The 72,089-nt window shown below is 45.9% G+C and overlaps 2 protein-coding genes across 2 annotated transcripts in view; one reads left to right on the forward strand and one right to left on the reverse strand.

The window, feature by feature from the left end:
• The first annotated feature begins 19,474 nt into the window (after positions 1 to 19,474).
• Positions 19,475 to 37,634, forward strand: LRRC47 (leucine rich repeat containing 47). The gene is made up of 7 exons (XM_073656731.1): positions 19,475 to 20,090; positions 21,612 to 22,073; positions 23,637 to 23,753; positions 26,866 to 26,981; positions 31,262 to 31,364; positions 31,954 to 32,043; positions 37,260 to 37,634. Exons 1-7 carry the CDS (start codon positions 19,530 to 19,532, stop codon positions 37,500 to 37,502), a joined length of 1,692 nt encoding a protein of 563 aa, XP_073512832.1. The 5' UTR covers positions 19,475 to 19,529; the 3' UTR covers positions 37,503 to 37,634.
• A 24,331-nt stretch (positions 37,635 to 61,965) lies between these two features.
• The window catches only part of SMIM1 (small integral membrane protein 1 (Vel blood group)), an 11,399-nt gene continuing 1,275 nt past the window's right edge, over positions 61,966 to 72,089 (reverse strand). Inside the window, exons 2-3 of the mRNA XM_073656732.1 lie at positions 66,695 to 66,822; positions 61,966 to 65,625 (exon numbers count right to left, since the gene is read on the reverse strand). Of these exons, the coding sequence (XP_073512833.1) occupies positions 65,493 to 65,625; positions 66,695 to 66,801 (240 nt within the window). The 5' untranslated portion in view covers positions 66,802 to 66,822 and the 3' untranslated portion in view covers positions 61,966 to 65,492. The remainder of the gene's footprint in view (positions 65,626 to 66,694; positions 66,823 to 72,089) is intronic.

The raw sequence follows: 72,089 nt of genomic DNA on the forward strand, positions 1-72,089 counted from the left end.
GCTCAGAAGACACTCTCTTTAAAAAAGCCGGCGGGCAAATTCAGCAGCGGCATACACCGGTACCCGACAATTTAGACAAGAAGGAATAGAGCATCACACATAGATTAGATAGATAGAAACATGTCAGTCACACATATAAGAAGCACAGTGACAGTGTTGGTTACTGCACTTGTCATTTAGTGTAAAGGATTTATTAAAAAAAATATTAGTGTTTTCATGCACCGTCTCTTTAAAAAAGCCGGCCGGCAATTCAGCATCTGTACCCGACAATTTAGAACAGAAAGAATAGAGCTTCACACATAGATTAGATAGATAGAAACATGTCAGTCACATATATAATAAGTACAGTGATAGTGTTGCTTACTGTACTTGTCATTTAGTGTAAAGGATTTATTTAAAAAAATAATAGTGTTTTCATGCACTGTCTCTTTAAAAAAGCCGGCCGGCAATTCAGCAGCGGTACCCGACAATTTAGAACAGAAAGATAGAGCATCACACATAGATTAGATAGATAGAAACATGTCAGTCACATATATATGAAGTACAGTGATAGTGTTGGTTACTGTACTTGTCATTTAGTATTAAAATAAAGGATTTATTATTAAAAAAATTGGCGTGGGGGTCCCCTTAATTTTAGGCTCTAGCGGAGGTTAAGCAGACGGCTGGGGCAGATGTTTGAAGCCTGGGAAGGGGGTAATACCCACGGAGCTTCCCAGGCTACTAATATCAGCCCCCAGCTGAATACATAGCCTTTACTAGCTATTAAAATGGGGGACCCCCCAAAAAAAATGACGTGGGGTCCCCCCTAATTTAATAGCTAGCAAAGGCTAGGCAGACAGCTGGGGGCTGATATTAATAGCCCAGGAAGGGAGCCATGAATATTGGCCCCCTCCCAGGCTAGAAACACCAGCCGTCAGCCGCCCCAGAAATGGCGCATTCATAGGATGCGCCAATTCTGGCACTTAGCCTCGCTCTTCCACGCTGCCCTGGTGCGGTGGCAGGGGGTAATAGGGTTGGGGTTGATGTCAGCTTATAATGCCAGCTGACATCAAGCCCAGGTTAGTAATGGAGAGGCGTCTATAAGACACCCCCATTACTAACCCCATAGTCAAAGTTAAAAAAAACACAAACACCCAGAATAAAGTCCTTTAATTGAAATAAAGACACAATCCTTTATTGTTCTAAATTAAACCATACTTACCATCACGCCCATTCCAGCTGAAGCCAACGATCTCCTGCAATAAAAGAAAAATAATAAAGCAACCTCATCCTTACCTTTCCATGGTTCCCACGACAGCTTCAGCTCTGCTACATCGAGATGACAGGCTGGACCGCAGCAGAACGCTGCCATCCAGCTTTTCATCCCGCAGACACTGAGAAGCGCAGGCTTGCTTGCGCTGCTCAGCGTCTCTCTGTGACGACATCCAGATGAGCCGAGTTCATGTCCAATGAACTCGGCTCACCTCATGCACGTCACTGACAGCGTGGGAAAATTCTCACGCTGAAGCGCTGATTGCAGGAGAATTTTCCCACGCTGTCAGTGACGTGCAGGAGGTGAGCTGAGTTCATTGGACATGAGCTAACCTCATGCACATCACTGACAGCGTGGGAGAATTCTCCTGCACTCAGCACTTCAGCGTGAGAATTTTCCCACGCTGTCAGTGACGTGCATGAGGTGAGCCGAGTTCATTGGACATGACCTCGGCTCATCTGGATGCCGTCACAGCGAGACAGTGAGGAGCGCAAGCATGCCTGCACTTCTCAGTGTCTGCGGGATGACAGACTGGATGGCAGCGTTCTGCTGCGGTCCAGCCAGTCATCTCGATGTAGCAGAGCTGAAGCTGTCGTGGGAACCATGGAAAGGTAAGGATGAGGTTGGTTTATTATTTTTCTTTTATTGCAGGAGATCGTTGGCTTCAGCTGGAATGGGTGTGATGGTAAGTATGGTTTAATTTAGAACAATAAAGAATTGTGTCTTTATTTCAATTAAAGGACTTTATTCTGGGTGTTGTGTTTTTTTTAAATACTTTACTAGAAATTCATGGCGGTCATGTCTAATACTGGCATGACCCCATGAATTTTGGGCTTGGGGCCAGCTGATAATACCAAGCTGGCCCTAACCCCTTTATTACCCAGTGAGCCACCGCACCAGGGCCCTGGATGAGTTGGGTACAGCGCCAGAAGATGGCGCTTCTATGAACGCGCCATTTTCCGGGGTGGCTGCGGACTGCAATTTGTAGCGGGGGGGGGCCCAGAAAGCTTGGGCCTCCCTGCGCTGCAGATTCCAGCCCCCAGCTGCCTAGTTGTACCTGGCTGGACACAAAAATAGGGCGAAGCCCCACGTACTTTTTTTTTAATTATTTCATGAAATTCATGAAATAATTAAGAAAAAAAGGGCTTCCCTATATTGTTGTGTCCGGCCAGGTACAAATAGGCAGCTGGTGGATGGGGGCAGCCCGTTCCTGCCTGCTGTACCTGGCTGGACACAAATATAGTGCGAAGCCCCACTTCAATTTTTTTTAATTATTTCATGAAATTCATGAAATAATTAAGAAAAAAAGGGCTTCCCTATATTGTTGTGTCCGGCCAGGTACAAATAGGCAGCTGGTGGATGGGGGCAGCCCGTTCCTGCCTGCTGTACCTGGCTGGACACAAATATAGTGCGAAGCCCCACTTCAATTTTTTTAAATTATTTCAGGAAATTCATGAAATAATTTAAAAAAAATTGACGTGGGGCTTCGCACTATATTTGTGTCCAGCCAGGTACAGCAGGCAGGAACGGGCTGCCCCCAACCACCAGCTGCCTATTTGTACCTGGCCGGACACAACAATATAGGGAAGCCCTTTTTTTCTTAATTATTTCATGAAATAATTTAAAGAAAATTGACGTGGGGCTTCGCCCTGTTTTTGTGTCCAGCCAGGTACAACTAGGCAGCTGGGGGCTGGAATCCGCAGCGCAGGGAGGCCCAAGCTTTCTGGGCCACCCCCGCTGCAAATTGCAGTCCGCAGCCACCCCGGAAAATGGCGCGTTCATAGAAGCGCCATCTTCTGGCGCTGTACCCAACTCATCCAGGGCCCTGATGCGGTGGCTCACTGGGTAATAAAGGGGTTAGGGCCAGCTTGGCATTATCAGCTGGCCCTAAGCCCGAAATTCATGGGGTCACGCCAATATTAGACATGACCACCATGAATTTCTAGTAAAGTATTTAAAAAAAACACAACACCCAGAAAAAAGTCCTTTAATTGAAATAAACACACAATTCTTTATTGTTCTAAATTAAACCATACTTACCATCACGCCCATTCCAGCTGAAGCCAACGATCTCCTGAAATAAAAGAAAAATAATAAAGCAACATCATCCTTACCTTTCCATGGTTCCCATGACAGCTTCAGCTCTGCTACATCGAGATGACAGGCTGGACCGCAGCAGAACGCTGCCATCCAGCCTGTCATCCCGCAGACACTGAGAAGCGCAGGCTTGCTTGCGCTCCACAGTGTCTCTCTGTGAGGGCATCCAGATGAGCCGAGTTAATGTCCAATGAACTCGGCTCACCTCATGCACGTCACTGACAGCGTGGGAAAATTCTCCTGCACTCAGCGCTTCAGCGTGGGAGAATTCTCACACTGAAGCGCTGAGTGCAGGAGAATTCTCCCACGCTGTCAGTGACGTGCAGGAGGTGAGCTGAGTTCATTGGACATGAGCTCACCTTATGCACGTCACTGACAGCGTGGGAAAATTCTCCTGCACTCAGCGCTTCAGCGGGAGAATTCTCACGCTGAAGCGCTGAGTGCAGGAGAATTCTCCCACGCTGTCAGTGACGTGCAGGAGGTGAGCTGAGTTCATTGGACATGAGCTCACCTTATGCACGTCACTGACAGCGTGGGAGAATTCTCCTGCACTCACCGCTTCAGCTTGAGAATTTTCCCACGCTGTCAGTGACGTGCATGAGGTGAGCCGAGTTCATTGGACATGAACTCGGCTCATCTGGATGTCGTCACAGAGAGACGCTGAGCAGCGCAAGCAAGCCTGCGCTTCTCAGTGTCTGCGGGATGACAGGCTGGATGGCAGCGTTCTGCTGCGGTCCAGCCTGTCATCTCGATGTAGCAGAGCTGAAGCTGTAGTGGGAACCATGGAAAGGTAAGGATGAGGTTGCTTTATTATTTTTCTTTTATTGCAGGAGATCGTTGGCTTCAGCTGGAATGGGCGTGACGGTAAGTATGGTTTAATTTAGAACAATAAAGGATTGTGTCTTTATTTCAATTAAAGGACTTTATTCTGGGTGTTTGTGTTTTTTTTAACTTTGACTATGGGGTTAGTAACGGGAGTGTCTTATAGACGCCTCTCCATTACTAACCTGGGCTTGATGTCAGCTGGCATTATAAGCTGACATCAACCCCAACCCTATTACCCCCTGCCACCGCACCAGGGCAGCGTGGAAGAGCGAGGCTAAGTGCCAGAATTGGCGCATCCTATGAATGCGCCATTTCTGGGGCGGCTGACGGCTGGTGTTTCTAGCCTGGGAGGGGGCCAATATTCATGGCTCCCTTCCTGGGCTATTAATATCAGCCCCCAGCTGTATGCCTAGCCTTTGCTAGCTATTAAATTAGGGGGGACCCCACGTCATTTTTTTTGGGGGGGTCCCCCATTTTAATAGCTAGTAAAGGCTATGTATTCAGCTGGGGGCTGATATTAGTAGCCTGGGAAGCTCCGTGGGTATTACCCCCTTCCCAGGCTTCAAACATCTGCCCCAGCCGTCTGCTTAACCTCCGCTAGAGCCTAAAATTAAGGGGAACCCCACGCCAATTTTTTTAATAATAAATCCTTTATTTTAATACTAAATGACAAGTACAGTAACCAACACTATCACTGTACTTCATATATATGTGACTGACATGTTTCTATCTATCTAATCTATGTGTGAAGCTCTATTCTGTCTGTTATAAATTGTCGGGTACCGCTGCTGAATTGCTGGCCGGCTTTTTTAAAGAGACGGTGCATGAAAACACTATTATTTTTTTTGATAAATCCTTTACGCTAAATGACAAGTACAGTAAGCAACACTATCACTGTACTTCATATATATGTGACTGACATGTTTCTATCTATCTAATCTATGTGTGAAGCTCTATTCTGTCTGTTATAAATTGTCGGGTACAGATGCTGAATTGCCGGCCGGCTTTTTTAAAGAGACGGTGCATGAAAACACTATTATTTTTTTTGATAAATCCTTTACGCTAAATGACAAGTACAGTAAGCAGCACTTTCACTGTACTTCGTATATATGTGGCTGACATGTTTATATCTATCTAATCTATGTGTGAAGCTCTATTCTTTCGGTTCTAAATTGTCGGGTACCGGTGTATGCCGCTGATGAATTGCCGGCTTTTCATGTTTCACTGTTGGCACTGTTCCCATCGATTTGGGCAATCACTGTAATGCCACAACCACCATGGCTGTGGCATTACAGTGAGTGGCAGACAATCCCTGCATGATTGGTGCTCTAAATAGCGCCAGACATGCAGGACACGCTTTTGGTGCACGAACAGTTATCGAACATAACCTCGAACAGCCGAATTTTTTGCAAATCGTTCGGGTTCGTCGAACAACTCGAACACCGCCCAAAACAGCTCGAATTTGAGATTGGCGAACAGTTCTAGTCGAACACCGCTCATCTCTAGTCAGGACCTATCAATGTGAATACCTCTCTAAGAGACCTCCGTCTGCTTATGTGTGGGAAAGACAGATCCTGATGCATTTAAAACCACCTGCGGCATGGGGGTGGGGGTGGAGTGCTCAGTCAACGCTGAATCTAGTAACAAAGAAAATGACGGCACTTCCACTACAAAAACTAGGTGTGAACAGGTGCTTACTAAGAGCTTACTAAGAGCAGCTACCTCCATATATAATGAACAAATAAAGTAGCACACTGTAACACTGAGTATATAGATATGAAATATGAATAGCATAACTATTGCCGGCATCAGCAATCAGCTGATGATCACATGACCATCAACTGTTTGCCAGCATCAGCGATCAGCTGTGGTCACGTGACCATCAACTGATTGCCGGCGTCAGCAATGAGCTGATGGTCATGTAAACCATCAGCTGATTGCTGCCGGCACTGATCAGCTGATAGTCCCGTGACCATCAGCTGACCACCAACGTCACCGATCACCTGATGGTCACGCGACCATCAGCTGACCGCTGACGTCACCGATCAGGGGTCCATTATTCTGCATGGAGGACTATGTGGGGCCCATTATTCTGTATGGAGGACTATGTGGGGCCCTTATTCTGTATGGAGGACTATGTGGGACCCATTATTCTGTATGGAGGACTATGTGGGGCCATTATTCTGTATGGAGGACTATGGACTATATCGGGCCCATTATACTGTATGGAGGACTATGTGGGCCCATTATACTGTATGGAGGACTTTGTGGGGCCCATTATACTGTATGGAGGACTATGTGGGGCCCATTATACTGCATGGAGGACTATGTGAGGCCCATTATACTGTAAGGAAGATTATGTGAGGGCCATTATTCTGTAAGGATGACTATGTGTGGCCCATTATTCTGTATGGAGGACTATGTAGGGCCCATTATACTGTATACTAGGTATACTTTGTCAAGTTTTTCATTTTGGCCCTTTGTGTGTTTGAGTTTGACATCCCTGATATAGATGGTTTGACTTACTAGAAGTGACCAATCCGGTTCACCTTACTTTGCTCATGTGCCGTTATATAGAACTTAACGAGATGTTGATGCTCTATATCCTTATTGTTTATCTTAAGTTATAGAATCTGTTCAGAGCTATAAGAAATTCTCTTTAGTACTGCATTTCAAGTTCTACATATATATATATATATATATATATATATATATATATACAGTATATATATTAAAGTAATTTTTGAATAAGAAGAAAAGAAGGTACTACTTATGGTGATATGATAATCTAATAGTAAGATTTATGGTTAGCTTTTTGTCATTTCTACTTTATATAAATTAATTTATAGTTGAGATTATGGCTTTAAATATATTGACATATTTTATTAATTATTTTGACTTAATGGCTGGGGAGTGTGGGTGGAGCTGCAACCCGATATTGACTTCCTTCCTAACAACTGTTACCTAAATATAGCACTTATGGAGCTCGGGATACTACACTCGTGTTCCATTTTCCCCAGTTTCTTTTCTTTTCCCTTTTTCCCTACTTCTCTTATCTATTCTTCAGTCTCTCGCCTGGGCTGGTGTTCGGGCCCACATATCCAGATGCTGTTATTACCCAATGACTATGGATAAAATCAAGTTCTGCTCTTTAAAGAGGCTGAACATCTCTGAGAAAAGAGGTAAAATTCTATATTTAAGCCATAGGCAACATGTTTCAGTTTTAATGCTCCAGGAAACACATTTTCGGTCTGGGGCAATCCCAAAATGTTCTTCAAAATATTGTCCAACATGGTTTCATAGCTCTAACCCAGATTCCAAACCTAAGGGGGTTTCAGTAGCTTTCCATAAATCATTTGTACCCGAAATTCTAGATTCCCTTGTTGATTCCTCAGGCAGATATATTTTCTTATGAATGTCATGGGGTACAAGTAATTTTGGGATCGCTAATGTATATTTTTCGAACCAAGGCCAGACGAAATTTGGCTCAGACTGTTTGAGACTCCTGGAGGCGTTTGCAGGTTCCTCTCCCGTGATATTGGGTGGTGATTTTAACCTCCCTATGAATCCATCAATTGATGTATCCACTGGTAAGTCTTCTCGCCATCTTCCATACAGCAAGTTAAAAAAAACTATTACAAAACATGAGTTTGTTTGATGTCTGGAGGGTCCTTCATCCTGAAACCAAGGATTATAGTTTCTGCTCACCAGTGCATGCCACCTACAGTAGAATTTATTACTTTTTTTTATTTCCCATACATTATTAGATCTCTGGGTGGAGGTGGAGGTGGGTTCTATATTATGGTCAGATCATGCTCCTATCTACTTTTCCATACAATTGAACTCCCATTCTAGACCCAGTTTTACATGGCGCTTGAATGAGAATTTACTCCAAGACCCATTGCGTCTATCAGAACTAAATCAAACTATCCAGAATTTCGTTTATGATCATGATCAGGATCCTACCTCCCTCACAATTCAATGGGAATCTCTGAAGAGTGTCTTAGGAGGCAACCTTATATCACATGGAACACGTCTTAAAAAAGAAAGGGCCCACAGAAATAGCTGATCTTTCTTCTCAAATTGCCAAACTTGAAACGCAACATAAACAAAACCCATCCTCACCCATATATTCACAACTTTCAACTGCCAGGCAAAAACTATTAGCAATCATAGATCAGAAGACCCGATGTTTTAGAGAGCGAATCAGAAGTAGCTTTTATCAACTAGGCAATAGAAGTGGTAAACTATCATCCAGAGCTTTGCACCCACGCACTTTAAACACTAATATTCCATTCATAAAATCTACTGATGTGAAAAGGTACACAATATTCGAGATATTCTTCAGGGTTTTAGTGATTATTACAAATCTCTATATAACATTAAGGGCCATTTTAAAGATCTTCCCATACCTCAAGTTCAAAATAAAATAAAATATTACTTACATCAACATAGACTATCTGAAGAAGTACTAATTGATCTGGAGAGGGATTTTACCTTGGAGGAGGTAACTACAGTTATTAGGAAGTTGAAATGGGGGAAAAGCCCAATGGCTATACAGAAGGTTTTTTTAAACAGTTTTCAGATTTAATGAGCCCCGTGTTCTTATCAATGTGTGGTCTGAGAGTTTTTTCCCCCTCAGGCCCTTAGGGCACATATTACAGTGCTTCCTAAGCCCGGTAAAGATCTCTCACTCTGTGGCAGCTATCGCCCGATTTCTCTAATAAAAGTAGATATCAAAATGTATTAAAAAATGATCTCATATAGACTGTGTTCCCTCCTTCCAATGTTAATAGACCAGGATCAGGTGGGATTTATCCCTGGGTGTGAAGCAAGAGACAACACTATAAAGACTATATCATTGTCAGATGGGCTGGAAGAGGGGGGAATCCCATGTGCATTTGTCACGGGTGTGTCAGAAGTGACAGACAGTCGCCCTAGAAGCTGTCTCTCTAGGACCCAGCACCTACCTTCCTCTTGCTAATTAACACCCTGGCCTGGGTGTATAAATACCTGCGGTTTGCTAGATGGAGGTGCCAACCATACTCACATGACCCCTTGTGAAGGCTTGGAGCAAGTGCATTATTTCTTCCTCTCTGGTGCTAAGAGGACGTGTGTTCATCTCTCTGAAGTCGACGCAAAGCTAAGCTATCTTCCCTTGTTTGCTCCCCCTTGTTGTCTTTAGTTGTCAGTGGTCTTGATTGCTGTACTTTAGCTAAACCTATTTCAATCTTTGCCATTGACTCAGCGCCACTTGCACAGAAAGCGTTTACTCAGATTGTACATAATGTAAAATGAGGGTGGGTCGGTTCATTGTGAAATAATCCCTTGCTATGTCCTGGACAGTCTTCCCACCCCAATTGTTTTGGGTCTCCCTGGCTGGTGAAACATAATCCGCTTGTGGATTGGCAAACCAGGAAGATTATTGAATGGGGAGATTACTGCCATGAGAACTGTTTAGATATTTCCTTTGCTACTGTCTCTACGGAAATATTACCAGCTTTTCTGTCTGGTTTTGAGGAGATTTTTTCTGAGAGGGGGTGTCAGAATTTGCCTCCTCACCGTACGACTGTCCTATTAACCTGACCCCCGGAGCTAAACTACCAAAGTCCAGACTGTATAATCTTTCTGGCCCTGAGAGACAAGCCATGAAAGATTTCATTGCGGAAAGTCTGGAGAAGGGACACATTAGGCCCTCATCTTCGCCTGTGGCAGCAGGGTTCTTCTTTGTGAAGAAAAAAGATGGTGGTCTACGTCCCTGTTTAGATTTCCGGGAATTAAATCAAATTACCATCTGAGATCCATTCCCTCTGCCTCTGATTCCTGATTTGTTCAGCCAGGTTGTAGGAGCTAGGGTATTCTCCAAGTTAGATTTAAGGGGAGCCTACAATCTGGTTAGAATCAGAGAAGGGGACGAATGGAAAAACAGCATTGAATACCCCTAAAGGGCATTTTGAGAGTCTGGTTATGCCTTTCGGTTTGACCAATGCACCAGCAGTATTCCAGCATTTCATAAATTATATTTTCCATCATTTGGTGGGGAGGTTTGTGGTGATCTATCTGAACGATATTTTGGTTTACTCATCTGATTTTGAGACACATTGGGGGCATGTTAAACAGGTGCTTCAGATATTAAGGGATAACAAACTCTATGCCAAACTGGAAAAATGTGTTTTCGCTGTTCAGTAGGTGCAGTTTTTCGGGTACTTGTTGTCATCTTCGGGTTTTAGGATGGATCCGGAGAAGATCTGTGCAGTCCTTGATTGGGTCCTTGATTAGAACCTGAAGGCTCTACAACGTTTTCTGGGCTTTACTAATTTTTACCGGAAATTCATCCAAAATTACTCAGTAATTGTGAAACCCCTTACTGACATGACTAAGAAGGGGTCTGATTTTTCCAAATGGTTGGAGGCCTCCCTTCAGGTTTTTTCTTCCTAAAAGAATTATTTTGCAACTGCACCTATACTCAGTCAACCCGATGTTTCCCAGCCCTTTATTGTGGAAGTTGATGCATCGGATGTGGGGGTTGGGCTGTGTTGTCTCAGGGTAAATGGTGTCCATGCGCCTTCTTTTCTAATAAATTGTCTTTGGCTGAGAGATATTATGACGTGGGTAATAGGGAACTCTTGGCGATCAAATTGCCGTTTGAAGAATGGCGACATTGGTTGGAGGGGGCTGTCCATCCTATTACTGTTATTACTGACCATAAGAACCTGTCATATCTCCAGTCAGCTAAACATCTCAAACCTAGGCAAGCCAGATGATCCCTGTTTTTTACTAGGTTCAATTTTGTTGTCACTTTTTGTCCAGGGGTCAAAAATGTCAAGGCTGATGCTTTGTCCCAGAGCTTCCCTGGTGGCGGTGACCATGAGAACCCTGCCCCGATATTACAGAAGGGGGTAGTCATTTTGGCATTATATCCTGAACTGGAGGGCAAGGTGTTGAAGGCTCAGGGGGACGCCCCTGCCTCCTACCCTCCAGAAAGGTTATTAAAGAACATCATAACTCTGTGCTTGCTGGTCATCCAGGTGGTAAGGCAACTGCGGACCTCCTCTCTCGTCGTTTTTGGTGGCCGGGGTTGCATCGGGATGTGATTGAACATGTATCTGCTTGTAGTATTTGCACGCGTTCTAAGGTTTCGCATATCCATCCGTCTGGTACTCTTCTTCTGCTACCTATCCATAGTAGGCCAGGGACACACTTGCCCATGGATTTTATTACTGACCTACCGGTTTCTGCAGGCAAAATGGTGGTTTTGGTGGTTGTACATAGGTTCAGTAAAATGGTTCACTTCTTCGCATTACCTGCACTTCCAAATGCCAAGACACTTGCTCAGGTGTTCATAAATGAGACAGCGAAGCTCCGATGTGGTGTCAGATCGGGGGAGCCAAATTTTTTCCAAGTTCTGGAAGACATTCTGTTCTCGACTGGGGGTGCAGCTGTCCTTTTCCTCTGCCTTCCACCCTCAGTCGAATAGAGAGACTGAGCGTGTCAATCAGAATTTGGAGACCTATCTCAGGTGTTTTCATCTCCGAAAATCAGGAGGTTTGGGCATCCTACCTACCGCTGGCAGAATTTGCCATTAATAATCATCAAGAATCCACTGGCAGGTCATCGTTCTTCAGTGCATACGGTTACCACCCACAGTTTGGTACCTTTAGTGGGGGAGGAGCTTCGGGAGTTTCTGAGGAGGAATGATTTGCTTTGTCACTCTCCTCGGTATGGCGGGGTGTTCTGAGTAATTTAAAGATCATGGGAGACAGGTATAAATGTATGGCTGACAGAAAACGCTTGCCAGGTCCGAACCTGAATGTGAATGACTTTGTGTGGTTGTCTACCAAGAATATAAGATTGAAAATTCCTTCTTGGAAGCTGGGAATTAAGTTTATTAGTCCCTATAAAATAACCGCCGTCATTAACGCAGCAGCGTTCCGTCTTGAACTTCCTCAGGCCCTTAAGGTCCACAACTTGTTCCACAGGTCCTTACTCAAGAAGTATGTGGAACCTCTTGAGCCCTCACCTCTAAAACCGTCCCCAGTAATGGTTGATGGTAATCTGGAGTTCCAGATTTCGAGGATTGTAGATTCTCGTCTTCAACGTCGTTCTCTACAATACTTGGTGCATTGCAAGGGTTATAGTCCAGAAGAGAGGATGTGGGTTTCAGCATCATAGGTGGTTGGTTTGTTTATTCCACACCTCTTATCCTGAGAAACCCAGTCCTGAGTGTCCGGAGGCCACTCGTAGAGGGGGGGGGTACTGTAACGGGTGTGTCAGAAGTGACAGACAGTCGCCCTGTAGTTGGTTGCAGGAGATCTCTTTGTTTGGCATTACAGACACCTTCTTAGAAGCTGTCTCTCTAGGACCCAGCAGCTACTTTCCTCTTGCTAATTAACACCCTTGCCTGGGTGTATAAATACCTGCGGTTTGCTAGATGGAGGTGCCAACGATACTCACATGACCCCTTGTGAAGGCTTGGAGCAAGTGCATTACTTCTTTCTCTCTGGTGCTAAGAGGACGTGTGTTCATCTCTCTGAAGTCGACGAAAGCTAAGCTATCTTCCCTTGTTTGCTCCCCCTTGTTGTCTTTAGTTGTCAGTGGGGATCGACTAGCGCTCATCACCTCCCTTCCCTAGACAGGGCCAAATGCCAGGGAAAGACAGGGCGAGGTTCCTGTGCAGCAAGCGGAACCAATAAAGGGACGTTAGGGGAGACAGGGTGATATAAGGTCAGCCTACGAGGTCTCCACTACCCCATTTCCCTAGAGTCTGGACCCCCTTTTCCCTCTTCCCTTTGTGTTGCACTTAGTCTTTCCTACACCTTGCGAGACAGCATCTTGTCGATTGATGCCGAAAAATTCTTTGACAGGGTGCACTGGGAGTTTATGTTTCAGGCTCTTAGGGGTATTGGAATGCGAGAGACCATGTTACATAGAATAGCTGCTCTTTATACGTCCCGCTCTGCACAAGTGAAAGTTAATGGCTCTCTTTGGTGCCCATTTCAGATTCGAAATGGGACAAGACAAGGCTGCCCCTTTTCTCCTTTATTGTATGTTCTAATTATGTAACATTTAGATGTAGCTATTCAAAAAAAACTCAATCAAAGGAGTTACACTCCAATCAAGAGATCATAAATTAGCCCTATTTGCAGATGACCTTCTTCTATATATAACATCACCTGTCACTAGCCTACCGAATATTATATCTGAATTGCATAAGTTTGGTTCCTTAAAGGGGTTTTCCCACGAACAAAAGTTGATTTTAATCAATAGATCTTGGAATAATAATAACTTCCACAACTGGATGTGTTTAAATAAAATGTTCCTGTGCTGAGATAATCATATAAATGTGTCCCTGCTGTGTACTGTGTAATGGCTGTGTCTGACAGTACAGGAACATGGTCTGATCATACCACAGCTCAGGGGCAGGGGATGAAGCAAAAGAGAGTATACAGACAGGATAGCAGGAGATCACAGCTGATTCTTTCTGTGATGTAAAACATTTCCCTGCCTGTTTATAAGCAATGTTTTACCTCAAAGAAAGAATCAGCTGTGATCCCCTTCTGTAATGTCTGTATTCTCTTTTCCTTCCTCCCCTGCCCAGGAGATGTGGTATGATCAGACCATGTTCCTGTCAGATACAGGCATTACACAGTACACAGCAGGGGCACATTTATAAGATTATCTCAGCACAGGAACATTTTATTTAAACACATCCAATTGTAGAAATTATTATTATTCCAAGATCTATTGATTAAAATCAACTTTTGTTCAAGGGAAAACCCCTTTTAGTAACTTTAAAATTAATTCCCACAAATCCGAAATGCTAAATATCTCACTCCCATCTATATTAGTGGCTCAATTATGCTCTTCTTTTCCTTTTAGATGGCAAACAGCCTCTCTATCATACGTATTACAATAACTGCAAACACTCCACATTTATACAATATATACGTTTATATGTATACGTATATATATATATATATATATATATACAGTACAGACCAAAAGTTTGGACACACCTTCTCATTTAAAGATTTTTCTGTATTTTCTTGACTATGAAAATAGTACATTCACACTGAAGGCATCAAAACTATGAATTAACACATGTGGAATTATATACTTAACAAACAAGTGTGAAACAACTGAAAATATGTCTTATATTCTAGGGTCTTCAAAGTAGCCACCTTTTGCTTTGATGATTGCTTTGCACACTCTTGGCATTCTCTTGATGAGCTTCAAGAGGTAGTCACCGGAAATGGTCTTCCAACAATCTTGAAGGAGTTCCCAGAGGTGCTTAGCACTTGTTGGCCCTTTCGCCTTCACTCTGCGGTCCAGCTCACCCCAAACCATTTCGATTGGGTTCAGGTCTGGTGACTGTGGAGGCCAGGTCATCTGGCTTAGCACCCCATCACTCTCCTTCTTGGTCAAATAGCCCTTACACAGCCTGGAGGTGTGTTTGGGGTCATTGTCCTGTTGAAAAATAAATGATGGTCCAACTAAATGCAAACCGGATGGAATAGCATGCCGCTGCAAGATGCTGTGTTATCCATGCTGGTTCGGTATGCCTTCAATTTTGATTAAATACCCAACATTGTCACCAGCAAAGCACCCCCACACCATCATACCACCTCCTCCATGCTTCATGGTGGGAACCAGGCATGTAGAGTCCATCCATTCACCTTTTCTGCGTCGAACAAAGACACGGTGGTTGGAACCAAAAATCCCAAATTTGGACTCATCAGACCAAAGCACAGATTTCCACTGGTCTAATGTCCATTCCTTGTGTTCTTTAGCCCAAACAAGTCTCTTCTGCTTGTTGTCAGTCCTTAGCAGTGGTTTCCTAGCAGCTATTTTACCATGAAGGCCTGCTGCACAAAGTCTCCTCTTAACAGTTGTTGAAGAGATGTGTCTGCTGCTAGAACTCTGAGCCGCTGTTAACCTGCGATTTCTGAGGCTGGTGACTCGGATAAACTTATCCTCAGAAGCAGAGGTGACTCTTGGTCTTCCTTTCCTGGGGCGGTCCTCATGTGAGCCAGTTTCTTTGTAGCGCTTGATGGTTTTTGCAACTGCACTTGGGGACACTTTCAAAGTTTTCCCAATTTTTCGCACTGACTGACCTTCATTTCTTAAAGTAATGATGGCCACTCGTTTTTCTTTACTTAGCTGCTTTTTTCTTGCCATAATACAAATTCTAACAGTCTATTCAGTAGGACTATCAGCTGTGTATCCACCTGACTTCTGCACAACACAACTGATGGTCCCAACCCAATTGATAAGGCAAGAAATCCCACTTATTAAACCTGACAGGGCACACCTGTGAAGTGAAAACCATTTCCGGTGACTACCTCTTGAAGCTCATCAAGAGAATGCCAAGAGTGTGTAAAGCAGTCATCAAAGCAAAAGGTGGCTACTTTGAAGAACCTAGAATATAAGACATATTTTCAGTTGTTTCACACTTTTTTCTTAAGTATATAATTCCACATGTGTTAATTCATAGTTTTGATGCCTTCAGTGTGAATGTACAATTTTCATAGTAGTGAAAATACAGAAAAATCTTTAAATGAGAAGGTGTGTCCAAACTTTTGGTCTGTACTGTATATATGAATATATATATAATATATAATGTCTGTAAAGCACTGTGGAATTAATGGCGCTTTATAAGTGAGTAAAATAAATAAATAAATACAAACATAAATAAATACTCCACTGCGCTAACAATGCTGAGGTAATGTATACCTATGGGTCAGAAATCTGTGGGGTCCGCCACTGGAATAAAACTTAAATAAAAGTGAAAGCTGGTATATGTTGCGGTGATCCCCTTCAAATAGATACAATGTTAATTTTTCTAGTGCATTACACAAAGCTGAAATGGAACAAACTCCAACTGTCAGGGTTTGGCAGCATTAACGTAATTAAAAAGGATCTCTTGCCTTGCCTTTTATATTTTTTTCCAACAATTCCTCTTTATCTGCCCACTTCCTTCTTTTCACGACTCAATAGAGCGATAACCAAATATATCTGGCCTCATAAACGTCCCCGTTTATCTAGTAGATCTAGAAGGGTAGGAGGAGTAGGCTTACCAGACCTCTCCCTAATTATGCTTCCCTGGGGACTTGTATCTTAGATCTTTTTCATCATAGGAGAGGGAAGAAGTGGGTTGATATAGAGATTGCACAATCCAAATATAATCCAATAGCTACTATCTTGTCCACAAATACTATTAACATGAATATTAATTCTCTTCTGTTTCTCACTAGGAATCTCATTCATTTCCTTAGACATAGCAACAGATCACTCAATCTATCCTCAACACCCGGCCCTTTAACACCGATAACCCATTATTTCCAGCTGGCCTCAATAGAATGACAAATCTAAACAAACAGAAGGACCAACATTCCATTTTGTACGACTTCACATCTCAGGTGTAAGACCATTACATGACTCATTTTCTAACACCAGCATCCCCCCAGATGCTTGGTTTTTTTATGAACAGAGACTCTCTGGACCATACCATCTCATTGTTTTACGGGTTGTTTCCGGATGATCAGACCTCTCTCAACGATCCTCTTTTGTTCTTTTCTAAATTGAAGGGAGATTGGGGAGACATTTTTTAACTGAGGAACGTTCCAAAATTCTATTTACGCATAAATCCTCGCTCTGCTCGAAGTCACAGGAGAGGAATTATCAGGTCTTCTCTAGATGGTATAGGTGCCCCTCTACGTTTCACTCCATACTTCCCTCAATCTCAGATGTTTGTCGGAGGTGCTTAGGAGAGAGGGGCACGTATACTCACATATGGTGGTCTTGCCCTCCGACAAAACTTTTTTAGGAAGTGGTATTTGAATTATATAACAAACTTTCTATGGACAAGATACAACCTTCAATGGAATTAGCCTTGCTCTCCGAGTCATATTTCAATCTCTGCTTTTAAACAAGGCCTACTTAGACATTTCCTTACTGCAGCTCGAAATTGATTCCAAGACATTGGAAAGAAGAGAAATCACCGTCAGGCAATGAATTTGTGTCGGACTTAACAACATTTTCAGAATGGAACAATTTATAGGCCAAATCACAGACAGCGCAGATAAGGTATGTGACACTGGGATACCCTGGATCATGTTCAGAGAAACTCCAGATTTAGCCACTTGGCTAAAATAGGCTCTGGCTCACTTCTTTGATATATACAGTGGGGAAAAAAGGTATTTAGTCAGCCACCAATTGTGCAAGTTCTCCCACTTAAAAAGATGAGAGAGGCCTGTAATTGACATCATAGGTAGACCTCAACTATGAGAGACAAAATGAGAAAACAAATCCTGAAAATCACATTGTCTGATTTGGAAATCCCAGAACCACACGGGGGGACCTAGTGAATGACCGGCAGAGGGCTGGGACCAACGTTACACGGGCTACCATCAGTAACACACTACGCCATCAGGGACTCAGATCCTGCAGTGCCAGACGTGTCCCACTGCTTAAGCCATTACATGTCGTGTTTGGAGGAGAAAGAATGCTGAGTTGCATCCAAAGAACACCATACCTACTGTGAAGCATGGGAGTGGCAACATCATGCTTTGGGCTGTTTCTCTGCCAAGGGACCAGGACGACTGATCTGTGTACATGAAAGAATGAATGGGGCCATGTATCGTGAGATTTTGAGTGCAAACCTCCTTCCATCAGCAAGGGCATTGAAGATGAAACGTGGCTTTGTCTTTCAGCAAGACAATGATCCCAAGCACACCGCCAGGGCAACGAAGGAGTGGCTTCGTAAGAAGCATTTCAAGGTCCTGGAGTGGCCTAGCCAGTCTCCAGATCTAAACCCTATAGAAAACCTTTGGAGGGAGTTGAAAGTCCGTGTTGCCCAGTGACAGCCCCAAAACATCACTGCTCTAGAGGAGATCTGCATGGAGGAATGGGCCAACATACCAGCAACAGTGTGTGCCAACCTTGTGAAGACTTACAGAAAACATTTGACCTCTGTCATTGCCAACAAAGGATATATAACAAAGTATTGAGATGAACTTTTGTAATTGACCAAATACTTATTTTCCACCAAAAAGTAATAAAAATTTCTTTCCAGATCAAACAATGTGATTTTCAGGATTTGTTTTCTCATTTTGTCTCTCATAGTTGAGGTCTACCTATGATGTCAATTACAGGCCTCTCTCATCTTTTTAGGTGGGAGAACTTGCACAATTGGTGGCTGACTAAATACCTTTTTTCCCCACTGTATCTATCTACGCATCTATTCTCTTTCTAGATTTTTGATTGTTGCCCTGTGATATGTTTTCTGATGGACCGGCTCAGGCGAGGGACATTCTACATCCACCCTCCAACCCCTTTTTTTCTTCTTTCGTCTCCTCCCCTCTTTCTTTCTATTCTTCTCTATATTTTTACTTTGAATTCCTTTTATTTCATCTGGCTTATTTTTTCTTATATACATGCATATTACGATGGAAGTGTAAAAGAATTGTGTTTTAGGCTTATTAGGATTCGAGAGGTCATTAATACCCAATGTCAACTATGTTCCATAATTGTTATGTATTGATCTCTTGGCAATCATATATAATATTACATTCTTTGTGAAAAACAGTAAATACTTGATTTACAATAAATAAGCTGAGATGTGGCCTGCTTTCTGTAGCACACTAGTAGCAGAAAGAATTTAGATTTTCAAATATGGAGTCCTGGATGGAGCACAATATCAGCACAACAGAGTTCTATGCTGAAATGTGCCCTGCTGTCTATGGCTGGACCACACGAATAGCAAAAACGATTGATCTGCTGGAAAGTCGATTTCCCAGCCACACAGGATCCTATCTGAACTATATGTCCGACAAGCAACTGCCTCGCTAACAATGACGCAGCCTCTCTGCGCTGGTACACTGACAAAATGGTACGAAAACAACATGTCTGCTCTTTATATGGAGAGGGCCATGTGACTTCAGCAGTCAATGACACAAGCCCCTGTGTCTGGACTTTTGTGGATGGTTTCTGCGCCTTCATTGGCTGCTGGAGTCTCCACACATTCGCTCATCTCTATTGACTTTAGGATTGCTACCCCCCTCTCCCCAGTAGGTGGCGCCCTCTCACTCTCTGAAAAGGTTATTCGCATACTCGCGGCAGTGATTGTCTATTGTGTGGCTCCATTGCGACCTCTAGCGTCTAAATACAGTAGGCAATGCAGCCTCTTTCCCATAAATGACCTCACATTCCCTGACAGCTCAGTACCTATTACTTCCGGGACAGTGACGTCACGCTTTCTGATTGGTTCGCTTCCTTGATGGCTGATGACGTCCAGCTCCCTGATTGGCGCCGATTTATTTCCGAGCCTGCACGTGTTTTGTGGTTGGCAGACAACATGGCCGCGCAGTGGCCGGAGGTAGAGCGGGCAGAGAAGGAGAAGCGGCGGGAGCTGGTGCTGCAGGGGGTGGACGAGCGGCTCCGGCAGTGTGACGGCCGCTTACCGGCCGATCTCTTCTCGCTCTCCCTCCTGAATTACCTGGAGGTGAGCGGCTGCTCGGAGCTGCGGGAGCTGCCGGCTGATCTGGGCCTCCTCCGCCACCTGCAGAGCCTGATCCTGTGCAAGAACAAGCTGCAGAGCCTCCCTCGGAGCCTGGAGCAGCTGCGCGGCCTCAGGGTGCTGGACGTGTCGGGCAATGAGCTGGAGGAGCTGCCGGCAGAGCTGTGCGAGCTGCCCGAGCTGTGCACGCTGAACGTCAGCTGGAACCGGCTGCGGGAGCTGCCCCCGGGGCTGGAGCGCTGCACCAAGCTGGCCGGACTCAACCTGGCCCGCAACGCCGTCCGCAGCCTGCCCGCCGGCCTGCTCAGCCCCCGCCTCACCCTGCTGGCCGCCATCTCTGCCGCCGACAACCAGATCCAGGAGCTGGGGCCGGACATCCGCCTGCTGCCGGCACTGAAGGTGCGAGCGGTCACCGGGGGCGGGGGTGGTCTCAGCCAGGGGTTGTCGGGTGGCTGTCCTTCTCGCCCCGGGGTTGTCGGGCGGCTGTCCTCGTTCTTCTCGCCCGGGCGGAGGGTTGTCGGGCGGCTGTCCTTCTCGCCCCGGGGTTGTCGGGCGGCTGTCCTCGTTCTTCTCGCCCCGGGCGGAGGGTTGTCGGGCGGCTGTCCTCGTTCTTCTCGCCCGGGCGGAGGGTTGTCGGGTGGCTGTCCTCGTTCTTCTCGCCCGGGCGGAGGGTTGTCGGGCGGCTGTCCTCGTTCTTCTGGCCCGGGCGGAGGGTTGTCGGGCGGCTGTCCTCGTTCTTCTGGCCCGGGCGGAGGGTTGTCGGGCGGCTGTCCTCGTTCTTTTCGCCCGGGCGGAGGGTTGTCGGGCGGCTGTCCTCGTTCTTCTCGCCCGGGCGGAGGGTTGTCGGGCGGCTGTCCTCGTTCTTCTCGCCCGGGCGGAGGGTTGTCGGGCGGCTGTCCTCGTTCTTCTCGCCCGGGCGGAGGGTTGTCGGGCGGCTGTCCTTCTCGCCCCGGGGTTGTCGGGCGGCTGTCCTCGTTCTTCTCGCCCCGGGGTTGTCGGGCGGCTGTCCTCGTTCTTCTCGCCCCGGGCGGAGGGTTGTCGGGCGGCTGTCCTCGTTCTTCTCGCCCGGGCGGAGGGTTGTCGGGCGGCTGTCCTCGTTCTTCTCGCCCCGGGCGGAGGGTTGTCGGGCGGCTGTCCTCGTTCTTCTCGCCCCGGGCGGAGGGTTGTCGGGCGGCTGTCCTCGTTCTTCTCGCCCCGGGCGGAGGGTTGTCGGGCGGCTGTCCTCGTTCTTCTCGCCCACGGGTCTGTTCCCAGTGGTTATTTGGTATAGGGAGGATAATCCATGGTTAGTTATTGACCACACTTCGGGTATCATTCTGCAGCCACTCTGACTGCAGGCTTGTGAATCCTCACGTTGCGCACACTGTATGCTGTTGGGATTCTCTTGTGCCGGTGGTGACTATATGTGACCTCAAGTATGTGATTTGCATACATGCGGGCACATGCCAACTAGACATGCGTATTGAGTGAGCTTCGACGTCTAGTCGGAATGTGGCTAGAAGTGTGCAAATCATATGCTTGCGGTCACATGACCTCCCAGAGAATCCTGACGGTGTGCAGTGAGGATTCACAAGTCACATAGGGTGACTGCAGACTGGCAGCCCAAGGCTGGACAACACCTTGTCTCCACCTTCTTACTTAGTCCTGCTCACACAGCTGCTGTTTGTTGCAGTGAGTTAGTGCAGGCAGTGCTCGGCAGAAGCCCAAATCTCTCTCCTTATCGGCATATGACTGACTGTATTAGTCTATGGGCTGACTATACTGCACATTGTCACAAACTGCAGCTCTGTACAGAACCAAGTCCGGAGTGGATTTCTGCCCCTGATTATAAGAGGATTTCCAGTCACTGACAGGAATCAGAACAGTAAAATCTGTTTCTACAGTGAATTTTGACTTTCCTCGTATGCTGCTGTTTTCCAGAGCCTGGACCTCTCCAATAACCAGCTGACAGAGATCCCGCACGAGCTGGCCGACTGCACCAAGCTGAAGGAAATCAACTTCAAGGGCAACAAACTGAAGGACAAACGACTGGAAAAGATGGTGAACGGCTGCCAGAGCAAATCCATCCTGGAGTACCTGAGGGTCGGGGGCCGAGGAGGGGGCAAAGGGAAGAAGCCGGAGAACGCGGTTAAAGAGGAGAAGAAGAAGAAACCACGGAAGCAGAAGAGGGACAGTGACGGAGGAGAAGAGGAGGACGAAGCCGAGGTGGAGGACGTGAATAAGATGATGCTGAGGATCCTCCACATATCTGAGAACCCTGCCGCCCTCACAATCAGCGTCGCTGCCAGCGCCAAGGATGTGCGGCCATACATTGTCTGCTGCGTGGTCAGAGGCATGAACCTGAAGCCGGGAAACGCCCTGAAACGGTTTCTAACAGCGCAGGTGATTATGGAGAGGCCTGGACTGCACGGGTTGTGCCAAGGTTCAACGTTATCCCATAGCCGTAGGTTATAACTTCCCGATTGCTAGGCATCTGACCCGCTAAGACACCCACCAACCCAAGAACCAGGGCTGGAGAGGAGCCTGAGCATGTGCACCTTTGTATCTCACATTCTCAATGAGGGTTCATATTACAGTCCCGGGTGCTCTAGGGTAGCGGGAGGGGATCATAGTACAGTCCCGGGTGCTCTAGGGTAGCGGGAGGGGATCATAGTACAGTCCCGGGTGCTCTAGGGTAGCGGGAGGGGATCATAGTACAGTCCCGGGTGCTCTAGGGTAGCGGGAGGGGATCATAGTACAGTCCCGGGTGCTCTAGGGTAGCGGGAGGGGATCATAGTACAGTCCCGGGTGCTCTAGGGTAGCGGGAGGGGATCATAGTACAGTCCCGGGTGCTCTAGGGTAGCGGGAGGGGATCATAGTACAGTCCCGGGTGCTCTAGGGTAGCGGGAGGGGATCATAGTACAGTCCCGGGTGCTCTAGGGTAGCGGGAGGGGATCATAGTACAGTCCCGGGTGCTCTAGGGTAGCGGGAGGGGATCATAGTACAGTCCCGGGTGCTCTAGGGTAGCGGGAGGGGATCATAGTACAGTCCCGGGTGCTCTAGGGTAGCGGGAGGGGATCATAGTACAGTCCCGGGTGCTCTAGGGTAGCGGGAGGGGATCATAGTACAGTCCCGGGTGCTCTAGGGTAGCGGGAGGGGATCATAGTACAGTCCCGGGTGCTCTAGGGTAGCGGGAGGGGATCATAGTACAGTCCCGGGTGCTCTAGGGTAGCGGGAGGGGATCATAGTACAGTCCCGGGTGCTCTAGGGTAGCGGGAGGGGATCATAGTACAGTCCCGGGTGCTCTAGGGTAGCGGGAGGGGATCATAGTACAGTCCCGGGTGCTCTAGGGTAGCGGGAGGGGATCATAGTACAGTCCCGGGTGCTCTAGGGTAGCGGGAGGGGATCATAGTATAGTCCCGGGTGCTCTAGGGTAACGGTACACTGTTCAAGCAAGGCGAGTGGCAGACTTGCCTTTAACATTCTGTGAGGTGATGGGGGTCATAGATAAAAAAGTGCTTGATTTGTATAATTTGGCCAACAGGGTGGGGGAGGGTAAGGAGTCTGATTAGGGAATGTCATAGACCTTCTTCTAGGAGTCATTTTATCCTGTGGGACTCTGGAATGAATGTGATTGTCTGTGGTAGTGCATTCTAGAGAACTGGTGCAGCTTAAGAGATGGAGATATACTAGGCTAGCAGAGGGGTCTGTATTTTGATACTTCTTCCTGAGGCTGCAGATAAGGATTGTATTTTATTTTCCAGCTGGTGTTATGTAGCGTGTTATCCACTTGGTGGCAGCAGATGACTACACTTCTGTGTCTGTACTCCTGTCGTACACATATCCGGCTCCTACAATCCACGCACTGTGTGTCGGGGGATCTCATCGTTTAAGCATCACAAAATTCATTTGAAAGCAGTGACCTTGTGTTTTTCATATTCTCAATATTACATTTTGATGTTTTAGACCAAACTTCATGAAGACATGTGTGATAAGAGAACATTGGCAACCATTGCCACCCACGACCTGCAGCTAGTGAAGGGACCCTTATTATATGATGCCAGACCCCCAAAGGAGTTCACGGTGAGTTAATGCATTTACCCTGCAGTAGATTTGTGTGTAATAGGTGTAAGGAGGAGCCCTAACATGTAACCTGGGTGCTGTCATTCCCAGCGTCAGCGGGGCCGGTCGTTGCCCCCTGGGCAGTGTGAGCGGGGCCGGTCGTTGCCCCCTGGGCAGTGTGAGCGGGGCCGGTCGTTGCCCCCTGGGCAGTGTGAGCGGGGCCGGTCCTTCAGACTTTTTCCAGGTTGCAAATTATGGCCAATATGTTCTAAAATAAAAAAAAATAAGACAGAAGCTCAGATAGGGGGCAGGTCCCCTATAATGTGTTTTGTAGACGGCCATCACTCCAGGCTCCTGTAGGCAGCGGCAGGAGATACAATGACAGAGCGGCTGGACTGGACAGATTAGCTTACCCCAGCTGTCCATCCTGCCTGGGGCCCTGCTGGTCATTCGGCAAGTGTTGTGGAAACTTTTCTGGACTTCGCAGAATTTGTCTTGTGGGGAAATAAACGCGTGCGGTGGCGAGACGGAGGACATACGGTGTGTGCGGTGAAGTCTTTATTGGACCTCATTCAGACATCTGATATATATATTTTTTTTTTTTCCTCATTCCCATGTACAAGAAAAATGGAGCAGTTTTTTTTATTTCATCAGGTTGGATAAAAAGAGAAAAAAATGTTTCTCAACCCTCTCCTTTCTGACAGTCCGTGAAAATCTGATAGCAGCCAAGGGCCATCCATTTTTTTTCATGGGCCCATAGACTTGCCAGTTTTGATCCAGACATGTGATTGGCCCCATAGACTATCACAGGTAAAATAAAATCCAATTTGAAATGGACAATATTCACATAAGTGGTCCTCACCAAATATATAGCTATTAGAAAATAGGAAGGGTACCAAGGAGGAAAAGTATGTGAATAAAATTTAACTTTTAATAATGAGATTAAAATATTGATGAAACAAATTATCATACATCCAAGGGGATGTATATTGGGCCACTGCTGTAATAAATTATGAACAGCTATGACCCACAAATTCCCCCTAGGGAATGGCTCTAATGGTTGCTGATGCATGTGCACTCTTAGCATCCAAGATGCTATTTGTGGCCGTCTTCTTCCTATACATATCTGTCTGAATCATATTCTCTGCATCTCTATGGATCATGATATCTAGGAATGGAACATGATCCCTATGGAAGGAGAGTGGGAGCTTCAAATTGAGCTGATTATTGATCTCCTCAATAACAAAGTTAATCAGGGTGTCTCCTGTGCCCTTCCAGATGATCAGAACATCATCTATGTAACGTTTCCACGTTACAATCTGATCTACATAGATGGACATATCCTCTGCGAAGACAAACTCCTCTTCCCACCATCCTAAATAGAGATTTGCAAATGTGGGTGCGACCGCCGCCCCCAAAGATGGGGATAGATGGGATCCCTAGACAGGAGATTTATAACACCCAACCATCTAATTGTGGGGACATTGGCTGTGGAATATTTTGTATTGGTGCTGTCACATTGAAGTCAGGACTTAGTGGGTCATAGCTGTTCATAATTTATTACTGCAGTGGCCCAATATACATCCCCTTGGATGTATGATAATTCGTTTTATCAATATTTTAATCTTATTATTAAAAGTTAAATTTTATTCACTTACTTTTCCTCCTTGGTACCCTTCCTATTTTCTAATGACTTTCACAGGTACGAGTGTTATCCGTGAGAACCACAAATGGCACTCGTACACACAAATCGAACGTCTGAATTAGGCCTTACTCTGACCATACACCAAAATGAACGTCAGTGGGTCTGGTCTACTATTGAATGTTTACATTATCCCCCAATGACAGAGGTCGGAAAATGGAAGGATTGGGCATGTCTGATTTCAACATGCGCCAATCTTGGTTGTCATGGGCGATGAGCTGCCACCAGAGTTGTCGGACAGCGGCTTACCCCCGCTTCATTGAGATCGTGTGCACCCTTGGCTGTGCCAATTGCATATGAGGGCTCGTTGGGTATAGCGGTCATGTGAGCATTTGGCCCACAGCTCTCTGTGGCCAGCTTGAAAAAAATTGACCCATTGGGCTCTTAAAATGCTTCCTCTTCTGGGAGTGGGACGTCATTTGACCCCCTGCGTCAATCACAGAGATTGGCTGCAGTGGTGAGGTTTCCGCCTGAGTCAGGGAAAAAGTAGGAGACTGGATCAGAGCCAATGTGAAGGCTTCAGCCAGTCAGTAGCTGCTGATTACCTGCAGCGGTGACCATCAAGGAGACAGTCAGTGGTGCGGAGGAATGATGCACCGCTGACCGTGGGTGCTTCTGGAAGGCGAATATCTGTTTTTATCCCAAGACCACCATGAGATTGTTTCTTTTAATCCAGGTGGACAATCCCTTTAAGAAAAGGCTGAATTGTTTTTCCCATAATGGGCCCCATAAGTCTGATGTTGGTGAGATGGGCAGCCAGTCACTCCCATAAACCTACCTTTACTCGCACACTTCCAGGGTCGGGCAGGAGAGGCTGCTGTCCGTGACAGCGCTCTAAAAGGCGGTAATTCTGAAGGTGTAGCTTTAGCAGCTGTCACTTGCACAACATTGGGGGCGCTCTAACGTGGTACTGATGAAGGGGCTCCGGCTGTGTTGTCCTGCTGTACAGTACCGCAGCGCTCCGGACACAGAGGAAAGTGTGAACCTTGCCCGTTTCCAGCGCTTGTTGTTCGCTCTGCAGCTCCCGGAGCTGTGTGCGTCCTTCCACGCCGCTCATGCAGAACCTGAAGTGACCTGTTTGTATAGAGCCTAATGACTCCTGGCTAATCCCGCATTGTTCGGCCCTAATCCGCAGGCCTGGTATTTAACAAGCGGAGTGAAAACACGTCGGACATTTGTCTGGCTTAGTCCTGGTCATCAGAGGCACGTAGTCAGATGTACCTGGAAGCCGGTGCTGTCCGATCTGTGGTCACCTAGCGTTTCATAGAGGCCTGAGTGACATCGGACCGGTCGTCTCTGCGACCTGCAGCCAGCCTACCAGCAGCAGCTGGAAGGCCGCAGAATGGAGGCCGCTGCCGTCACATCTTCACCCATCACCGACTGTGGTCTGTTTTGCCGTATAATTACTGATGTCTATTTTCTATATAATAGATCATACCGCTGAACCGCAAAGAAATAAACGCCAAGGAGCTCCTCCGCCAGCTGAAGTTCGAGGCCGAGGAACAGAGGAAGCAGAAGAAGCGGCAGAACGTATCTGGACTTCACAAGTAAGTTCTGCTCCTCCTGTCTGCGGAGATGAGATCACTAATTACCAAGCCTTGTTGGGCTTTAAAGGGGTTGTCCAAACCTCAAATTTTTTTTCTGGGAAACACATCTATAATACTGGGATAATAAAAAAGTATATTTACCTTACTGATCCTCCTCCAGTACTGCATGGGTCCCCCGCCAGTCTCTGACATGTAACCGCTGCAGCCAATTTCCCCAGAGGTCACCAACTCATCACTGTGGTGGCCAATAATTGGTTGCAGCGGTCACAAGTCCGCCTGGACCGGAGAGGACGTACAGAGATCGGCGAACATATACATTACTGTGTACTGATTACCGGACACATCAGTGACCCCTGCAGTCAGTAATTGGCTGCAGTGGTCACATGCTTCTCAGTACTGAACAAAAAGTACAGAATGACGGGGGACCCGGGCAGCGCTGGAAAAGATGATCAGTTAGGTGAATACAACTTATTTTACTGCGTTCTGGATAATTTAAAATAGGTGGCGCTATAGAGTTCAAGTCTTCTTTTTCTCTGAAGAGACAATTTGCATAAAAAAAAAACAAATTTTCAAGAGCTGGCTGTCAATCAGCAGGACGTCTGCAGTCACTCCCCATCAGATCAGCAGAGCAGACCGGAAGAGAGAGAGCTGCTCTGCTGATGTAGATCACAGCTGAATCGCTGGTGCCGGGTAGAACAGGCTGGTAGTTGCCTCTGTTTTTTTTAGCTCATATTAAATGATTTAGTCCTGGACAAACCCTTAACCCCTTCATTCCTGGGCCATTTTCCATTTTTTGTTCTTTCGTTTTTTGCTTTCCTTCTTCCCAGAGCCATAACTTTTATCTACTTTTTGGTCAATACAGCCATGTGAGGGCTTTTTTTCTTGCGAGACAAGTTGTACTTTTGAACGACACCATTGGTTTTACCATATAGTGTACTAGAAAATGGGAAAAAAATTCCAAGTGAGGTGAATTTATTTATGTTTTTTTTATATACTATGTTCACTAAATGCTAAAACTGACCTGCCATTATTATTCTCCAGCTCATTATGAGTTCACAGATACCAAACATGTATCTTTGTTATTTTTAGTGGTGGAAAAAAAAATCCAAAGGTTGTTTTTTAAAAAAAAAAAAAAAAAACACCATTTTTCAGAATCTGGGGCCGGGTGAGGGCTTATTTTTTGCGCCCTGAGCTGACATTTTTATTGATACCATTTTGGTGTAGATATGATCTTTTGATTGCCCTTTATTGCGTTTTATTGCAATGTTGCGGCGACTAAAGAAACTAATTCTGGCGTTGTGATTTTTCTCGTTATGTCGTTTACCAATCTGATTATATTTATATATTGATCGGGCGGTTCTGAACGCGGCAATACCAAATATGTAACAGTCTATTCAGTAGGACTATTAGCTGTGTATCCACCTGACTTCTGCACAACACAACTGATGGTCCCAACCCCATTTATAAGGCAAGAAACCCCACTTATTAAACCTAACAGGGCACACCTGTGAAGTGAAAACCATTTCCAGTGATTACCTCTTGAAGCTCATCAAGAGAATGCCAAGAGTGTGCAAAGCAGCCATCAAAGCAAAAGGTGGCTACTTTGAAGAACCTAGAATATAAGACATATTTTCAGTTGTTTCACACTTTTTTGTTAAGTATATGAATCCAAATGTGTTAATTCATAGTTTTGATGCCTTCAGTGTGAATGTACAATTTTCACAGTCATGAAAATACAGAAATTTCTTTAAATAAGAAGGTGTCCAAACTTAATACACCCTAACATCAGATAAGGTGAACGGCCATGGCGTCCTTGCTCAATCCCCAGTGCTAACTGCCCAGGATATCCTGGTCACTGATCTCTGGGTGACAGGATCATCGGTGGGGCGCGCCCTTTGATCGTGCTGCATTCACTGTTGACTGCAACAATCAAATGGTTAAATGACAGATTGGAGATTCCTCCGATCCCAGCTGTCAGAGCGGGAGCTCGGCTGTCATCAGACAGCACCAGGTCTGGGGCAGCGTTGGACCGGACCATGGAAACGCTGCACTGTTAAGGCTCTCATGGGTTGTAGGTCATTAGGAAGCTGAATTGTATTAGCACCCCTCCATCATGTGTATCCTAAGACATAAGCGTTTCTCACGCTGCCTAATGGAAGGAGCTGCGCAGCTCAGCGACATAAGTGTTTGCTGTGCCTATAGTTACGCTCCGTTTCCCGGCTTCTGCATCATTGTCGGTGGCCACCAACCCGAGAGACTGTTGTGAAGAGTCCACTTGGTAGAGGCAGATGAGTCGGCTCAGTTTGCTCTTTCTGAATAGTGCAGGTGTCCCCGCTGTGGTCAGTTACATAATACATCATTGTTCTCAAGGACTCGATTCCTAGAATAAGACGTCACTGTGAATCCGGCATTCCAGCACCTAAGTGGTGACACGGCCGACACTGCCATTGTGTGTACCTAGGTGTGTTCACTGCCTATAGATCGGACATGTATAATATTTCATATCTATCTAAAGGGAAGAAAAATGCTGCTCCTATATCAGCACTTCAGATACTGTTACTGTGCTGCTCTTCTTGCATCGGGCTCTGGGATGCTTCTGACTTGGTGTCCATCGGATGCGTGGCCAGTACTAATACGTCAGCTGCGGAGTATCAGGTGGGCGCTGTGTCAGCAGCGCGTCTCCATACTGAAGTGTCCATCTGATGAGCCTGCGTAGCAGAGGCTTCCATTTAGCATTAGATGGGCACAGAATTTATGCTGGCCTTGGCAAAGAGGAGATAAAAGAATGGGGGGCAAAGCGCACAACAATAAATGTATAACACTGATTAATAGCAGCCTGTCACATTGGTCATGTCCGATCTGCAGCAGGAGCGGAGGTGATTGCTATGTACACTGTTCAAAAAAATAAAGGAAACACTTAAACAGAATATAACTCCAAGTGAATCAAACTTCTGTGAAATCAAACTGTCCACTTAGGAAGCAACACTGATTGACAATCAATTTCACATGCTGTTGTGCAAATGGTATAGACAATAGATGGAAATTATTGGCAATTATCAAGACACTCAATAAAGGAGTGGTTCTGCAGGTGGGGACTACATCTCAGTACCAATGCTTTCTGGCTGATGTTTTGGTCACCTTTAAATGTTGGTTGTGCTTTCACACTCGTGGTAGCATGAGGCGGACTCTACAACCCACAGAAGTTGCTCAGGTAGTGCAGCTCATCAAGGATGGCACATCAATGCGAGTTGTGGCAAGAAGGTTTGCTGTGTCTGTCAGCGTAGTGTCCAGAGGCTGGAGGCGCTACGAGGAGACAGGCCAGTACACCAGGAGATGTGGAGGGAGCCGTAGGAGGGCAACAACCCAGCAGCAGGACCGCTACCTCCGCCCTTGTGCAAGGAGGAACAGGAGGAGCACTGCCAGAGCCCTGCAAAATGACCTCCAGCAGGCCACAAATGTGCATGTGTCTGCACAGACTGTTAGAAACCGACTCCATGAGGGTGGTATGAGGGCCCGACATCCACAGATCCCACAAGAGACCATCTGCAACCTCATCAGGAGCATGCCCAGGCGTTGTAGGGAGGTCATACAGGCACGTGGAGGCCACACACAATACTGAACCTCATTTTGACTTGTTTTAAGGACATTACATCAAAGTTGGATCAGCCTGTAGTGTGTTTTTTCCACTTTAATTTTGGGGATGACGCCAAATCTAGGCCTCCATTGGTTAATAAATTTGATTTCCATTGATGATTTTTGTTGTCAGCACATTCAACTTTGTACAGAACAAAGTATTCAATGAGAATATTTCATTCATTCAGATCTAGGATGTGTTATTTGAGTGTTCCCTTTATTTTTTGAGCAGTGTAGTTTTGTAGGATTCAGTATAACTCGTATTCATACAAATCTCTGCTCATTCTGGACTTTTCAGTAAAGTGGGCGGTCCTAATCAGTGATTGACAGCCTTCCTTGTATAAGTTAGCATAGCCAGCTGTCAGTCACTGATTGCTCCCTTCTAGAGGTTTGCACTTTTTTTAATTTTTTTTATTTTTACATGAATAAAAATAGTTTTATTCTCTCCCAGCTGGCAATAAATACACAGGAGGATACAATAAGTTATGACGTGGTATGTCTTAAGCAGCGATTGTGTTCTCCCTGGGGCGTCTTGGGTGGGGGAGGCCATCAAAAGACTTCTCTTATAAGGTCTCCTCACAGTTGTGTAGATGGCACCACATAGGTGTCCATGTATAGAGAGGTGATGATGTTCCTCTGCTCCCCAGATACCTTCATTTATTGGATGGCAAAGAGAACTACCCGTGCTTGGTAGATGCCGAAAATGCCGTCATCTCCTTTCCACCGATCACAAATAGTGACAAGACCAAGGTACGGTGCAGAGGTATTTCTGCAATTCCAAAATATTAATAGTACCAGTAATCAAATTAATGTTTATATTTGAATGAATTGCTTAAAGGATTTGGCAAATTGGCATTATCCCTTTTTGTTACTGGCCCATAATTAGCTGATGACAGCTGTCCCCGGGGCGCGCTCCCTGTCCCCGGGGCGCGCTCCCTGTCCCCGGGGCGCGCTCCCTGTCCCCGGGGCGCGCTCCCTGTCCCCGGGGCGCGCTCCCTGTCCCCGGGGCGCGCTCCCTGTCCCCGGGGCGCGCTCCCCGCAATCATCTGTGGGGAATCTTTAGCTTGTGTACAATTTTCTGGCAGCGCCACCATAGGGGAAATGAAGTAATACAAAGTCCCTGTAGCAATCAGAGCTGGGCTACTAATGTATGGACATGTCAGGCCACCCCAGAGACCTTCCCTTCATCACCTCTGTAGGGTGGGTGTGTGACTATAGTATTCCTGCCACTTAGACTTATTACCTAGCCATGGTCAGACCCCCAGCGCCTCACTGATGAGTGATAATAATTACAGTACGAGCAAAATTTGACACCACTAACAATGTTTTGTTTTCCCAGATCATTAAGTCCACCCGGGACCTTCTCCTCGAGGTGACAAGTTCCAACAGCTTGCAGATCTGTAAGGATGTCATGGATGCCCTCGTTGCTGTGAGTCCTGCTTTTACCCTGTCTCTCTTCTATTGCCTTTATTTTGTTTTTTTTAGTCCCTGTTGTTTAAAAATGCTCTTTGGTAAGAATGGACTTCTTGGATCAGGACTGAGTGATGGTATGGGTTCAGCGGGTTGTGAGATTCCCTGCCTTACAGCGCTGTGTAGCATTACAGCAGCGGTTAGAAATGATTTAAAGGACCAGGTGATAATGTGAGGTGCTGACTTACTACTTATACAGAGCATCTGCATTCTAAGGGATTAGAAGTCCTTGAGCTGCCAATATAGCTCCTCAGCTGCTGCAGAACTTCATAATACAAATACATTCCTTAACTGCTGATAAACTTCACAAAACACCCGAGTCCCAAAAGTTTGTTTTTCTCTTTCCGCTCCCCACTTGTATCCAATCTGGATCTCAGAGAAAGTGATCTGTTCGGAGGAGTCTTTGCTTACCGTCCTAGTTTTCACTTGTGCGGTGCAGTTTCTCTGTACAATGAGGCACCTCGGATGCTATTTCTGGATGCGCTGTGTCTTTAATGGAAATAGTACCGTGCCCAGGGTGTAATTTCATCCCTTCTGATATACAGTCATGTGCCGCCGGCAGTGGAACATCTTTGGCTTGTAATGTGTTAGGAGAGATCTGCTAATGTGCCCTACATGCTCAGCAGGGCTGTAATGGGCACCTGTAATGATGTGGGCGTCGTCGGTGGCAGACATGAGAGACTGGTAAAGGCGAAGAACCAGGTTCGAGGACAGGGTCTTTCAAAAGGATGTTGGTCATTAGACTTTTATCCTGATTTTAGATTTTTCCTGATTGGTGGTGACTCATATAGAGTCGTGCCAGATGTCTGCCGTCCAAACAATCATCTAAACCATCATTTGGCTGACCGCTATCCAAAGTTTATGGTGGGGTGCTTTAGGAATCCTGTAATGCTCCCCAGAAGGCAGAGCCAATATTAGCTTTGTACGACTGCCACTTGAAATATATTAAAAGTAGTCAGTGACCTGTAACCAGAATGGCCAGAACCTGGAGATATGGAGGGGAGGATGCACTGATGGACTCTGCAGATCATCTACGAAGAGGATTAATTGTTATTCCGTTCCGAGGGCTAAACCAATACATGAAGTCATTATATGGGGTTGGGAATGGTAGGAAAATCCCGAATACCAGGATGTCTGTCTCTAAAGATCAGTCAATGTGAGCTGCTGTGAACGCTCTCCAAATTCAGGTCCGAACAGAGTGCAATAGATGGCCCAATATCTGCCTATACCAATACTGATGGGGCTGGTCATTACAGTGTAGACAATGAACAGGACTTCTCTATTTTAGTAGTTTTATAGGCCCCGCACGTTCCTACACAGTAGGATCACCTTATATCGGAGTCACCCAGACTCCATACGTTCCAGGTTTTGGAGGAGGAGGGTTGAGTACATATGAGGATGGGCTGTGGGGACTTTAGGCAAAAGCTTTCTCTGATGGTGTCAGTCTTCAGCTGAGAGGAGAGGGAGGAGGCTCTGGGGGACGGAGGAGAGAATTGAAAGTGTTGAATAGCTGTTAAGGGTTGTGAGATGGGGAGGATATGAGACATGAGAAGTAGGTTTGTTTTGTTGCCGTAAGTGTGGACTTGAAAGTAGTGAGGGACTATTTGAATGCGATGAAGTGCTCGTTGGAGTGGGACCTTTCCATCTCTGCTCAGCAACCCTGGAAGCCCGTCGCAATTCTTTAGTCTGATTGGTGTGCCAGGGTTGCCTATTGATTGTGTGAGATTTGGTATGTGTGAGGGGGTCGACCGAATCGTGAGCTGCAGCTGTTGGGGTGTTATATAAAGCAGCAGCAACATCTGCATCGTGTAAGGAACTTATGTCTGTAAGAGGAAGAAGGGATTCTGAAAGTGTGTAGGTCAAGGTGTTTGAGATTTCCCTGAGGGTGTGCAAGTTTGTGAAGTGAGGATTGTGGACCTGGAGAGAAGAGGGCAGAGAATGTAAGTAGGTTGTGGTCAGACAGAGGGAGAGGGGAGTTAGAGGGGTTAGATAGGGAACAGAGGCGGGTGAAAATGAGGTTCAGTGTGTGGCCATCTTTGTGAGTGGTTGAGGAAGTGAGAGTTAGAAGCTTAGAGACAGATGAGTGGGAAGTGTCAACGGGGATATTTAAGTCGCCCATAATATTAGTGGGGATGTCAGTGTGAAGGAAGTGAAGTAGCCAGGTGGTGAAGTGTTCGAAGAAAGTGGTGGCTGGTCCTGGGGGGTGGTAAATGACAGCCAGTTGGTGGGGAGAATAGATGCTCATACAGTGCACCTCAAAAGAGGGGAGTGTAACGGAGGGCTGCAGTGGGATTTGGGTGAAGGCGCAGTTCTCTGACAGGAGAAAAACAATTTCTCCACCATGCTTGCTGCTGGGGCGGGGGATGTGGGAAGGTGTAATCCACCATAAGAAAGTGCTGCTGAAGAGGCTGTGTTAGGCCACGTTCACAAGTTCAGTATTTGGTCAGTATTTTAGATCAGTATTTGTTCCACTCTTGATTTTGGCTTACAATCAGAGGAAAAGTATAATAGAAACACGTCACCACTTCTGTATTTATCACCCACTCCTGGTTTTGGCTTTCAAATACTGATGTAAAATATTGACCAAATACTGAACATGTGAACGTGGCCTCAGAGGGAGTGAGCCAGGTTTCGGTGATGCCGAGGAAGGAAAGTTTTAGTAATGAAAAGATCATGAATGTAGGAACGTTTGTTTCAGACGGAGCGCACGTTCCATAGAGCTCCTGTTAGTGGGCTGGGTGGATGGGTATAAGGTTAGAAAGGTTGCGAGAGTTTGATAGATCGTGGAAGAAAGGTAGAAGTGACTGTGGGGATGTGGTGAAGAGCACGAGAATTTGGAGAGATCTCGACAACAGTGAGGAGGAGCAGGACAGGGCATGAGGTGGCTGTCTGTTTGGAGACACAGGATTGAATGTTGAGAAACAGTTCTGAGGAGGAGGTGAGATGTATGGAGGGAGAGATTACCAATTCCTTACTAGGTGAAAGGATTAGTGGGGTTAGAAAGTGAAGGACTATGTGGGTGAGAGTAAAACCAAACAAACGTTGTGTACTTTGACTGTGTATCCAGTTTCTTTTTGTTCACTTCAGGTTCAATTCCTGCATCACGCTTATATGACACTTGCGTGATACACTGTGCAGACTACGTCAGCAGACTCACTACTCACAATATACAGGTGCATCTCACAAAATTTAGAATGTCATCAAAAAGTTCATTTATTTCTGTTCTTCAATACAAAAAGTGAAACTCATAGATTATATAGTCATTACAAACAGAGTGATCTATTTCAAGTGTTATTTCTGTTACTGTTGATGATTATGGCTTACAGCCAATGAAAACACAAAAGACATTATCTCAGTAAATTAGAATAATTAACAAAAAACACCTGCAAAGGCTTTCGAAGCATTTAAAAAGGTCCCTTAGTGTGTTTCAGTAGGCTCCACAATCATGGGGGAGACTGCTGACTTGACAGATGTCCAGAAGGCAGTCATTCACACACTCCACAAGGTCCCAGAGTTCCAATTTTCATTTGGAAATCAAGGTCCCAGAGTCTGGAGGAAGAGTTTAGAGGCCACAATCCAAGCTGCTGGAGGTCTCATGTGAAGTTCCCTCAATCAGTGATGGTTTGGGGAGCCTTGTCATTTGCTGGTGTAGGTCCACTGTGTTTTATCAAGACCAAAGTCAGCGCCGCCGTCTACCAGGAAATTGTAGAGCACTTCATGCTTCCCTCTGCCGACAAGCTTTTTGGAGATGGAAATTTCATTCTCCAGCAGGACTTGGCACCTGTCCACACTGCCAAAAGTACCAATACCTGGTTTATAAACCACAGTATCACTGTGCTTGATTGGCCAGCAAACTCGCCTGACCTTAACCCCAAAGAGAATCTATGGGTATTGTCAAGAGGAAGATGAGAGACACCAGACCCAACAATGTAGACGAGCTGAAGGCTGCTATCAAAGCAACCTGGGCTTCCATAACACCTCAGCAGTGCCGCAGGCTGATCACCTCCATACCACGCTGCATTGATGCAGTAATTGATGCAAAACGAGCCCCGGCCAAGTATTGAGTGCATTTACTGAACATACATTTCAGTAGGATAACATTTCTGATTTTAAAAACATTTTCAAGCTGTTATAAAGTATTCTAATTTACTGAGATAATGACTTTTGTGTTTTCATTGGCTGTAAGCCATAATCATCAACATTAACAGAAATAAACGCTTGAAATAGATCACTGTTTGTAATGACTCTATATAATATAGGAGTTTCACTTTTTGTATTGAAGAACTGAAATTAACTTTTTGATGACATTCTAATTTAGTGAGATACACCTGTATGTGCTAACAAATGCATTCAGGTGTAAAGCAGAGGGGAGAGGTCTTTATCAGATAATTACAAATGGAGACAGATGCGGGGTATAAACATAGGGAAAGTAAAACAGACTGGTCATAAAGAAAAGTGGTGAACGGGGGTCGTGCCGGGTCGGCTAACAAACATACCACGTTAATGCAGACAGGAATGGTAAGGTTTATCACAGAGTTGGAAAGTTGGGTGCCATAACAGGTTGATGCAGACAGGAATCTGAGTCACCCAGACCCCACATGTTCCTACACAGTATTGTCACCTTATTAGCCATTTCCATAGCTAGGACATAGTAGCCACTTGCAGCATCAATTATCGTATCCTTCTGTATGTCCCCTTCAGTAGCCCTGTATTGTGTGAGGTGATGTAAATTGCATTCGTTAAATGTCACCATAAATAGAAAAAACCCAACCACCTGCCTCGTAGTTCCAAGCAAGTTGTGAGCATCAGTCGTCCATGACACGAGCACAGTTCTCCGAACAGCGCAGGGTGGTCTTCACTCCTTATTTCCACTAATTGAGGATATTGCGGTTCCTTAGGTATCAATTCTATAGTAACCAAGATTCTCGTCAGACATGCAACTTCCACCACTAAGTACATGTGCTGGGCTCCCGGGAAGTTCAGGGGAACAGCTTCTTAGAAGGATGGTAAATTACTGTCTATTGTGTCATCTCAGCCATTGTCCATTCTGGTCTAGCCAGTCCAGGTCTCCTACAGCGGCCGTATCTGGAACAAGGTGGCCATTCTTTTTTTTTTTCTTGTTTATTTTTAATCTTATTCCACCCTATTTATATTGTTTTTTTTTTCCTTGTACAGAAAATGGCAGAACTGAATAAATTCACTCTGGAGAACAAAGAGGAAGAGGTTACCTCCGACACCGAGGCTGATGGAGGACGTGACAGCCAACCACACCCGGCAGCTGGGCCAGACGCGGAGGGCAGCTGCCATCTTGTCCTGGAGCAAGTGCGGGTGGCCGATGCAGACGGAAATCTCAAAGTTTTATACCCTTCGAAAACCGACCTGAACCTGAGTTCTTCATCTTTCGCGGTGGTGCGTTAGCCATGTCCCTTCACTACGATCAGTGTATTTATTTTTTATTAACCTTGTATGTTTTACTCTTTTCTTCGCGCTGCCGCCTCTGCAGTAATTACATGCACACCATGTGCATAGTAATAAAATTGTACAGCCTGATTATTTCTCTGAGTCCTTCTCTAGGGGGTACGGGGTTGACTAGCAACCGCTACACTGCTTTGGGAGACCACCAGCACATGAGTCTGTGTACAGAGCTGATTGGCTGCAGCGGTCATATATATGTTTATACAGCTGTTGATGACAGGGAGGACATAATGCTGAGGAGCTGTACAGGTTCACATGGAGATCCACACTAAAATCCTCATAAACTGCTTGGAAAATTAATCCATTAATTTTTTTTTTTTTATAGAAAATATAGTTCATTATTCATATGAGGAGTTTCTTTTACACCATTTATTTATTTTTTAACTGTTCCCTTTTTTATATTTACTTTACTTTTTTACCTTTTTCTACTTTGTACTTTTTCTACTTACTTTTTTTTTTTTTTTTTTTTTTTTTTTTTTTTACCCTTACTTTTTTATACTTTCTCACTTTTTTGTACTTTATTTTTCTTTTACGTTTTTACTCTTACACTTTTTTTTTTTTTTTTTTTTTTTTTTTTTTTTTTTTTTCTTTCAGTAGTATTTCCTGTAATATCCTCCTCCTTTAAAAAAAAAAATAATAATTTTTGAACACCTTGGGAAAAGAAAACTGACCTATTATTTTCTTCATTCCTTGACCTATATCCTAAGCCACTGGCATTGCTAGTGCACATGAAAGCATTTTGGGGGGAAAATACAGAAGCTTTATCTTAGGACTCATTCACATGAGTTTCTAATGTTTTATATCCAGGTTAATTTTGTATGTTAATGCCCCTGGTCACACACTGATTCAGATCTTATTACTCAGTGCTACCAGTTTTTATAATGTGCCCTGGAAAGCAAATCTGTCACCCATGAGAGCGAGGGCTCCGGCGGGGAGGCAGATTGCTGCAACCTCTCCCTGATTTCTTCATCAGAAAGCCGGTGACTTGTCAGTATGTTTTTGCAGTGTAGGAGGAAAGGGAAAACCTAAAAGTTTGTTCATGTTGTCATTGGTCCAGTGTGAGTCCTGCACCCCCCCCCCCCCCCCCATCCTGCAAAGTTTTTACCACTGACCAATCGTTCTGCCCCCGGTCTACATGGGATTTCTAGACTGAGACGTTCACTAGGTCACCTCTTGGTGTAATCCTATAATTGTGCATTTCCCGGTGTGCTATCCAGGCAGCGACATACCACAGCTATTGACTTCTGGGTGTAACAAAGGATTGGGCATTTGGTAACAGTAGTTCCTGGCACCGGATTGTGCAAGAGCGGGACCCAGCGAGACTTGGCAGCAGAACATGTTTTGTCTCTGATATGTTCCAGGCATCATGTTCTCTAATCTCCAAGAGCCGTTTTTCTTATAAGAGTGGGTAGAAGTGTGTGCTGCTCTTAGAGATCGGCGTGGCATCTGGGCCCACTGCCCACAGGTATAAAGAAGTGGCGCATTGGGGGCAAAACTTCCTCTCGAGCTTTTGTGGTCTGTATCACCGCTGCGGTGCATGTTGTACATGTCGTGTTCACACTGGTTATAAATGCATTCACGCAGCTTTGTTTATTAGACCTCTTCTTTTCCAAAATTTGGAGTTGATGCCTTAAGTGTTTTACAAGCAGATTTAGGTTTTTGTGATGTTCTCAATACTCCGTTTCGGCTGCGACACAGGTAACTTCACAATTGCAAAAATCCCAATTGTGCTTGTTCCTTGGCATCGGGAAAGATGGCCATTCTCCAAAAGACTTTGGGCACATAACAGAACTTTTCAGCTCTTTCCTTCCCAGCGTTCGGGTCTCTTCCAGTTATCTGCTGGTGCTACATAAAAACTTGTACTCCCCTTTAATCCTCTCCTTTGAGTAACTATTTGCTCATGTAATAATGGCTGCTGGTCAGACGTGACTTGGATGAGTAAGAAAAGGAAAGGTTCCCATTGTCTGGCTCGGCTTCTGTACATAGTACGCGCCTCTGATAAGCTCTTTACAGCTGTACGTACAGGGAACGTTCTGTCAGGACATGGCGCAGGCTTTCCATATTGTTTTCTTTGTGTGCTATGACTGTGAATCAGCACGTGTAACAAACAAGACTTAGGAATTTTATTTTCTTAAAGTAACTGCATAAATATGGAAACTTTCTTCCCAAAACAGTGCTACTCCTGCGCATAAGGTGGGTCTGGTATTGCAGCTTTGTCTCAGTCTCTTGAATTTTGCTGGTTCTAGAAGAAAGCAGTGAGAGGTAATGGAGTCACTGCCACCTCCGAAGCCCCCAGCGGCTTCTTGGGATGTTTTATGATTTGCCGGATGAATACGGACCTATATACTGTTATTGCACTGGGGTTCCCTTTAGTCTGTGTCCGCTCCTGTGCGGTAGCATATATCCAACACCTATCTCCAGTGTAACTCGTGACCCATATTTTAAGAGATTAAATAACAAGTGGCCATCGCTTTACTGCCATTAACACAAAAACTGTGCCCCCTTCGGGAGCGTCCTGGCCAAGCTGCTGCAAGTAAGCCTTACATCACCAAGCACAATGCAAAGCGTCGGATTGAGTGGTGTAAAGCCACCACCACTGGACTGTGGAGGAGTAAAAATGTGTTCTGTACAGTGATGGATCACACTTGGGTTTGGCAAATCTTAGAACATTTCCCACATAAGTGCATGGTGCCCGCTGCACTGTTTGGTGGAGGAGGGCTCATACTATGAGGATGTTTTTCATGGTTCGGCCTAGGTCCCTTCCAAGAGAATTCATAATATTTCAGCATACCATACATTTTGGACAATTGTTGCTTTTAAATTTGTAGGATCAGTTTGAGGAAGATTATTTTTTTTTTTTCTGTTCCCCATGACTGTGTCCAGTGCACAAGGTCCATGCAGACATGGTTGGAGGCATCTGGTGGGAAGAACATGATCGTCCGCAAAGAGCCCAGACCTCAGCTTCATCAAACACCTTTGGAATGAATAAGGCCGAGAATACACTGCCATATATTCTCCCATGCAAGAGAATCGGGCTGGTTATGCTAATGACACCCGGATCAAACTCTTGACAGTCTAATCTTAGTGTCATATACGTGTGATCTGAGTTTCTTGCTTGAGAGTATTGCAGCACAGAGAAGATGTAGAACTTAATTTCTCCATCTTCTACATTGTCTCTGTGGGTGTACATTGGACTGCACTCGGATGATATCCAAGTGCAGTCTGGTGTTTCACACGCACCCATAGACTTGTATGGTTGTGCATGATCCGTTTGCTATCCAATAAAACATCAGATCGCGCTCGGCCGTGCTGTACGCCAGTGTGAGCAAGGCCTAACAGATGGTGACCCTGGCGTCTCCTCCATCAGTGTCTGACCTCACAAATGCTCCTCTGGGGTGAAAGGGCAAAAACTCCCACAGATTTCTGACAAGACTTTATTAGACTTTAGATTCATTGACGCATTAAAAAAAAAATCAAAAAAACTATAAAAACACTGTAAGTTAAAATAATTAATAAAGAATATCCTGAAGTCCACATGTTCATCTGTCTAAAAACCGCCTATCTGCAGATGTACCTTGTTGTCTATAAATGATGATGGCTTCTATCTGCTGTTGTAAGGTGGTGCCGATTGTCCACAGTACCGGGCCTGCATTAATCATGATGTGTGCTAGCTCATGCAAGCCTCTACAGAAAGAAGAGAAAGGATCTTGAGTTTCCTGCTGACGTCACCGGAGACTATAAAATGAATAGGCGTTTTGTGTAATGAGCACAGATCCACAACACACAATGAGCAGCAGCTCAGGTTGAGGGTTTGTTTGCTGTTCCCTGGAGAAGTGAAGTGCTTTTTTTTTTTAACAAGCAGCTAAACGGCAAGATGCTGCCTCAAAGAAAACTCGCCTGGTCTGATAGGAAGAAGAAACCGAAAAGTGAAATGGCTTTGGGGAAATGTGGATTAAACCACGGGAAAGATTCTTCTTATCCTGCAAATGTTTTCCATAAAACATCCGGCTATAGACTACATGAAAGTAGAAAAATGTCCTACTGTGAGGTGACCTGCTCCAGCCTGGCTAGACGGGGACCTTCAGGAGCTGCGAGGACTCTCAAGAAGAATACTATGGCCCAAAGTCAGTTCCTACCACCCATCAAGTCAATAGGAACAGATGGCTGCTTATCCAATCAGTCCAGTCTTCTCTTGGGTGAGACTCTATCTAGAGGACCTGTGGATGGAGAGGGCTGGAGGTCAAGCACATTTTCAAGGAACCCAGACACCTTTGAATCTGAAAATCAAGGAGATTCCTTCACTCCAATTTCTTCTCCAGGTTGTGTCGTCAGTCTTATTACTGGCTCCTGGGAACAGAAGACCTTTGGTTTAGAGGACTTTGCTAGATCAGAGGTGAAGAAGGCTGAGACTCCAGACCTCTATGGAACTTGTCTACTGGTTCTTACCTCGAGAAGCAGTGGTGGAAAAGACTCTAAAGCCCAACAGATGTCTAATACCATCAGGAGGACAGGTGGCCAGTCACAGAGATGTCTTAACTGGAGCAAGACCACCAGAAGAGGTCTCTCAACCTGGAGGAGCTCTGAGGAACCTAATTCTAGAAAGAAAGGTGTAGAGAAACGGTCTTCTGGAGACTCTGCCTTTGGGACCGACACCTGGAGCGAGAACGCAGAGGTGGACATAGACATGGGACTAGAAGTGAATACACTAGAAATGGACCACTACACCCATCAGAGGATTATTAACTGGATCTTACAAGTTAATGCTGCTTTATTCTCTCCTCAAACATCCGAAAACCTGAAATGTCCCCTTACCGAACAGGACACCTCCATTAAGATTGTTTATGATGGAGATTAATAGACAAAAATATGGACCTAGAGTGATTAGAACAGTGGTCTCCAATCTGTGCTGACACTACAACTCCCAGCATGCCCTGACAGCTGTAGGCTACAGTTTCCAACAGCTGGAGAGGAACAATATGGAGAACATTGTGTAAGTCCATTAGCTACATCGATGACTTATGTTACATTGCACTTCCACCATCCTTAATACAACATATTAACTGGGGAGTGGGTCATATTCCTGACTCTCCCCCCTAATAATAATATTCTGTAGATATGATCTTGTGTATATATGTATATACTGTAGTTGTATGTGTATTTATTGAAGAGCTCGTATTTTAGGTGAAACTTTGCTTTATTCCCCATTGCTGCTAAAGGGAAGTCCTCCTCTAGTTCCTCCGGATGTCTGCATGGATCCATTAAAATAATGAACAGCTATTGATTTCAATGGGTTTATGAGCAAGTGGACAGGGGGCACTTCCCAGTATACCAGGTCATCATGGAGGAAGGGGGGAGACCCCAAACTGGAAATCCCCTTTTAGGGCTGTTTATTTATGTGTGAACATGAATAGTCATTACCTGGTTCTAGGTGAGGTGACAGTACGGCGATGATCGTGTGGTTCTTCACCTGCAACTTATTTTTTTGTATATTAATATTAAAAATGGCCGTATACCCCATTACTGAGTGCATTCATTTTATTATCGGTGGTTTTTGTTCTTAATGTGAAATAAATGCCAATGTATACAGATAATGCTATAAATGATCTATCTGGTCTTATATATGTCTGCCCTTCATATCAGCTATTCATCCATCTATTTATACTCTATCTCAGATCTACCATCTATCTAATATCTATCTATCTATCTATCTATCTATCTATCCTTCTATCTTTCTATGTATCTATCTATCTATCTACATATCTATCTATCTATCATCTATCTATCTATATTATCTCTCTATCTACATATCTATCTATCTATCTCCTATCTATCATCTATCTATCTAATATCTATATATCTATCATCTATCTATCTATTATCTATCTATATTATATATCATCTATCTATGATCCCATATCTATCTATCTATCATCTATCTATCTAATATCTATATATCTATCATCTATCTATCTATCTATCATCTATCTATCTAATATCTATATATCTATCATCTATCTATCTATTATCTATCTATATTATATATCATCTATCTCTCTCTCTATCTATCTATCATCTATCTATCTAATATCTATATATCTATCTATCTATCTATCTATTATCTATCTATATTATATATCATCTATCTATTTATCTATCTATATATCATCTATTATCTACAGTGCCGGCAAAAAAAATCTTTACAAGTTCAATGAAACCACAAAATCTTAATATTCAAGTGGATTCAAGTTTTTTATTGTGGATATTTTATTACAATTAGTATTTTGTCATGTCACCCTTACATTTTATCACCATCTGCAGTCGTTTAGGCATGGACTCAGCAAGGCTGGCTAAGTAGGTGGAGTCCATGTTTACCCACAGTGTCTTCAGCACCTCCTTTAGATTGTTGATGTTGCTGGGTCGTGTCTCTTGAACCTTGTTTTTCATTAAATTCCAGGCATTTTCTATGGGGTTAAGGTCAGGGGAATCACCTGGCCACTCTAAAATGTTGATGTTATGGTCACTGAGAAACTTTCTCACGGCCTTGGCTTTGTGGACCGGGGCTCCATCATGCATAAAGTAATCACACTGATGTATGACCCAAAAAGTAAGCATGTGTTCTTCCAAAACAGTAATATAATTGCTTGCTTTCATAGTTATAATCTTGGGAAGGAAGTACAAACCTGCCCTGCCCATGCTTCCACTGATTGCACCCCACACGATCACACTGTCAGGGTGTTTAACAGTCTTAACTGTATATTTTGGGTCATACCGTGACACGGTACTCGGACGACGCACAACCTTTGAGCCTCCCCTGACCAGCCTGAAAGTGCTCTCATCACTAAACATCACTTTCTTCCACTCTTCAGATGTCCAATCTTGATATTTCTTACAAAAGGCAAGCCGTTTCTTCTTCATTGCTGCTGTGAGCAGGGGCTTCTTTGCGGTACAGCAACTTGGTAGACCCAGGTCCTTCTGCAGGCGGTGACGAATTGTCCTAGTTGCGATGTTCTGGAGGAGCATAGGGTACTTTTTTTTTATTTCAACGGCAGTTATAGAAGGATGTGACATCACTTCACGCTCCAGAAGCTTCTCAGTCCTTGGTGAAGTCTTCTTAGGTGCGCCAGAGCCTGACTTCCTCTGCGGCACCATCCCAGGAGGCAATAATGCCGCCAACCGCTTCAGTTGAAAATTGCTTCTCTTGACACTCCCAGATCTCTAGCTACAGCAATCACCGAATCCCCCTTCTCGAGCAGAGTCAAGGCACAGGATTTCTCTTCCATTTTAAGCTTCTTTCGACCCATTGTGGGAGATAATATAAAACTGAGGGAGATAATAAAAGACTGCCTAATAGCAAAACTGGCTGAGCTGCACATAACAACCAATCAGAGTGCAGCTTTCGCTTGACCAGAGAAGTGAAAACTGAGCATTGATTGGTTGATATTTGCAACAAAGCCAGCTTTAATATTACAAAGTTTTTTATTATCTCCCCCATTGTGTACACTTTTAAAAAGTGAAATTATGATGTGGATTTTATATGTAAAGTTTTTTTTTTGCTGCGCAAGTGTAAAGATTTTTTTTGCCGGCACTGTATCATCTATATATCATCTATCTATCTACATATCTATCTATCTTATCTATCATCTATCTAATATCTATATATCTATCATCTATTATCTATCTATCATCTATCTATCTTATCTATCTATCTATCTCTCTATCTATCTATCATCTATCTATTTATCATCTATATATATATATCTATCTATTATCTATCTATCATTCATCTATATATCATCTATATATTATCTATCTATCTATATTATCTATCTATTATCTATCCATCTATCTATTATCTATCATCTATATATCATCTATCTATCTATCTATATTATCTATCTATTATCTATCCATCTATCTATTATCTATCATCTATATATCATCTATCTATCTACATATCTATCTATCTTATCTATCTATCTCCTATCTATCTATCTAATATCTATATATCTATTATCTATCATCTATTTATCATCTATATATCATCTATTATCTATCTTATCTATCTATCTCTCTATCATCTATCTATGTATCTATCTATCATCTATCTATTTATCATCTATATATTATCTATCATCTATATATCATCTATCTATTATCTATCTATTATCAATCTATCATCTATCTATCTATCATCTGTCTATCATCTATTTATCTATCTATTATCTATCTATCATCTATATATCTATCATCTATATATCATCTATCCATCTATCTTTCTGTCTATATCTATCGTATCAGAATCTTTAGCTTTATCTGGTGGACTGTGCACTGATATGATACCAACAGGGAGGAGTCGTTTAGATCATTTACAACCTTTTCTATGGCAGCTGTGAACTCCAAGCCTTCTCAGAGGGTCCTCATACACATCAGACAATCAGCTGGTCCCACCTAATTACTGCATTTTAATCTGATGTGAATATGGAATTCTTAAAGGGGATTTCTCAATAGGTTTTTTTTCATGTAATCTGAGAGCAGCATAATGTAGGGGCAGAGACCCCGATTCCAGCGTTGTGTCACTTACTGGGTTGCTTGCTGTAGTTTTAATACAAATAAACTTTATCAGCAGGATATTATCACTAGAGAACTAGTAAACCTGCTGCCATGTTGTCCTCCATATTCATGAGCTCTGTATAACCCCGTCCCCTCCATTGATTGGCAGCTTTCTGCCTATGCCCAGTGTACACAGAAAGCAGCCAATCAGTAATGTGGGCGGGGTTATACAGAGCTCAGCATTCAGAGAACTGATACATCTGCAGCAGCAAAAACTGTGATTATAGCAAAACTACAGCAAGCAGCCCAGTAAGTGACACATCACTGGAATCAGGGGCTCTGTCCCAACATCATGCTGCTCTCAGATGGTCAGATGGGGTAGTTAAAACCTGGTGACAGATTCCCTTTAAGAAATGCCCACATCCCTGCTTGAACATGAGCACAAGGTAGCGGTTTTGATAAGATTATATTAGAGAACCTTTCCTGCCTTATTCTGCATTTTATGGCGGCATTCACATGTTGCTGCCATGCTATTTTTTTGCCGTGATTTTTCAGAATCAGTGCAAAACCAAAACATGTTAGGCACAACTCCACGTGAAAAAAAAATTACACCCTGTAGCAGTCTAGTCTAATATAAGGAGCAGACTAGTGGATGGAAATATTCGTCAGCTCCTGCACCCATCACAAAAATGGGGCCAATCACATCCACAATTTGCTACTGCCATGTAAACATGGACTTTTCCATTTCGAGGGGAGAATAGAAACTGCTAGAAAAGCAATATACTTTTGCACCCCTTTGCTGATATTAAAGGGGATCCCCATGAAAACCAGCAATCCCCATTATTTTACTTATAATTAGATGGTTGTCCAATGATTATCAGTAATTTAAAACGAAATTCTACATAATAAATCTCATGCGATCCCAGTGATCAGCAGTAGAGATGAGCGTTGTTCTACTCGAACTGTTCGCCAATCTCAAATTCGAGCTGTTTTGGGCGGTGTTCGAGCCGTTCGGCGAACACGAACAATTTGAGAAAAATTCGGCTGTTCGAGGTTATGTTCGATAACTGTTCGTGCACCAAAATCATAACTGGATTTTTTCTCAGTAATGATGAAAATTAATGTTAATACGCAGTTTGAGTGTACAGCGGGGTGGGGGGAGGGGCAGGGGATGGATCTCTGCAGGAACAATGAAGATCTCCATTTTTTTTTTCTCTTTCCCGCATTTGCAGTGGGGAGGTGCAATCTGTCAGCCTATCAGCAGCGCACACACGGAGCGAAGTGCTTTTTTTCACACAAGCAAGGGCATGTGTGATTGGCAGTGTATGTCACATGTCCTTGCCCTATAAGACCAAGCCATTTTCCCCGTCGCCACCATTTTCTCACTGCTGCAGCTGCGTGTTAGATGGCACCGCTGTTGCTGTGTGCGCTATACCTTGTTAATTTCAAGCCAATTTTCGCACAAATATACAGATAGCTTGGGAGTAGGGAATAGTTGTGATTGCAGTCCTTTTAAGGACTAGGTTACAGCATTTCCTACGACTTTTATCAGGCAGGTCTGTGCTCTTAAATAGATAGATTGTGGGAGTAAAGACTAATTGTAATTGGAGTCCTTTTCAGGACTAGGTTACATCAGTTCCTATCAGTTTTTGCCAGGCAGGTCTGTGCCAGTGCTGTGCAAGTTTTTTTCACAGCATTTGGCTGAATCTAGCAAAGCTAATCCTTTTTGGCCTATTGCAGAGTGTGTTAGTCAGTGGAGTAGCCTATCTGTGTTGCAAGATATACCACCTGTGTATAGAATACCAATTTTTTTACTGCACCTAGTGAAGTAAAATCTTTTGGGCATAGCATCATTCTATTAGTCCATCTATACTGACCTCCATCAGGTTGCAAACTGAATATAATTTTTTTCTGCATCTAGCTCTGAAAAAATATTTGGGCTTCTAGCAGTGTGTGGGACTTGTTCTATTAATCCATCTATACTGACCTCCATCAGGTTGCAAACTGAATATAATTTTTTTCTGCATCTAGCTCTGAAAAAATATTTGGGCTTCTAGCAGTGTGTGGGACTTGTTCTATTAGTCCATCTATACTGACCTCCATCAGGTTGCAAACTGAATATAATTTTTTTCTGCATCTAGCTCTGAAAAAATATTTGGGCTTCTAGCAGTGTGTGGAACTTGTTCTATTAATCCATCTATACTGACCTCCATCAGGTTGCAAACTGAATATAATTTTTTTCTGCATCTAGCTCTGAAAAAATATTTGGGCTTCTAGCTGTGTGTGGAACTTGTTCTATTAATCCATCTATACTGACCTCCATCAGGTTGCAAACTGAATATAATTTTTTTCTGCATCTAGCTCTGAAAAAATATTTGGGCTTCTAGCAGTGTGTGGGACTTGGTCTATTAGTCCATCTATACTGACCTCCATCAGGTTGCAAATTAAAAATAATTTTTTTCTGCATCTAGCTCTGAAAAAATATTTGGGCTTCTAGCAGTGTGTGGGACTTGGTCTATTAGTCCATCTATACTGACCTCCATCAGGTTGCAAATTGAATAAAAAAAATTTCTGCATCTAGCTCTGAAAAAATATTTGGGCTTCTAGCGGTGTGTGGGACTTGGTCTATTAGTCCATCTATACTGACCTCCATCAGGTTGCAAATTAAAAATAATTTTTTTCTGCATCTAACCCAGCCAATAGTTTTGGCCTAATACCACAGTTTGGCCACTCAGCTCTGCTCGGTTACCATCCATTGTTTTTTTGTGCAAACAACTCCAGAGTTGTGAATTAGTTAACCACCAAAATGAGTGGAAAAAGGCCTGCTGCTGGTGGAAAGGGGAATAGGCGTGTTGGGAAGGGGAAAAAAGGTTGTGTCCGTGGGGTAGGTGCAGAAGAAAGACCATCTTCCAGCCAAACTAAAATGTCTACTTCTTTTAGCGGACAATGTGATAAGATCCCTTTCTTACGGCCACGCCAATCGCTACAAATTCCAGATGAGGCACAAAAACAGCAGGTGCTTCAACGGATATCAAGTGCTCCTTTAAGTGGGCTCTCCTCCACATCAACTTCAACATCACAAATACTCCAGTCCTCAAAGGTGTCACCCAAATCGCACTTGCTTCCTCACAGCTCCCAAATCTCCAGCTGCCCGTCTGAGTATGAGATAGAACAGATGGTTGAGTCTGCAGAGCTGTTTACTCATACTATAGCCTGGGAATCAGAGGTCGACTCCAGCGCTTCTGTGAATCCAGACGAGGAAATGATCTGCACTGATGCCCAGAATCTTTATGAGTCGGATCCAGGACCAGACGCAGAAGGTTCTGACCATAATGTAGACCCTCATTCCCAAACTGTAACTCCTGTTGGTGGAGACAATGAGGAAGACGATGATAAGACTCAAATACCTGATTGGAGCGACAACTTTAGTTTTTTGTCAGGGCAGGAACAGGTTGGCTCTGAGGACGACGGGTGTGATAACGCACAGGGTGATGATGATGAGGTCGGAGATCCCACTTACTGTCAACCCACAGTCAGCCAAGAGATGAGGTCAGCAGAGGAGGTGGAGGAAGATGCTAGTGACGACGAGGTCAGGTTGCGCCTTCCTGGACAGAGACGTAGTACTGGAAGCACGTCAACAACTGCATCCTCAAACACAACTCTGCCTCTCACCACAAGTCGTGGTGGCTCTTCAGGTCGCATGGGTGCTAAGCCTTGCATAGCCTGGGCATTTTTTCAGATCGATAAAGATGACCCAACTCGTGTTATCTGTAACATTTGTCAGCAAAAGCTAAGTAGAGGCCAAAAAATACATAGTTTGAGTACTTCATGCATGAACCGGCACATGGACATGAAGCATAAGTTGCAGTGGGAAGCTCAGTGTGCTACAATGCGGTCTAGCCGGCCGGGCCAACCACCGTCTGCCATATCTTGTGCATCCGCGGCCTCTTCATCCTCTGTGACTGGGGGGACAGCAGTCACACCTGTTTTGGGGCGCAGACCTGCCACCTCTTTACCCGCAACAGCCAGCGTGATTGGCAGGTCATCATTTTCTTTGGAGGTGGTAACACCAGCTGGTCTTGAGCGCTGTCCGACATCGATAGCACCACCTTTGGATCAAGGCAACCTAACATGTCCGCCTGCATCTTCCTCACAGACCGGCAGTTTGCCGGGGACACCCTTATCAACCCCGTGTAAGCACAATAGCCAGCCCTCGGTCCCTCAGATGTGGACAAGTAAAAGACCATTTCCTCCTAGCCATGAGAAAGCTAAGAGGTTGAATTTCACCATCTGCAAGCTCTTGGCTACAGAAATGCTGCCTTTCCGCCTGGTGGACACAGAGGATTTTCGAGACCTTATGTCCGTCGCAGTGCCCCAGTACCAGATGCCCAGTCGGCACTACTTCTCAAAGAAAGGTGTGCCTGCGCTCCACCAGCATGTCGCACACAACATCACCGCTTCTTTGAGAAACTCTGTGTGTGACAGGGTGCATTTCACCACAGACACTTGGACGAGTAGGCATGGACAGGGGCGTTACATGTCGCTGACTGGGCACTGGGTAACTATGGTGACAGCAGGACAAGGGGCTGCTGTCCAAGTCTTGCCGTCCCCACGAGTTGTGCGTCAATCCTCTTTATGTCATTTTTCCTCCACTGCTTCTGCCTCCTCAACCTCCTCTCGGTCTTCCACCTGCACCCAAAGCCTGTCTGGTCATGCCACAAGCTTTCTAACTGCGCAGAAGGGATCCTGCACACCTCCTTACTATGCTGGCAGTAGGGCTCAACGTCATCAGGCGGTTTTTACATTGAAATGTCTGGGAAATGTGAGTCACACAGCTGAGGAGTTGTGGTCAGCTCTGGAGAACCAATTTCATGAATGGTTGTCTCCACTGGACCTGAAACCAGGGAAGGCCGTGTGCGACAATGCTGCAAACCTGGGTGCGGCCCTTCGCCGGGGCAATGTCACACACGTGCCTTGTATGGCTCACGTGTTGAACCTGGTTGTCCAGCAATTTTTAGCCCACTATCCCAGACTAGATGGCCTTCTGCAGAGGGCACGGTCGCTGTGTGCTCACTTCCGCCGTTCGCATCCCACAGCTCAGCGACTTACATCTCTACAGAAGTCGTTGGGCCTGCCACTTCACCGGCTAAAATGCGATGTGCCTACCCGGTGGAATTCAACTCTGCACATGTTGCAGCGACTGTGGCAGCACCGACAAGCCCTGGTGCAATACGTTCTGACGTATAGCCTGGGCCAACGAGATTCAGAGGTGGGGCAAATCACGCTGGAGGAGTGGTCTCAGATCAGGGACCTATGCACCCTTCTGCACAGTTTTGAAATGGCGACGAAGATGTTTAGTGCTGACGATGCCATTATCAGCATGACTATTCCGGTGATTTACATGCTGGAGCACATGTTAAACAGAATTCGGAGTCAGGTGGTGGCACAAGAGGAGGTGGAGGAAGTAGAGGAGGAGGAGTTGTATGCGGAAGGGCTAACATCTGCAAGGTCCAGACGGTCGGCAGCACCAGGGCGGCAGGCATGTGAGGGTGGGGGAGATGATTTTACCAGGGCGCATGGTAGCAGCCAAACTAGTGAGGAAGGTGCAGGAGCCCAGGAAGAAGTGGAGGACGAACTGATGGAAGACTCATCAGATGAGGGAGACCTTGATCACATTTCTGTTGTGCGAGGTTGGGGGGAGAGGACAGAGGAAGGAAGCATGATTGTTACCTCGCCACCAACACAACAGGGACTTGGTGCTCCTGGATGCGCAACACACATGAGTGCCTTCTTGCTGCACTACCTGCAACATGACCCTCGAATTGTGAGAATTAGAAATAATCCTGACTACTGGGTTGCCACACTGTTAGATCCCCGGTACAAAAGTAAATTTGCAGAAATTATTCCTGCCATAGAAAGGGATGCACGCATGCAGGAGTATCAGCAGAGACTGTTGCAGAATCTTACATGTGCTTTTCCACAAAATACCAGTGGTGCACGTAGTGAATCTCACAGTTCCAACTTGCCAACCGTGGGACCGTCAAGTGTTCAGCACTCAAACCGTAACAGAACCACAGTATCTGCTGGTAACATCAATTTTGCGGAATCATTTCACCACTTTTTTAGCCCATCCTTTGCAAGGCCACAGGAGACAAGAAGTCTGACACATAGTCAACGCCTAGAGACGATGGTACAGGAGTATCTCCAAGTAAACATTGAAGCCACGACTGTGTCACTGGACCCTTGCTCTTTTTGGGCTTCCAATCTGGATAAATGGCCGGAGCTAGCCACTTACGCCTTGGAGATCTTGTCATGCCCCGCAGCCAGCGTTCTGTCTGAACGTGTGTTCAGCGCTGCTGGTGGTGTGCTGACAGATAAGCGCACGCGGCTCTCCACTGATAATGTAGACAGACTCACGTTCATAAAGATGAACAAATCATGGATCCGAAACGACTTTTCTACCCCTGTGTCATCCTGGGGAGAGTAAAAGCTTGATGATTGGTTAAAATCACCCTACCAACCGTTTTAAGCTTTCAAATTACTAATCATGTTTATCTGTATCTTGACTGGAAAATAATTTGGGCTTTGTAGCAGTGTGCAGCACTGATCCTATTAGGCCATCTATAATAAGCTTCACCAGATTTAAAATTAAAAATAATTTTTAGCTGCATCTAGCCCGGAAAATAATTTTGGGGCTCCGAGATGCGCAAGACACATAAGTGCCTTCTTGCTGCACTACCTGCAGCATGACCCTCATATTGTCAGAATTCGAAGTAATCATGACTACTGGGTTGCCACACTCTTAGATCCCCCAAACTTTTCGATCAACCTTTTCATTTTAATAAAGACCAAAAAAATGGTCATTTTTGAAATTATAAGCATTAGCAGGTTGTTAGAAACTGAAATCAAACAGTTTTCAACTCAAAACTTTATTCTAGGTGATGTTACATTTTCACATAGGACCCCTTGTTCAAAAGGAGCTTCTGAACTCTCTCGTCCATTGAATTTGTCAGGTTTTGGATGGTTTCTGCTTCAATTGTTTTGCATGAGGACAGAATACCCTCCCAGAGCTGTTGCTTAGATGTGAACTGCCTCCCGCCATCATAGACACTCCTTTTAATGATGCTCCAAAGGTTCTGAATGGGGTAGAGGTCAGGGGAGCATGGGGGTCACACCATAAGTTTGTCCCCTTTTATGCCCATATCAGCCAGAGATGCAGATGTTTTATGTGCAGCATGAGATGGTGCATTATCATGCAGAAAAATGATCTTGCTGTGAAATACACGGTTCTTCTTCTTGAACCATGGCAGGAAGTGCTGTTTGAGAAAATCCACATACATTATGGAGTTCATCTTTAGCGCCTTCAGGGATCCTAAAGGGGCCGACAATCTCTCTCCCCATGATTCCAGCCCAAAACATTACTCCACCTCCTCCTTGTTGGCGCTGTAGCCGTGTTTGCGTGGGGTGTCCATCAACCAGCCATCCTCCACTCCATTCATCTGGACCATCGAGCGCTGCACGGCACTCATCCGTGAACAAAACAGTTTTGAAATCAGTCTTCATGTAATGTTTGGCCCACTGGAGCCGTTTCTGCTTGTGTGAAGTGGATAGAGGAGGTCGACAGGATGGCGTATGCACAGCTGCAAACCTCTGAAGGACCCTGCATCTTGTTGTTCGGGGGACGTTGGAGGCACAAGCAGCTTCAAAAACTTGTCTGCTGCTATGACAAGGCTTTTTTGCCGCTGCTCTTTCAACCTGACGTAATTGCCTGTAGGAAAGAGTCCTCAATTTGCCCTTATCAGCACGCACACGTGTGTACTGTGAATCAGCTACATACTTCTTGATTGCCAAGACACTTCATCCTGATCATCGCACAATGTTGATTGTAGTCATGCCTTGACCTAAACACTCCACAATTTGTTGCTTCTCAGCAGCCGACACATCCTTTTTCTTTCCCATTTTGGCAGAAAATGTAGGCTGCTTAATAATGTGAGAGAGCCTTCTTAAGTAGTCTTGCCTTTATTGGACACACCTGCCAAACTAATTAGCACAGGTGTCTGCAATTGCTTACAGTGATATAAAGAGCCCTGACACACATCACCATCAATGAGTTTAACTGACAAACAAACAAATTCTTCCCTTATCACTCCTAAACACTTTTTGCATAATAATTTGGAACGCGGTGTACATGTGCTTTTCCACAAAACACCAGTGGTTCACGTAGTGAATCTTACAGTTCTAACTTGCCAACCGTGGTCTGTATGGAATTGTTCAATAAAGGGCCCAAAATTAAGATAACATAGATGGGAGAGGTCTCTATGAATAGGAATTCCTAAGTATTTGATACCCTGTGAGGGCCAGGCAAAGGGAAAGTTGGACTGGATGGAATCCTATATGGATTTAGGGAGGGAGACATCGAGGGCCTCAGACTTCGCTGCATTGATTTTAAAATTTTACCATGTAACAAAGTGATCTATTTCAGCCATAACAGCAGGGATGGATATATGTGATTGAGTGATATATACTAGGACATCATCAGCAAATAGAGAGCACTTGTACTCGGTGCCTCCCACCTCAATCCACCTAATATTGGGGTTATGGCGAATTGATGAGAGCAGGTGCTCCGTCACTAGGATGTATAAGAGAGGGGACAGAGGACATCCCTGCCTTGTCCCATTGGTGATTGTGAAAGGTGATGAAAATGTTCTGACGCACCCCCTGGGCCTTGGGACACCCGGAGCCGGACCCTTTTTGGTGGATGCTGGTGGTTGTAGTCTTCGTGGCGGCGATCCGGTTCCGTGGCTCAGGGCGGTCAAACCAGTGGCGGAACTATTTATGTGGTTTTGATGTTTAAATGTCCGACTACGCCACCCGTGGATTGCGGTCAGAGTGAACCGCCGCTACAGGGCAGACCGCTAAGGCTGGTGTTGTGGGTGCAGCAGAGCGTAGCATAACTCCCCACGGGAGGAGTATAGCCTCAGGGCAGTGTATGCGGAGGATGGGGGTGATGGTGCAGGGCAGCAGCAGTAACGACACAGAGTCAGTGATGCAGTTCAGGGCCTTTACTCACAGTTCTTATTATCCAGACCACGTCTGCAGGTAACGGCTGCCCACGTCGTACTGTGCTCACCAGGTGAGGGGCTCAGACAACTCCCAGATAACTTTGGAGCGCTTCACAGGACCCCCTTTGTGTGTCCTTTGTCTGGCCTTTCTTACCAACACTTCTGTCCGGCTGCCTCGGGCCTCCTCTTGGTAAACTTGGCGCCAGTTTCCCTGACCCTATGTGGTGCCTTCCTAGCGGGTGGAGCAAGGGGCTGCGCCACATAAAATGTCAGAGCCTCCGGTTTCTAGCTGAGGGTCGTTTCCTGCCTCCACTAGTTCGGGGACCGGTCTCCCCCTTTGGCCTGACCCCTCCACGCAGGTGGATTCGGGCGTGCGGTGGCGACTCGCCCGTCCGCACCCCTGGGATCCCTTCATTCCTCGTTCCTGGAGCCTTCTCCGCTCCTCTTCCTTCCTTCTCCCTCTTGCAGGCCTGGGCCTCTGTTACTAGGCCCGCCTCCGGAGCAGAGCTCATGCAGAGCCCCTGCTCCCTGCCACTTCTGCTCAGACTTCTCTGCACTGAACTAAGATGGTGCCCACCTTTTATACTCCCTTCTCAATGCACCCAGGAACTGCTTCCTCCCTGCTCCTGCACTGCAGGGTTCCCCTTCCTCAGTGTTCCCTCCCCCCACTCCAGCCAGGGACAGGGACTGTCGTGCCCATCTCAGGGGCATATTGGTCGCCCTGCCCCACGGCAATGTGGTGTAATGCATGCAGGTGTCGGGTCCTGATCCACACTCCATCCTTATCTGAGAGTGAGATATCACACCTCTGGGTGAGGTGCAACACGTCTGTAGCAACCGAGTCCTCGGTGCTACAGTTCCATTTATCTTCAGCCTAGGTGACGTATTGTGATACAGGGCCGTGATTTTGGCTATAAAAGGGTCCCCTAGACCCCTACCCCAAGCTTTTTAAGAGAATCATATATGGCGTGCCAGGAGACTCTATGGAATGCTTTCTCAGCATCCAACGAGAGTATCTACTTACAAATTTTTAACTGCATCTAGCCCAGGAAATACTTTGTGCCTAGTAGCAGTGTCTGCTAGTCAGCGGATTATCCCGGCTGTTAAGCAAGCTACACCACCTGTAGTTTGGACACTTAATTTTTTCAAAGGAAATGCTTCGGGACCACGGGATACTTAGTGAAGAGCATCAGGAGGCACCCCAAGGCATAGGGGCTGGGACTGGCACTAGGATGCCTTGCGGTGGACAGCCGAGCTCGATCCTTATAAAAGCTTTTTAACTGCAGCAGCTTTAGTGGACGCTACTGGAGCTGGAATTACGCGGCTGCTGGCATGAGACTTGCCCTCCAATAGATCCTTGTAAATGGATTTAAAGTGTATTCATTCAAATTAGAGGGACAATTTAAATTAAAAAGCTTAGAGCTGCCTCCACCACAGGGGGGCTCTCTCGACCCACCAGCGGACAGGCACCAGTATTGGGAGGGGGCTGGCCGTCAGGGTTCACCGCGGCTCTGGCACAAACCCGGCGACACGGAGGTGGCACGGGCAGGAGCGGACTGGCCGTCTCGGCTTCTCACTTTTTGGATTTTAGAAGGGCATGACATGCCTATATCTGTGTCTCCCCCTCCTTTTACTCCTCCACCTCTTTTCTTTTCGCATGACTATATGTACTTGTCACTTTTCCATGTGTTAGTTGTGTCTTCTGAGCAGTTTGTCAGCTTTTGGACACCTTTGAAGGTGTTTTCTATGTGTTTCTATGTGTTTTTGTTTGCCTGCCATTGGTTTTAACGGTGTTCGAAGGTGTTCGACGAACAGTTCGACGAACAGTTCGGCGAACACACGGGTGTTCGACGAACCGAACCGAACTCGAACACTACAGGGGTGGCTCAACACTAATCAGCAGTAGAGATGAGCGGTGTTCGACTAGAACTGTTCGCCAATCTCAAATTCGAGCTGTTTTGGGCGGTGTTCGAGTTGTTCTACGAACCCGAACGATTTGCAAAAAATTCGGCTGTTCGAGGTTATGTTCGATAACTGTTCGTGCACCAAAAGCGTGTCCTGCATGTCTGGCGCTATTTAGAGCACCAATCATGCAGGGATTGTCTGCCACTCACTGTAATGCCACAGCCATGGTGGTTGTGGCATTACAGTGATTGCCCAAATCGATGGGAACAGTGCCAACAGTGAAACATGAAAAGCCGGCAATTCAGCAGCGGCATACACCGGTACCCGACAATTTAGAACCGAAAGAATAGAGCTTCACACATAGATTAGATAGATATAAACATGTCAGTCACATATATATGAAGTACAGTGACAGTGTTGCTTACTGTACTTGTCATTTAGCGTAAAGGATTTATCAAAAAAAATATTAGTGTTTTCGTGCACCGTCTCTTTAAAAAAGCCGGCCGGCAATTCAGCAGCGGTACCCGACAATTTATAACAGACAGAATAGAGCTTCACACATAGATTAGATAGATAGAAACATGTCAGCCACATATATACGAAGTACAGTGACAGTGTTGCTTACTGTACTTGTCATTTAGCGTAAAGGATTTATCAAAAAAAATAATAGTGTTTTCATGCACCGTCTCTTTAAAAAAGCCGGCCGGCAATTCAGCAGCGGTACCCGACAATTTATAACAGACAGAATAGAGCTTCACACATAGATTAGATAGATAGAAACATGTCAGTCACATATATATGAAGTACAGTGATAGTGTTGGTTACTGTACTTGTCATTTAGTATTAAAATAAAGGATTTATTATTAAAAAAATTGGCGTGGGGTTCCCCTTAATTTTAGGCTCTAGCGGAGGTTAAGCAGACGGCTGGGGCAGATGTTTGAAGCCTGGGAAGGGGGTAATACCCACGGAGCTTCCCAGGCTACTAATATCAGCCCCCTGCTGAATACATAGCCTTTACTAGCTATTAAAATGGGGGACCCCCCCAAAAAAATGACGTGGGGTCCCCCCTAATTTAATAGCTAGCAAAGGCTAGGCAGACAGCTGGGGGCTGATATTAATAGCCCAGGAAGGGAGCCATGAATATTGGCCCCCTCCCAGGCTAGAAACACCAGCCGTCAGCCGCCCCAGAAATGGCGCATTCATAGGATGCGCCAATTCTGGCACTTAGCCTCGCTCTTCCACGCTGCCCTGGTGCGGTGGCAGGGGGTAATAGGGCTGGGGTTGATGTCAGCTTATAATGCCAGCTGACATCAAGCCCAGGTTAGTAATGGAGAGGCGTCTATAAGACACCCCCATTACTAACCCCATAGTCAAAGTTAAAAAAAACACAAACACCCAGAATAAAGTCCTTTAATTGAAATAAAGACACAACCCTTTATTGTTCTAAATTAAACCATACTTACCGTCACGCCCATTCCAGCTGAAGCCAACGATCTCCTGCAATAAAAGAAAAATAATAAAGCAACCTCATCCTTACCTTTCCATGGTTCCCACGACAGCTTCAGCTCTGCTACATCGAGATGACAGGCTGGACCGCAGCAGAACGCTGCCATCCAGCCTCTCATCCCGCAGACACTGAGAAGCGCAGGCTTGCTTGCGCTGCTCAGCGTCTCTCTGTGACGACATCCAGATGAGCCGAGTTCATGTCCAATGAACTCGGCTCACCTCATGCACGTCACTGACAGCGTGGGAAAATTCTCACGCTGAAGCGGTGAGTGCAGGAGAATTCTCCCACGCTGTCAGTGACGTGCATAAGGTGAGCTCATGTCCAATGAACTCAGCTCACCTCCTGCACGTCACTGACAGCGTGGGAGAATTCTCCTGCACTCAGCGCTTCAGTGTGAGAATTCTCCCACGCTGAAGCGCTGAGTGCAGGAGAATTTTCCCACGCTGTCAGTGACGTGCATGAGGTGAGCCGAGTTCATTGGACATTAACTCGGCTCATCTGGATGCCCTCACAGAGAGACACTGTGGAGCGCAAGCAAGCCTGCGCTTCTCAGTGTCTGCGGGATGACAGGCTGGATGGCAGCGTGACCCCATGAATTTCGGGCTTAGGGCCAGCTGATAATGCCAGCTGGGGGCTGGAATCTGCAACGCAGGGAGGCCCAAGCTTTCTGGGCCCCCCCCCCGCTACAAATTGCAGTCCGCAGCCACCCCAGAAAATGGCGCGTTCATAGAAGCGCCATCTTCTGGCGCTGTACCCAACTCATCCAGGGCCCTGGTGCGGTGGCTCACTGGGTAATAAAGGGGTTAGGGCCAGCTTGGTATTATCAGCTGGCCCCAAGCCCAAAATTCATGGGGTCACGCCAGTATTAGACATGACCGCCATGAATTTCTAGTAAAGTATTTAAAAAAAACACAACACCCAGAATAAAGTCCTTTAATTGAAATAAAGACACAATTCTTTATTGTTCTAAATTAAACCATACTTACCATCACACCCATTCCAGCTGAAGCCAACGATCTCCTGCAATAAAAGAAAAATAATAAACCAACCTCATCCTTACCTTTCCATGGTTCCCACGACAGCTTCAGCTCTGCTACATCGAGATGACTGGCTGGACCGCAGCAGAACGCTGCCATCCAGTCTGTCATCCCGCAGACACTGAGAAGCGCAGGCATGCTTGCGCTCCTCACTGTCTCGCTGTGACGGCATCCAGATGAGCCGAGGTCATGTCCAATGAACTCGGCTCACCTCATGCACGTCACTGACAGCGTGGGAAAATTCTCACGCTGAAGTGCTGAGTGCAGGAGAATTCTCCCACGCTGTCAGTGATGTGCATGAGGTGAGCTCATGTCCAATGAACTCAGCTCACCTCCTGCACGTCACTGACAGCGTGGGAAAATTCTCCTGCAAACAGCGCTTCAGCGTGAGAATTTTCCCACGCTGTCAGTGACGTGCATGAGGTGAGCCGAGTTCATTGGACATGAACTCGGCTCATCTGGATGTCGTCACAGAGAGACGCTGAGCAGCGCAAGCAAGCCTGCGCTTCTCAGTGTCTGCGGGATGACAGGCTGGATGGCAGCGTTCTGCTGCGGTCCAGCCTGTCATCTCGATGTAGCAGAGCTGAAGCTGTCGTGGGAACCATGGAAAGGTAAGGATGAGGTTGCTTTATTATTTTTCTTTTATTGCAGGAGATCGTTGGCTTCAGCTGGAATGGGCGTGATGGTAAGTATGGTTTAATTTAGAACAATAAAGGATTGTGTCTTTATTTCAATTAAAGGACTTTATTCTGGGTGTTTGTGTTTTTTTTAACTTTGACTATGGGGTTAGTAATGGGGGTGTCTTATAGACGCCTCTCCATTACTAACCTGGGCTTGATGTCAGCTGGCATTATAAGCTGACATCAACCCCAACCCTATTACCCCCTGCCACCGCACCAGGGCAGCGTGGAAGAGCGAGGCTAAGTGCCAGAATTGGCGCATCCTATGAATGCGCCATTTCTGGGGCGGCTGACGGCTGGTGTTTCTAGCCTGGGAGGGGGCCAATATTCATGGCTCCCTTCCTGGGCTATTAATATCAGCCCCCAGCTGTCTGCCTAGCCTTTGCTAGCTATTAAATTAGGGGGGACCCCACGTCATTTTTTTGGGGGGGTCCCCCATTTTAATAGCTAGTAAAGGCTATGTATTCAGCTGGGGGCTGATATTAGTAGCCTGGGAAGCTCCGTGGGTATTACCCCCTTCCCAGGCTTCAAACATCTGCCCCAGCCGTCTGCTTAACCTCCGCTAGAGCCTAAAATTAAGGGGAACCCCACGCCAATTTTTTTAATAATAAATCCTTTATTTTAATACTAAATGACAAGTACAGTAACCAACACTATCACTGTACTTCATATATATGTGACTGACATGTTTCTATCTATCTAATCTATGTGTGATGCTCTATCTTTCTGTTCTAAATTGTCGGGTACCGCTGCTGAATTGCCGGCCGGCTTTTTTAAAGAGACAGTGCATGAAAACACTATTATTTTTTTAAATAAATCCTTTACACTAAATGACAAGTACAGTAAGCAACACTATCACTGTACTTATTATATATGTGACTGACATGTTTCTATCTATCTAATCTATGTGTGAAGCTCTATTCTTTCTGTTCTAAATTGTCGGGTACAGATGCTGAATTGCCGGCCGGCTTTTTTAAAGAGACGGTGCATGAAAACACTAATATTTTTTTTAATAAATCCTTTACACTAAATGACAAGTGCAGTAACCAACACTGTCACTGTGCTTCATATATATGTGACTGACATGTTTCTATCTATCTAATCTATGTGTGAGGCTCTATTCCTTCTTGTCTAAATTGTCGGGTACCGGTGTATGCCGCTGCTGAATTTGCCGGCCGGCTTTTTTAAAGAGAGTGTCTTCTGAGCAGTTTGTCAGCTTTTGGACACCTTTGCAGGTGTTTTCTATGTGTTTCTATGTGTTTTTGTTTGCCTGCCATTGGTTTTAACGGTGTTCAACGGTGTTCTAAGGTGTTCGACGAACAGTTCGACGAACAGTTCCTCGAACATCCCGGTGTTCTACGAACCGAACCGAACCCGAACACTATGGGGGTGGCTCAACACTAATCAGCAGTGACCTGGGAGCGAATCGTGCGCAGCAAGTGGTCACCTTCCCTGCAGCACCACCACCTGGAGAAATGAAGCATTACACTCTTCTCTCACACTGCTGGACAGGACAAGTCCTCCAGAGTGAGAGACCAAATCAAAGATTTCTAATAGATCATTTAAGAGGGAGAAAATATGAAATAATTGATCACTTTATCGATGTCTCTTTCCTAGACGGCCCTTTAAAGAATTCATATCAACGCATTAAAAGGACATTTATGTGAAATAAAATAGCTTTATTGATCTTTGTGCATAAAACGTGAATTTGAAAATAAAATGACAGAAAACAATAAAGGAAAACAATATATGTAAGAGGTGACATGTAATCTCACAATGCAATGATTTGGTGATGTCATTACTTCGTCCCCTGGTGTACAAATCAAGAGTAGCACTATATCCTTGTTTTTTGTGAGGGGTAACGCAATCATCGTCTACCCCGCTATGAGTGCAGGGTTGGGGGGTCCATCTGCTCGGGCAGCGAAACTATAGTAGGTGCAGGGGTTGCAGTCACACCCGAAACCTGAAGCCTAAGGGGACCCAAAAAGTCCCTCTGGTCCATGTGAGAAGACAAATACTATTAAAGACCAGTAGAGATATGGCAGGACTGCTTCTGTTCCTGTCCGTAAGACATGGCCACAGTTCTGAGTGCTGGAATGAGGATATCCTGGTAAGTGTTCAGCTGTTAAAGGGGGCAGAGGGACCCCAGCAGGGGCTTTTACTGGTTTAGTGCTGGAGTACCTGTTTACTTCTATCTTAAAGGGGTTATCCACTTAACATGTTCAAGATCTGTACTTCACGTCAGTTAATTGAAAAAAAATTCTAATTTCCGTATTATTCAGAGAAAGTCATCTTGACCAAATCCTGCTGACACAATTAGTGTTTGTTATAATGTTTAAAGGAGTTGTCCGATCCCTAAAATTTACCAAGTATCTATTTTTAAAACAATCACTTTTGTAATTGACTTGATTTGAAAACTCCCTACCTCTATACACCAAATCCCTCTATTTTTTAACTTTACTTCTGGTGACATTCTGTTTGAGCCTCCTGACCTGCATTGGATTCTCATATCGGGACATCATCAGGGGGCTGGTGCTGCGGTTACTCCCCACAACTTCTTTCACCCCCATTGATTTGGGACATCACCAGGGGGCTGGTGCTACATTCACTCCTCGCAGCTTCTTTCACTGCCGGCCTCAAGATGAAGTTCCATTTCAAGGTGGTGTAAGAAGCTTTGGGGAGTGACCTCAGTGACAGCTCCCTGATGATGTCCAAAATCAAAGGTGGTTAAAGAATCTGTGGGGAGTGACCTTAGCATCTGCCCCCTGATAATGTCCCGAATCAATGGCGATAAAAGAAGTGGTGGAATTACTGCAGCCCCCTGATGATGTCCCGGATCAATGCTAGTGAAACAAACTGTTTGGAGTAACTGCAGCGCCTGCCCTCTGATGATGTCCGAGATCAATGGTAGCGAAAGAAGCTGTGGAGAGTGACCACAGCGCCAGCTCCCTGATGATATCCCTGATCAATAGTGGTAAGAGAAGCTGTGGAGAGTGACCGCATCTCCAGCTCCCTGATGACGTCCCTGATCAATGATGGTGAGAGAAGCTGTGGGGAGTGATTGCAGCACCAACCCCTGATGATGTGTAAAATCAATGGTGGTGAAAGAAGCTGTGGCAAATGAATGCTGCGCCAGCCCCCTGATGATGTCGCAAATCAATGGTGGTGAAAGAAGCTGTGGGGAGTGAACTTAGCGCCAAACCCTTGACGATGTCCCAATTCAATGGTGGTGAAAGAAGTTGTGTGGAGTGACTGCAACACCAGCATCCTGATGATGTCTTGAATTAACGGTAGTGAAAGAAGCTGTGGTGACTGACCGCAGCGCCTGCCCCCGGATGATGTCCCGAATCAATGGTGATGAAAGAAGTGGTGGGAAGTGTCTGCAGTGCCAGCTCCCTGATGATGTCCCGGATCAATGGTAGTGAGAGAAGCTGTGGTGAGTGACCGCAGCACCAGCCTCCTGATGATGTCCCCAATCAATAATGGTGAGAGAAGCTGTGGAGAGTGACCGCAGCGCCAGCTCTCTTATGATATCCCTTATCAATAGTGGTGAGAGAAGCTGTGGAGAGTAACCGCGGCGCTAGCTTCCTGATGATGTCCCTGATCAATGGTGGTGAGAGAAGCTGTGGGGAATGAATGCAGCGCCAGCCACCTGATGATAGCACAAATCAATGGTGATGAAAGAAGCTGTGGGGAGTAAACTCAATGCCAACCCCTTGACGATGTTCCAATTCACTGGTGGTGAAAGAAATTGTGGGGAGTGACTGCAACACCAGCATCCTGATGATGTCTTGAATCAACGGTGGTGAGAGAAGCTGTGGAGAGTGACCGCAGTGCCAGCACCCTGATGATGTCCCGAATTAATGGTGGTGAGAGAAGCTGGGTGAGTGCCAAATGCCCCTGCCCTCTGATGATGTCCTAAATCAATGGTGGTGAGAGAAGCTGTGGAGAGTGACCACAGCACCAGCTCCCTGATGATGTCACTGATCAATGGTAGTGAAAGAAGCTATGGGGAATGACTGCAGCGCCAGCCCCCTGATGATGTCTCAAATCAATGGTGATGAAAGATCCTGTGAGTGGTGATCGCAGCGCCGCCCTACTGATAAGAGAATTCCCAGTGCATATTAGGAGACTCAAACAGAACACAACTGGTAGTTAAAAAAAATCGACAGAGGGATTTAGCGTATAGAGGAACAGTAGGGAATTTTCAAGTAAAGTTAATTAGAAAAGCGATTATGCTTTAAAACTAGATGCTTAGTAAGTTTTAGATATTGGATTAAGGCTACTATCCACACACAGCTTATTTCAAGGCAAAGTTTTGCACAAATCCACATATTCTGAAGCAAATTTTCATCCTAGAAATTGAAAAGTGTGAAACCTGTGTTGAAAGCCCAAAGTATTTCCACAATTAATCAAGCTACTGTGCAGTATGCCCTGACTTCAGCGCAGAATTTTTGTAACTCCATCCACATGTTCAGGGAAATCTGTTCTACAGATCCGATGTTTCTACAGACCTGGATGTGAATATGACGACTTTTAGCTCAAGACTACACAGCAATTTTGGCGGCAATACAGGTCAAAAGGTGCAACGCAAGTGAATGGGGTCTCATTGTGAGCAACACACAAGGTACCACGACAAGCAAGTAGCAAAAAAAGTCGGAACCAGTTGGGCAAATCTCTGCGGTACAGCAGAAGCCTCCTGGAACTACCCAAAAAGCAGAGCTCAGTCAAGCTTTTTCATTGCACTGATGCCGAGCCCTGACTGTTGGAGGCACATTAAGAGGTTCGGAATATGGATCGGTCGTGGTTTTCTTTTCTGGGAATGGGTGCGACTATGGAAATAAAAATCTAGCAACCCCATTTCTTGCAAGACAGTTTTAAAAAGTTCCCCCTGAGAAAAATATAGTGCAAGTGTTTCATTTTTAGTTACTGATATGGGGTAGCATCAAACTTTGGGACCGTACTGCAACCCGTGCCCCATAAATAATTCCTATATAAAATTCTAGAAAAGCTTTCGGTATTGTGTAAAAATAGTAAAAAAAAAAAAAAAAGATATTTACATACATATAACTATACATAGAATACTCTGAAAGCTTTTCTTGATGAGTTATACAGTAGCTTCTCACACCCACAGACAGAGGGCGCCATTCTCACTATGGATGGTAAGTATATCTTCTTCTGCATGGCGGACTCTATACCTTTTTGCATTTGTGCACATAATAACCGGTGACGTAGCCAATGATAAAAATAATCCAGAACAAGGCAAGTCCTGCCACCACCTTCATGGCGATCCTGACCTTCCCTGTGCATAGCAGATTGTTGACTCTGGGGAAACAAATGGACAATTTGTGTAAATCTCCCTTCATTATGAGTAAGGCAGTGCAGGATAGGAACCTCCCGTGGAGCAGAAGTGTGTCATACCTAAAGTCTTGGGTCCACCATTTTGATACAAGAGCAATGTTGCGTCCAACACTTGGGCGTCTAGTTTTAGACTAATATGGCCCAAATTCATTAAAACTGGCATTTTGTACACTAGCCTTAATGAAGGAAGTGCTGGAATTAAATGCTCCAAATTTATTTAGAGGAGGCGCCTCCTAAAGGGGTGCTCTCAAGTTTAAAAGTTATGCCCTATCTTGTGGATAAGGTATAAGTGTCCAATTGCTGGGGGTCCGACCACCATGGCCTCTAGCGATTTTGAGAATAGGTTGATCATGCACATTGGCACTCCATTTATTCCATTGGGAGTGCTGAATATCAGCCAAGTGCAGAGCTCCCGATCTCCGGAAGACCCATTAAGAATGAATAGAACAACATTGTGCAAGATCGACCACCACTCCATTCAACCAGGACTCTTCAGAGCCTTGTTTCTCGGGATTGTTGGTAGCCACATGGGTTGGACTCCAAGCAGTTGAAGAGTTATTCCTTATCCACAGTATAGGGGATAACTTTCAAGCTTAAGAACACCTCCTTAATTAATTTGGCACCTTACAAGTACCAGAAATGTTACTCCAGCCCATGATGAATTTGTTGGGTGGGATTTGTCACCTGTCCACCTTTCCCTATCTCCATCCACTTTGGAAAACTATCTGGGACTCGCGTAAAAATGCCAAATTTTATGTTGCGTAAAAATATGGCCACATTTCAAGTCGTTTTAAGTCAGAATTATGGTGAAAACTCCCTTATGGATCGAACCCTATGTGTTTGAGCATCACTCAGAAGGGATCGGCTTTGAGCGGAGAGGTGTGACCACGCGCGCTGGTGTTTTGTGGCGCATTTTAGTCAAGTTTACACGGTCTCATAATGAGATCTGCTCCATTATCTTTCACATATTCATAAATGGACTCTTTGAAATGTTTTCAGCAGGGTGGCTTGTGGTGGTCCTGATTGTTCTCACCTCCTCCAAGTAGACACTTCTATGTTAGACGTGTTTACACTGACTTCATCTTGGTTTCTGTCATTCCACCGACTGTACTGGACGCCAGGAGTCTCCTGTGACTGCATCCTCTGACCGCCAAACTGCAGCTGAAATACAAGCACCCCAATAAGAAATCAAGAAATCTAGTAATTGGATTATTATGACTCATTTTTTTAACTTTTTTCCCACAAACCCAAAATTGAGATGGCATTTGTTTGATTGCCCATTTGATGATTCATAGAGACATTTTGCCCTTTTGTAGAGACAATGAGACTGATGGTGGTGTTGCCCTATGTAAAAACCTTAGGAATGAGCAAATTACAGAGCACGAACCTTAATTACAGGAGCTGTGTTTTATAAACTACACTATATGGACAAAAGTATGTGCTTTACACCACTCCATCCGACGCTAGGCATTGTGCTTGGTGATGTACGCCGCAATTAGCTGCTCTGCCATGAAGCTCCCGGGGGGGTGGGGGCACAGTTTCTGCACAGATGTTAATAACAGAGGAGGACTGCAGTTATGGAGTCAGCAGAGTGTAGGTAACTTTTCTGCCCTCTGCTCCTCAGCACTCAGCCCCCCGCTCTGTAACGTTGCGGGGTCTCCACCTCGGGGTTGAGTTGCTGTGTTTCCTTCTACTTCTCAATAATATCAATCACAGGTGATGGGGGAATATTCAGGAGGTAAGAAATGTCATGAATGGACTTGTTACACTGGTGGCTCCTATAACAGGTCCATGCTGATATCAGTGAGCTCTGCACCACTGGCCATTGTTACATGTTAGTACAGACAGGCGGAGAGAGATACGGATGTTATACATCAGGTGGGGCGAGGGTCCAGAGGTTACACACAGGGGAAGGGGGTGAGGGGCTGGATATTATACACCGGGGTTTGCGGGGCCAGATGTGATGCATAGGGGGACGAGGGATTAGATGTTTTACATCGGAGGGAGATAAGGGGCTAGATGTTATACACTGAGGGGGGCGAGAGGTTGGATGTTATACACCAGGTGAGGAGAGGGGCTGGAGGTTACACACGGGGGAAGGGGGTGAGGGGCCGGAGGTTACACATGGGGGAAGGGGGTGAGGGGCTGGATATTATACACCGGGGTTTGCGGGGGCCAGATGTGATGCATAGGGGGGTGAGGGGTTAGATGTTTTACATCGGAGGGGGATAAGGGGCTAGATGTTATACACTGAGGATGGCGAGAGGTTGGATGTTATACACCAGGTGAGGAGAGGGGCTGGAAGTTACACACGGGGGAAGGGGGTGAGGGGCCGGAGGTTACACATGGGGGAAGGGGGTGAAGGGCTGGATATTATACACCGGGGTTTGCGGGGACCAGATGTGATGCATAGGGGGATGAGGGGTTAGATGTTTTACAACGGAGGGGGATAAGGGGCTAGATGTTATACACTGAGGGGGGCGAGAGGTTGGATGTTATACACCAGGTGAGGAGAGGGGCTGGAAGTTACACACGGGGGAAGGCGGTGAGGGGCCAGAGGTTACACATGGGGGAAGGGGGTGAGGGGCTGGACATTATACACCGGGGTTTGCGGGGCCAGATGTGATGCATAGGGGGGTGAGGGGTTAGATGTTTTACATCGGAGGGGGATAAGGGGCTAGATGTTATACACTGAGGGGGGGCAAGAGGTTGGATGTTATACACTAGGTGAGGAGAGGGGCTGGAGGTTACACACGGGGGAAGGGGGTGAGGGGCCGGAGGTTACACATGGGGGAAGGGGGTGAGGGGCTGGATATTATACACCAGGGTTTGCGGGGCCAGATGTGATGCATAGGGGAACGAGGGGTTAGATGTTTTACACCGGAGGGGGGCAAGGGGCTAGATGTTATACACCGAGGGGGGCGAGGGGTTGGATGTTATACACCAGGTGAGGCGAGGGACCAGAGGTTACACACGGGGAAGGGGGTGAGGGGCCGGATGTCATACACCGGAGGCAACTGGCAAGATCTTGTACACCAGAGGGGGGTGAGGGGCCAGATATTATACACCGGGATTTGAGGGGCCAGATGTGATGCATAGGGGGGCGAGGAGTTAGATGTTTTACACCGGAGGGGGGCAAGGCAGGGACTGGATGTTATACACCGGGGAGGGGGCGCGAGGGGCTGGATGTTATACACAGGGGAGGGGGGGCGAGGGCATAGGCGGATTATAATGAGGGCACTCTGGGCTACCGCCTGGGGCCCCGGGGCTCTGGGGGGCCCAGGGCTCCGGGGGGTTCATGGCCAGATTGCCCTCATTATAATATGTGCGGCGCCGCGGAAAATACCGGCAGGCAGAGGAGGGGGGCCCCCGGACCGCTCCCCTAGCAGCTGCGCACTGCTGCTGCTTCTTCTTCGGCCGGGCCAGCACTGCACCTGTTAACTTCCCTGTGTGCTGGGCCGGCCGCGTCACAGCTAGGAGACACGGCCCTGTGCGCGGCCGGGTCTGCTAGTGTGACGTCACGCAGTGTGCACCCTGCACTGCTACTTACCACCGGTGAGGAGCTGGACGATGGGAGTCGGGGGATGGTGAGTGAGTGTGTGTGTGCAGATATCATTGTGTGATGTCTGTTTATATGTATTTTTGTGTTTCAAATGTGTTTATGTGTGTATGTATGTATATGTCTGTATATGTTTGTGTGTGCGTGTGCGTGACTGCGTGCGGCCTCCCGCTGTCTCTGGCGGGGCGCCGTGCGGCCTCCCGCTGTCTCTGGGGGGGCGCCGTGCGGCCTCCCGCTGTCTCTGGGGGGGCGCCGTGCGCCCTCCTGCTGTATCTGGGGGGCGCCGTGCGGCCTCCCACTGTGTATAGATTGCGCCATGCGGCCCCCTGCTGTGTATAGATGGCACCGTGCAGCCCCCTGTTGTGTATAGATGGTGCCGTGTGGCCTCCCGCTGTGTATAGATGGCTACGTGCGGCCTTCCGCTGTGTATAGATGGCTACGTGCGGCCTCCTGCTGTGTATAGATGGCTACGTGCGGCCTCCTGCTGTGTATAGATGGCTACGTGCAGCCTCCTGCTGTGTATGGGAGGATTGTGGCAGCTCATATTGTGTGTAGGGTCTCATACTGTATATAGGGTTGTCAGCATACTTAATTGTGCTCAATATTAAGTCATACAATTAATGTAAAAAAAATTATTATAATTAATATATTAATATTGTGCCAAATTAATTTCACGTGAACTATCACATGATCTATCACAGGGGATCATGTGACATGTCACGTGATACATCAGGTGTGTGTGTGTGTGTGTGGGGTGGGGCCCGTGCCTTCTAAACTGCCCGGGGCCCTTGCTACTCTTAATCCACCCCTGGGCGAGGGGCTGGATGTTATACACTGGGGAGGAGGGGCGAGGGGCTGGATGTTATACACAGGGGAGGGAGGGCGAGGGGCCGGATGTTATACACCGGGGAGGGCGAGGGGCCGGATGTTATACACGGGAGGGGGGGCGAGGGGCTGGATGTTATACACGGGGGAGGGGGGGCGAGGGGCTGGATGTTATACACAGGGGAGGGGGGGCGAGGGGCTGGATGTTATACACCGGGGAGGGCGAGGGGCCGGATGTTATACACGGGGGAGGGGGGCGAGGGGCTGGATGTTATACACAGGGGAGGGGGGGCGAGGGCTGGATGTTATGCACCGGGGAGGGGGGGGGCGAGGGGCTGGATTTAATACACCGGGGAGGGGGGGCGAGGGGCTGGATGTTATACACCGGGGAGGGGGGGCCAAGGTCTTGATGTTATACACCGGGGAGGGGGGACGAGGGGCTGGATGTTATACACCGGGGAGGGAGGGCGAGGGCTGGATGTTATACACCGGGGAGGGGGGCCAGAGTCTGGATGTTATCACCGGGGAGGGGGGACGAGGGGCTGGATGTTATACACCGGGGAGGGGGGCCAAGGTCTGGATGTTATACACCGGGGAGGGGGGACGAGGGGCTGGATGTTATACACCAGAGAGGGGGGGGGCGAGGGCTGGATGTTATACACCAGGGAGGGGGGGCCAGGGTCTGGATGTTATACACCGGGGAGGGGGGGCGAGGGGCTGGATGTTATACACCAGGGAGGGGGGGCCAGGGTCTGGATGTTATACACCAGGGAGGGGGGGCCAGGGTCTGGATGTTATACACCAGGGAGGGGGGGCCAGGGTCTGGATGTTATACACCGGGGAGGGGGGGCGAGGGGCTGGATGTTATACACCAGGGAGGGGGGGCCAGGGTCTGGATGTTATACACCGGGGAGGGGGGGGCGAGGGGCTGGATGTTATACACCGGGGAGGGGGGTGCGAGGGCTAGATGTTATACACCAGAAGGAAATGGGGCCAGATGTTATACACCAGGGGCAACACTGCTACAACATGTGAACGCAGCCTGAATGAAAAATCCGAATTCAGTGATTAAGAGGTGTGATACTTTTGCCCACCTTGCCTATATTCCATTGTCTGGTATCCTCTCACGTCTCATGTCAGACACCTCTCCCTATTGTTTTAGCCTCCATCCATAATATCCTGTATGGTCGGCATTTCTTCCGTACTTTACTTTATAAACTATACAAACAATAAAATCAAACATAAAAGGCGACGGCAAAGTGAACATTGTGGTCAATAGATGGTTTGGTAGATTATTATGATTGGCGCGGAGTTCAAAGATTGACAGGAAACCAAAATAAATTTCCTGAACTCTGGGAACAGAATAACGAGAAGAACAAGCATACTATCTATATGGTCTGGTCTATAGTGTATTTGCTCACACTTGAACATACAGAAAGTCCATAAAGGTGAGATCTCCCAGGCACCAACAGGTCGAGGAGTCTCCCCAGTCATCATATCCACCAATAACCAGAGGAGGAAACATTCATTGGCTTCAGAGACCGAAAAGACCCCAAAAAAACAAAACTCAGTCCATCAGTTTATCTTCACATCTCCACTTGTGTCCACCTCAAATTACTGTTACCCAACCCAAGACTGTTCAACTGTTGCAAGGGCATGATGGGAGTTGTAGTTTTGCAGCAGCAGAAGATCCACAGGTTGGGGGAACACTGGTCTAAATTGTTCATTACGGGAGTTACAGCTTGAAGAGACAAGTTATTTTTGGGTGGGGTGAAGAGTAGTTTTTGGAGGATTTTTTCTATTCCTGAAACATTTTGTGCCGCCTTTTGATTGGACAGTGCCTAGTCTGGAGCGGATGCCATCAAAGAAGTGACACACACTTTTTTATGACTTGCACTTTTTTTTCCCTTAAGGAGTCTGTATCAAAACTTCTTTAGGAAAAACATTTCAAAAAGCTCTTAATAAGAAGAGCAAAGTGGCTTTCCCATAGAAACGAATAGGAAGAGTTTTAAAAGCGTTCTTTAAGCAGTATTTAAAGAGGATT

Source organism: Phyllobates terribilis, unplaced genomic scaffold (genome assembly GCF_046119375.1).
Source record: "Phyllobates terribilis strain yellow unplaced genomic scaffold, ASM4611937v1 Scaffold_12__6_contigs__length_324123572, whole genome shotgun sequence".
In the NCBI taxonomy this organism is placed as follows: domain Eukaryota; kingdom Metazoa; phylum Chordata; class Amphibia; order Anura; family Dendrobatidae; genus Phyllobates; species Phyllobates terribilis.

Excerpts from the sequence above, each read along its gene's own strand:
- LRRC47 (XM_073656731.1), top strand. The coding sequence starts at position 19,530 with ATGGCCGCGCAGTGGCCGGAGGTAGAGCGGGCAGAGAAGGAGAAGCGG. Across the intron at positions 26,982-31,261 it reads AACGTATCTGGACTTCACAA|ATACCTTCATTTATTGGATG; the intron begins GTAAGTTCTGCT and ends TCTGCTCCCCAG. Across the intron at positions 32,044-37,259 it reads TCATGGATGCCCTCGTTGCT|AAAATGGCAGAACTGAATAA; the intron begins GTGAGTCCTGCT and ends TTCCTTGTACAG.